Raw genomic sequence first — 66,574 nt, 5'->3', positions numbered from 1 at the left:
GTTCACTTTCTGCACCCAAACGGTGTTGCTGTAATGCCTCGACATCGAGGCATTCAGCAACACCGTGATCGGCATCAGGGGCTGTGTCTGGCCCCTCCCCGGGGCGTCAACGTCCACCATACACTGTATGGCGGCGGACCCCATTTTAAAAGTGTTTAGGAGGCGAAATCTCACACCAGCTGAAGCTGGCTGGCAGTAAGCAGTTATACATGTAACTACTACACAGGTGATGCATTCGACCACTAAAGCAAAAGTTATTTGTAAAATTGTATTGTTGCCTTACCATCTCTGAACTTTCACTGACATAGCTATCAAATGTCCATGGAGAATAACTAACAGACACAGCACTACCTGGCAGCTTATCATCTGAAACATAAGAGGCCAAACGAGCAAATTATTTTTAGAGTAAGAATTGCAAAGTTGGGTTGGGCAATACATTGCAAGGCTAAGAAATAGAAATTACTTGTATCAAACTCAGGTTTATACAATAAGTAGATAATTATGTATTGTTAGTGTAAGAGGAGAGGATAATATTAATTTAAATACGTGAGATAGACATAAGGCTATCTTGAACAAGACCATGGGGCTAAATTAAGTAAGCCATGTTTGGGGACCAGCCTTAACCCCTACTGCTACATGATCTTTCCATGAGAGTCATTGTGCGGTGTTAACCCTTTTGTTGCCGCTTCTTTGAAGCAATCACGGGTGTCTTCGGCTCCCGCAAGCTTGTGAAGACCAAGTCACAATGAATGCTTTTAGGTTGGTTTCTCTCAGGCTCTGCAGCAGTTAAAACTGAAGTGGGTTGTATGTAAAACATACAAAAAAAAAAAACGTTTAAAACATAGTTGTTGACTATTACTACTGATTAGAGGCACTTTATATCACTGATAATTGACCAGTCTCGCCAAATAGCCAGGGACCTAATCTGATCAACGCCTATTGCTAACACTAACTCTAATTGTATCTAACACTATCACTGTTCTCTAACAGTACCCCAACACTACCCCTTACGATATCACCTAACCGCTAGATATAATCACTAAACTGAAACAAGAAAATTTTCCCCCAAACCCAAGGAATGGAGGGACACCAAAAAATATTTTAAAAAATTGCCGCCAAATCCAGGGAAGGAGATCCAGCAAAAACAATGCCATGTGTGCAAGAATAAAAAGGAAAGACTCCAATGTGTACCATTCATCCTAATAAGTGCACAAGATGTGAAAATGTAGGGAAAACTTCAATATTCTAAGTTCCTATTACATTTGTGTTTGTAATGTTTCACCTAGAAAGGAGTGTTATTGATGTCCTCAGGCGATTAGCTTTCAGAGAATACATAGCTTGTGGGTGTTATCTTGATATTCAAATTAGACATCCACCCAGCAAAGTAATCTGTCCAAGTTTTAAAATGTGCATGCTTTAATTTTGGCCTTGTAATGTCTGAAAAATATGGCATACTCATGTATGTGGGATATTACTGAACTTGATTGGTGTTGCTGAATACAAATAGAGTTGCTTGTGTACTTGCACATACCCCGGGAAAGAAATCTACTGAAATACCATAATGAGCTCGTAAGAAATGGAAAACAAACAAAAACATACTGCAATGTTTGACACAGATTGGTGGTAAAATAGTTGAATCAAAAGCATTATAATGAGAAAAAAAACTTTGGGTTGTCAAAAACATATACCGTATTGGCTCGGATATAGACCGCACCCGAATATAGGCCGCACCTTAAAAGTTAGGTGCTTTTTTAATGAAAACATTTCTGCCCCCCCGAGATATGCTGCCACTCTGTCCCGAAGATGTACCCCCCCCCCGAGATATGCTGCCACTCTATCCCCCCCGAGATATGCTGCCACTCTACCCCCCCGAGATATGCTGCCACTCTACCCCCCCGGGATATGCTGCCACTCTGTCCCCAAGATGTCCCCCTCCCACCAGACTTACCGGTGCAGACTCCGCGGGGCCGGCGGGGGACATCTACACATAACACGTATTCAACTTCCGGTGCCGGCACTTCTGCCATGGGAAGTACCGGCAAGGAAGATTGTTCACGCAGACGTTCACCGGCAGCAGCGATGCGAGCAGAAACAACCTCCGCTGCCGGCACGTCTGCAAGATGTGCTTTAAAAATCTCCCTTGCCGGGACTCCCCCCGTGGGAAGTGCTGCAGGGGAGGCTGTCTGAGCACATCCGAGAGTAGGATACGGGTCCCCTGCACCGCTGTGGGGGATCTGTATCCTAACCCCGCTGCTTGCCCGGCGCCCGGGACTGCATGTCCCGGGGGTCGGGCGCTAGACCCCGAATATAGGCCGCACCCCCACTTTAAAGACTTAAAGTGGGGGGCAAAAAGTGCGGCCTATATTCGAGCCAATACGGTACTTTTGTTCAGCAAGTTTCACAAATAAAAAATCACACTCAATGATAGTTTATATATGCAGGGTTTCAAAAGAAAGGCCTACTTGTCCTAAAGAAAAAGATATTGTGCTTAAACTAAATGAGGGGGGATTAAGAACAAGTTAGAAAAGTGACATAAATGCTTTTTGACAAACTATATTGCCTTCTCACCACATTAGGGAGCAACAAACTTCTCTTGAAATATTTATGTTAGTGTATTTGGAGACCTGTTCCACAGAGTTAATTTTCCTGTCTGCAATCTCCTGAAGTGTAGTTTTGCTCATGAAACAGGAAGAATTGTTGCAGTGAGCAATTTTCATGGCATGTCTGATACGGCGACTCAGTAGCGTACCGGGTGCCGCTCATCAGGGGGGTGCCAACTTGCCGGCACCCCTCCAGAGACGGACAGTAATGTCCGCCGCTGGAGGAGTAGGCTCGCAAGGGAGCGGTATCGGAGGTCTTTAACAGACCTCCGGCTCCCTTGAGTGATTTTAAGCCGGGTTCAACCCTTGAACTCGGCTTAAAATCACTCAAGGGAGCCGGAGGTCTGTTAAAGACCTCCGATATCGCTCCCTTGCAATTCGCGCGGCAACAGCTGCTGTGCGCCGGGATTTGTTGTCAGATCCCGGCGCACAACACTGAAGCCGCGCCCACTGAACCGGAAGAAGACAGAAGAACTGAAGAAGAGCGAAGAGGAGGAAAAGAAGCTGTAAGGAGAAAAGAGGAAAGGTAGGAAAGCATTCAGTGAGTGAGAGTGGATTGGTATATGTGTGGATTGGTGTATGTGTGGATTGGTATATGTGTGGATTGGTATGTGTGTGGATTGGTATGTGTGTGGATTGGTATGTGTGTGGATTAGTATGTGTGGATTGGTATAAATGTGGATTGGTATATGTGTGAATTAGTATATGTGTGGATTGGTGTATGTCTGGATTGGTGTGTGTGTGGATTGGTATATGTGTGGATTGATATATGTGCGGATTGGTAAGTGTGTGAGAGTGATGGGTGTTATGCTGTACCATTTCCAATGTATTTTTCATTATATAATTATGCTCTAGTACATCATAACTTCCATCACTCTATACTGTTCCATACAGTGGCAGAGCTGGGAGACAGAGGCCTTGCACCCCCACCGCAGGACTCCTGAAAGGTAAGTGAACTTCAAAGGGGGAGAGGGTAGATAGTTAGGAGGGGGTAGATAGGGAGAAGGGAGTGAGGCGGGGGGATAGGGGGTAGATAGGGAGAAGGGAGTGAGACGGAGTAGGTAGGACAAAAGGTAGTGAGAAGGGGTAGATAGGGCAATCATACTCCTATCATGCCAAGTCTGCGAGTACATCCTGGAATCTGGGTATGCCTGGGCATGACAGGAATGTGATTGCTGTTAGCAATCATATATATATATATATATATTAATATTGTTATTTAATTGTTTTGTCCTATTTTGGTGTGTTACTTACTTTAAAGTGTTAGATTTTTTTTTATGGTGTGTGTGGGGGGGGTCATATTCCGTTTCGGCCAGGTAAATGCTGCATTTTCGGTTTCAGTCCAGAATTCGTTTCGGTGCATCCCTACTACTAATGAAGTGGTAGGCCTACACCACATCAATGTTTGGCTTAGTATATAGTGATAGGAGTTATGCTGTACCACCGTCAATTTCTGCCTCAGTATATAATGATAACAGTAAGTGTTATGCTGTACCACCTTCAGTGTCTGCGCCGGTATATAACGGTAGAAGCTATGTAGTTTTAAAGTGTGTGTGTGTGTGTGGGGGGTGCCACATACAGGATCCGCCCCAGGTGCCAAATACTCTAGGTACGCCCCTGCGGCGACTGTAACTTGATGCTGCCACCACCATGCTTCATAGTTGTTTTCGGGGTGATGAGCAGTGTTGGGTTTGCGCCAGACATAGCGTTTTCCTTGATGGCCAAAAAGCTAAATTTTAGTATCTTCTCAGCAGAGTACCTTTTTCTTTAAGCAATGGCTTTTTTTCCTGGCCACTCTTCCATAAAGCCCAGCTCTGTGGCTTTAAGTGGTCCTATGGACAGATACTCCAATCTCAGCTTTGCAGCTCCTTCAGAATTATCTTTGTTGCCTCTCTAATTAATGCCCCCCTTGCCTGGTCCTTGAATTTTTGTGGCCCACCCTCTCTTGGCATGTTTGTTGTGGTGCCATATTCTTTCCGTTTCTTTCTAATGGATTTAATGGTGCTCCGTGGGATGTCCAAAGTTTAGGATATTTTTTATAACTCAACCCTGATCTGTTTGAAGAACTCCTTGGTCTTGCTTTGTGGTGCCCCTTGCTCAGTGGTGTTGCAGATTGTGGTGTCTTTCGGAAACACGTGTATATATACTGAAATCATGTGACAGATCATGTGACAATTCAATTAAGGTGGATGTAAACTAATTATGTGACTTCTTGTATTTATTTCCCAACCAGCCCCCCCAATTTATGCACATTTGAGCCCAGGTTTGCCACGCTGCCTCCCAGACATGCCACGCTGCCTCCCAGACATGCCATGCTGCCTCCCACATATGCCACTCCACGCTGCCTCCCATATACCACTCTACGCTGCCTCCCACATATACCACTCTATGCTGCCTCCCACATATACCACTCTACGCTGCCTCCCACATATACAACTCCACGCTGCCTCCCACATATACCACTCCACGCTGCCTCCCACATATGCCACGCTGCCTCCCACATATGCCACTCCACTCTACCCCCACATATGCCACTCCACGCTGCCTCCCACATATGCCACTCCACGCTGCCTCCCACATATGCCACTCCACGCTGCCTCCCACATATGCCACTCCACTCTACCCCCACATATGCCACTCCACGCTGCCTCCCACATATGCCACTGTGCCTTATACACCACTCCATCCTCCCCAGACATGCCACACTGCCTCCCAGACATGCCACGCTGCCCTCCCCAGATATGCCACTCCATTCTACCCCGATATGCCACTGTGGCCCCAGATATGCCTTATACACCCTGATACACCATCCGTCCTCCCCACATATGCCTTATATACCCTATATGCCTTATACCCCCAGATATGTCACTCCGTCCTCCCCAGATATGCCTTATACCCCCCAGATATCTCTTAGTCCCCTCATAGAGTCACAGACACGTTCGCATCACACTGACACCATACTTTTATAAATAAGCACTGGGTTAATCTTCACTGCCCCCAGGATTTAGATTCCCCTTAGTTTGCCCCCCTTTATCTCTAACTGCACCTTAAGTTAACTTTATTAAATTAAATTAACCCTCAGTCCTCATCATTAAATTAACCCTAAACACCCCATTAACCATAACTACCCCTAAATTAACCCTAAACACCCCATTAACCACAGCATCCCCTAAATTAACCCTAAAGACCCCATCAACCACAGCATCCTTTAAATTAACCCTAAAGACTCCATCAACCACAACAGCCCCTAAATTAACCCTAAACACACCATTAACCACAACTGCCTCAAATTAACCCCAAACACCCCATTAGCCACAGCTGCTCCTAAATTAACCCTAAACACCCTATTAACCATAACTGCCCCTAAATTAACCCTAAACACCCCATTAGCCATAACTGCCCCGAAATTAACCCTAAACACCCCATTAACCATAACTGCCCCTAAATTAACTCTAAACACCCCATTAACCATAACTGCCCCTACATTAACCCCCACCTCCCCTAACTTTCAGCAGCCCAAATATTAATTTTATACTTACAGTTAGAGTTCTGGAGAAGGAAGGGGGCGGGGCCAGTTGTCACAGTGATTACAGGGAGGAACTGGTAAGTAGGAGCTGCTGCTGTGAGTCACTCAAACGGATTATATAATGAGGGGGTATTTTTCAGAGCAAACGCTCTGAAAAAACCCTCATTTTATAATCTATAAAAATCGATTCAACTAATCGATAATGAAATTCATTGGCAACGATTTTCATTATCGATTATTATTGATTTTATCGATTAGTTGTTGCAGCCCTACTGTTGACTTTACCTGCAGTAAAGACACAAACTTTAATCGGTCCTTGGTCTTGTCTTATATTCTGATTACACACAAATGAGTTGCACCAGCAGGTAGCTGTGTGTATATACACTATATTGCCTTTAGCAATATATATAGCTATAAGCTATATATAAAGCTATAAGCTACGGCTTCAATTCACAGCAACCACAACTTATTATATATTGAATACTTCAAGAAGCCCACATCAAACTGGTTGTCACCTTCATTTCAGAAAGACCTTTCAACACTACTAAACCATTGTGTGATTATCGTGCTGCTTAAACAATTGGCGGGTTCAGGGGGACAACGGGGCAATTGCTCCCCCTGAGATAGACGGCGACATGCTTCAGAAGTAGGCATAAAGAGGTAAGTCCCGACATCCGACATTGAGTGGGGTCATTTAAGGTTGCATACTTCCAGCATGCTGCAGGTCGGAAGGGATCTTTCTGAACAATTTTGAAGCTGTACGGAGAGACAGAAACAAGTGGTAACAGGGGTTGTCCGGGCCCCTTAGAGAGGCAGCCCCCATCGCAGTTGCGGCCGCTGCAACCCTTGTTACACCACTGTGTCTCAGTATGTTAGTGTGTAAACGTGTCTTTGTCTGGGAATGTTAGTATACGTGTAGGGGTTTGTTAATATGTGAACATGTGTCTTTGTCCTGGTATGTTAGTGTGTTTTGTAAATGTCTGTGTGAGTGTTTGGGTGTGTGTGTGTTAGTGTTGTATTTCTAGTTGTGTTGATGTGAGTGTGTGCGTGTATGTTTGTATGTGTGTGTGTTAGTGCGAGTGCCCCTCCCGAGGTCAAGGTCTGATTTTAACTTGATAGCATACATTATAGAAAGAAATGAGTTTACTAAATGTGTATAAGAGTTTACTAAATGTGTATATTGAGCAGTTAGAGGTTGTTACTTAACTACATGTAATGCCTTATTAATGACCCCATTATCTATTACAATACCTAAGAGGTGGTGGTGGGGGTCGGTCTGCCCTGGTATGCCACATGTCAGGGGGGTGTCCAGTGAGCCGGCCGAGCAGATGTCTATGTGGCCCGATGGCCACCTAAAGCAGGCAGAGCATTACTGGGGCCGTGCTGACGTCTATGCAGCCTGACGGCCGCCCAACACCCACTGTGAGGAAACTCTCTTTTCGCAGCCAGATTACTGCTTCCCCAGGGCAGAAGAAGAGCGTTTTCTCATACAGTATGCGGGCTCCACAGCTGTAAGCTGCAGGCCCCAGGAACAGTGAAATCTGTAGGAGAAGTAAGGGAGTGTGAGAGAGTAAATGGGTGAATGAAAGAATGAGTGTTTAGGGGCAGAAATAAGACAGGCAGGCTGCTAAAGGGGCAGAGTTGGCACAGGTAGACTGTTTCATGGGCAGAGGTGGCACAGGCAGGGTGTTTCAGGGGCAGAAGTGGCACAGGCAGGCTGTTTCAGGGGCAGCGGTGGCACAGGCAGGCTGTTTCAGGGGGCAGAGCTGGAAAGGGCAGGCTGCTAAAGGTCAGAGGTTGCACAGGTAGGCTGCTAAAGGGGCAGAGGTGGCATGGGTATGCTGCTAAAGGGGCGGAGGTGGCATGGGTATGCTGCTAAAGGGACGGAGGTGGCACAGGCAGGCTGTTTTAAGGACAGAGGCCTACCACGTCAATTAGTGTATAGTGATGGGAGCTACGCTGTACTACCCTCAATGCCTGGCTCAGTATAAAGTGATGGGAGTTACGCTGTACCACCATCAATGTTCACCAAATGTTATTTATTTAAACTTATTGAATTTATTTGTCAATTTATTTCTCCAGATTTCTATTTTTTTTCCAGTTGACATACAGCTTACAAATTTGTGAAATAAATATTTTTGGGGGGAGGTGGAGTGCCACAGGATCCACCCCGGGAGCCGAATACTCTAGTTACGCCCCTGCTGTTATCTCCAACACAGAGCGATTATCAGGAAAGCAATTTTTGTCAAGACAGATTTACCTGTACCATTCTCTAAACTTCTATTTTGTACAAATTTTTCTTCCATACTGCAAGACATTTTAAATGCATGTAGGTCAGTAAGGCCACCCTGATAAAACAAAATACCAAAAAAAATTAAACTGCTATAGTATGTTTATGATATTTATAATTTTCAAAATAGAGATCCAAAACCAAAAATGTTTTCCAGAACTTTAAAAACTGAACTGGACAAGTTCAAGGCTACTACAGTTTTACTACTGGAACTAAGGTTTGTGTGGTATCTTACACGGATTACTATAGGTATTAAAACTAAACAGTCTGCCAAATTTGATTTAACAGATCAATTGCAAATTCAACATAAGTATATATTATGTGATTTATGTCTGTGTATCAATACAATTATGTAAAAAATGTTGTGATTCAAATGAAAATGTTTATTTGTACAAATAACACACAGACAAATGGGGTTATGTATATAAAAATCATTTTTCCAATATGAAAATATGAAATGTAGTCTTATAAACAACCAGAATGGCCCAAGACACTTTTTCACATACTGCAACAGCAATAAATTAATGAATACATTCATATTTAATAGATATTAAATTTGCATATACCTTTTTAAAATTGTCATCCTGGTACACGCATGGTGAACTCTCACCAGGAATGCGTTTACTAAAGGAGTCAACATAAAGTATTAGAATGCAAACAGCTAACAATTGCAGGACCAATGTTTTCAGAACATAATTACAATGCTCTTCCAAAAATGAATTATGCTTTAAATGTGAAACAAAGGTTTATCTGTATATCTCTACTTCGGTAAAGAGCCACACCCTCTTATTTCTTTTCACCTTCTGTAACTATTCTCATCCAATTTTTACAAAAAGATCGGTGTGGCCTCTGGGTGATCCAATGTGAATAATAAATTAAAGAAACCGTTCACTTCGTTTTCACTTGGATTTGAAATTTAAAAAATGCAAACTTAAATTTGAGTTCTAGTTAAACCTTTTGTGTATTATGTGATATACATTTTAGGATATATATTGTATAAGAAGATGTATAACCCAATAAAATAAGTTAAGCCAGTGGTGCACAACTCCTCAAGGGCTACAAACAGGCATCAATTGTGGGTATCCAAACTTTATCTAAATTGAAAAAGTACAAACTACTTGTTTTCAGGTAGGGGAACACAGATTTATTGGCATTTATTCCAAAAATTCCACCCCAACTATCTCTTGCAGTGATCTTAATTGTATGTATTATGTGTGTGATGTTAACACCAGTATAACTGAAGAGGCACACCTACAGCTCAAAAAGTCACCATTTCCACAAAGTAAAAACCCAACATCATTTAACACTATGTAGTGTGTTTTGACAAGGGGTAATATATGTGTAAAATGTATGACAAAGACACAAAGGAGAAAAAATCTACAAATGTCTAGGTTATATATGCAAATACTAAAAGCCAGAAGATACAGTAGAAGGAAACTAAAGTTTCAGAAAGTGTCAGTGTGAAAGCTCGGGAAACACTTAAGTACATACTGTAAATAATAAAACTATTGAACTATTGTATGGAAAAAAAATCTGTGCTTTATCGACAACTTATACTTACTTGAGTTCTGAGTCTGCAAGGTATATCTTTGATGGGGCTGTAATCGGGGACATAGGTAGTTCTACATTGTTTTTTTCTTTTGGAAATTTTGTTGACTTGATAAGGTCAAAATGTAAAGCTTTTTTGTCTATAAATATACATTAAAAGAACAACTTCTAGATTATCATTCACATGATCTAAACGTGATTCGTTCATTACAATTATATAGTTGTAGCAGAACAAAAAATATTGTTTAGTTTCCGCTTTCCGGAGGACGACAAATTTGTTTGGAATTTAGGAGCCAGACAAAACACGCCAGCACGCTAACAAACACGCACATACACACTACCACATAAGTAACATACATAAGCACAGATACTAACACACCGTAAGATACTTACACAAATACACTTGTATTCCCATACACATACTAACACACAGTAACATATTTACTTTCATACACATACTAACACACACTTTTAGTAACATATAAACAGGCACACAGTAACATATTTACTCCCCAGCACAAAAGGTTCCACAAAGCATTTTTGTCTCCATGGTTTAAGCCCTGCATTATAATTATACATTATATATTAAAACAATGCCCAAATCAAATTATGAGAACTTACTGACAACTTCCTTTTTGCTGGATATTTGGTTAACAACATATAAGTTAAGTAGATCCAAGCTGATAGAAGCATTTTGGGGAGATGGTGTAGATTGTAACAGCTTTAATTTGGAGTTGTGTTTTTTTCTTTCAAAAAACTCCTAAAAGAAAAATGTTTCATAGCTGTATTTATTTTGAAATGTATACATAGAGAGTAATATATATATTTGGGAATGGGTGCCACATCATCTATAGAAGTGCAACAGAGGGAATGGAAAGAAAAAGAGAGGATTGTGAAGGCACAGGTATTCAGAAAGTTAAGGTGTTTATCAGTGAAAGACTTCTTCAAAAATGTATTTACCTAATTTTATCTGGACAAAGCAAAGATGACATGTAGGTTAGCCCCAAATTCATGTATTTTTTATATGCTTTTAGGATTACAAAGATGTATTTCCGGCTTAATTACCTGTAAGAAGGATGCAAGTCCTTTGGCCCTTGTTTTAACCTGGTATTGAGGTATAAAATATCGAGAAAGCATTGCGCCATGTATAAACAAGTAAAGAAATACATACCCCCCCTTCAAAAGGTCCCCTTACGTTTCAAACCTGAGGCCATTCAATAAACAAATAAATGCATTCCGTATATTGGGACAGGGTTTCCATATTGTGAACCACAAAACTTCTCATAGTTACGTACTTTCTGTTTTCTTCTTTCCTGCTTAAAAATTATCCTGTGCCTAAAAGTAAAAGTTGTATCTAATTATTAGTCGATAATTAGTTGATATGTCTATTCATATTTTTTTTTAAAACATGTTAGTGCAGGGGTTGACAAATTGGGTTTGGATCTAGGAGCCAGCCAAACAAATCTAGACGCCAGTTTTTTTCCCCAATCACATTTTGCATTTTCATATATTTAAAGTTTTGGTGACATCTCCCTTTTCTCTCCTGTACCCTAACAATAAAAATATCATGATTATGAAATGGTCCCATTATAAAGATAATAAAAACCACAACATATATGTAATAAATAGAAAAGTAGGAGATACATCCGCCTATCCACATACAACAGGAAATTATAAAACTTCTGGAGCCTCCCCCTCACTCTCTTTGCGAATAACAAAACTATACTCTGAACTAAGACAATACAAACATTTTTAGAGTGCTTGTTGTGCTACTGGGAAATTCTTGTAAAAGTAACTTTCAGGTAAGAATGTTCTGTTCCCATGTCATTCCCGGTAGCATGTAGCAAAGATATATAACAAGGAAAAGGGGAAGGATACAAAACAACACATTGCAGCACTCCTAACCGCACCTCCTTCCGGCTGCGGCGGAAGTTGCCTACGTGAATCACGTAGACGTCTACCCGCTGCCCCGACGTCACACCAGGAAGTCAGGCGCACCGGTAAGTTTGGGGGGGGGTTAAATGGGGGGCGTAAGGCATTTCTGTAGGCAGAGTGCTCTATGATATGCGTTTTAACCCCCTCAATGCCACTCGGCCTCCAGATATGCGTTTTAACCCCCTTTATGTCACTCTGCCTCCAGAAATGCCTTTTAACCCTCTATACGCCACTCTGCCTCCTGAAATGCCTTATACCCCTATATGCCACTCTGCCCCATAATATGCCTTTTAACCCCCTAAATGCCAGAGTGGCATATAGGGGTATAAGGCATTTCTGGAGGCAGAGTGGCACATAGGGGGTCAAAAGGCATATCATGGGGCACAGTGGCATTTAGAGAGTTAAAAGGCATATCATGGGGCACAGTGGCATATAGTGGGTATAAGGCATTTCTGGGGCAGAGTGGCAAGCCTGGGGGCAGATGTGCATAACTGGGGAGCAGGTTGGAAAATCAAAGGAAATAAAAACAAAAAAAATATTTTTCTCAATCATAGCTTTTATTAAAAAAAATAGTTTACATGATTTAACATTTAGTAGCAAAACCTTTTTTCCTATAGGGTCGTCTTATATTCAGGCTTTTTCTTTTTTTCCTAAATTAATATTCAGATTTTGAGGGGTCATTTTATAATCACACTCGTCTTATAATCAGGCAAGTACGGTAGTAATGAGGTTGTGGACCTCGCTTTCTGGAAGGAATACCTTTTGTAGCGAATAGTGTATTCTTAGACTTAGGAAACCACAGGTCTGGATGGTTGGGGATGAGACTTCTTTAGATTTAGCATCCAGGAGTGATCCTCTCTGGCAGCCGGGAACCTCCGCTGCTGCTGGCTGGCACTTCCGCTGGGGCTTCTATGATGGAGCACCAGAAGGTCATGTCACGCCGGTGCTTGGTCATAGAAGCTCTAGTGGAAGCGCTGGGCAGCAGCAGAGGTTGTCTGTGCGCACATCCTGCAGACGTTCACCGGCTGTCAGAGAGGAGGATCCAGGTCCCCTGCAGCGCTGTGGGGGATATGGATCTTAGTCTTATAGTCCTACCTCTATTTGAGGTTGGATTATAACAAGACCTCAAATATTAGTCGAGGGGTACTTCTTCAATAGGAAAAAGTATCAGGCTCAGATGCAGACAAACCAGGTTCCTCATGAGGTGCATAAAGTCCCTGTTCAGGGAAAAACTGGGGGGATAAAGCCTTCATGGAGTACATGGCTGTTAAAAAGTGGCCTGCAACATAGCTGTCATCCAGTCCTTAAGCCTGTAGCTGACTCTAGCTTTAGAACAAGCAGGACAGTTTTCTTTTTGGGTCAGAAATGTAGCTTTACAATTTCAACAAGCCACATGCTTGGACTAGATGTAGCCGCCTTAGGAAGAAAAGACTATTCAGATAACTCAGACTTTTTTGAGGAAATCCTGTGCACAGCAGGGCAATAAGGACAATATGTTATTATATATAATAGGCCCAAACAGGTGGCCAGTTTAAACACTAAGCAGGTAGGCCCAAACATTAGGTGGTCAGAGATGGCGGGCATGTTTGGGCATAAGTGCCCAATTTTTTTTGCAGAAAACCAAGTTGAAGACCTCAAAGTGCCAACACTGCATGTTTGGACCTACCCCTGAAGAAGTGCATACACACATACACTCACAAACACACATCCTCTCACACACATATATACCGATACATGCATACATCACACAGCCTGGCAGTTTATTTTCGAAAGACATATATGATTCTGTAATTCAGCTATTTGAAGAATAATCTGCATTATGTTTAACCCTTTTTTTCCTCATGTCTTAAGAAGAAAAGGGCAGTGGCAGCAGCAAATGGTTTCATTTGAGAAGCCACAAAACAGCTTGCACCCATCCTATTTAATATAAATATATTTAGGTTAAATAGGATGGGTGCAAAGTGCTGCCACCATCCTTTCTCACAATCTGTCTCTATAGCTTTCTCTTTATCATTCTGTTTTTCTTACTTTATCTCAGAACAGACCTCAACCTCCCTTTGCAGACCTAGGTTGTCTGGATTTTAGAAATATATCTGCGCGACAGATTGGGACAGTGAGCGCCAATAGGGCTACAGCCTCCCATATAGCAAATTCAGACAGAAAAACTTACATAACTTAAACAGCTATTTTCAACTCGTATGCCATTTTATATACTCACACCCAGTGGCGTCTCCAGGTTTCATATTTAGGGGGGGGCACATGGGGGGCCAGGGACCAAAGTAGGGGGGCCAATTATAAAACGGTACATATACACTATATATATATATATATATATATATATATATATATATATATATATATACACACACACGTTAGACGTGCATTTTTAACTACATAATATGCACTTATCTCTTTGAAGTATAGACTGTGATTAAAATATGATTTCAAAATAACAGCTAAATTGACAGTTATTTTTCATTCTTTAATATTAGCCCCTGCTGACGATATATATAAATATTAGACCCTGCTGCAGATATATAGAAATATTACACCCTGCTTCCGATATATATTAATATTAACCCCTGCTGCGGATATATATTACCGTATTTGCTCGATTATAAGACGACCCTGATTATAAGACGACCCCCCAAAATCTGAATATTAACTTAGGAAAAAAAGAAAAAGCCTGAATATAAGACGACCCTAAAGGAAAAAAGTTTTACCAGTAAATGTTAATTCATGTAAACTATTTTTTTTAATAAAAGCTATGATTGAGAAAAATATTTTTTTTGTTTTTATTTCTTGTATTTTCCAACCTGTCCCCCAGTTACGCACATCTGCCCCCAGGCTTGCCACTCCAATATGGCACTGTGGCCCATGATATGCCTTTTAACCCTCTATATGCCACTGTGCCCCATGGTATGCCTTTTGACCCCCTATGTGCCACTCTGCCTCCAGAAATGCCTTATACCCCTATATGCCACTCTGCCTCCAGAAATGCCTTATACCCCTATATCCCATTCTGGCATTTAGGGGGTTAAAATGCATATTATGGGGCAGAGTGGCATATAGGTGTATAAGGCATTTCAGGAGGCAGAGTGCTCTATTAAATGCCCCCTTAACGCCACTCCAGAAATGCCCTATGCCCCCATTTAACACACACACACACACACACCCTATACCCCCATTTAACTAACACACACACACACACACTCTCCCCTCCCCTCTCAGCCCTCTCTTACCGGTGCTTCCAGCCGGGGCAGCGGGTTGACGTCGCCTTCTGCTGCAGCCGGAAGGAGGTGGAGTTGGCAGCGGGGGTTTGTATCCGTCCGTCGCGTATACTTTCCCCGGCTGTCAGAGATCAGAGTTCCCCGCACCGGTGCAGGGAACTCTGATCTCTGACAGTCGGGGAAGGTTTGCGCGACGGACGCAGACAACCCCCGCTGCTAGCCACACCTCCTTCCGGCTGCAGCGGACGTTGTCTACGCGGATCGCGTAGACGTCAACCCGCTGCCCCGGCAATACAGCAGGAAGCACCGGTAAGTGTGTGTATGATGGGGGGGGGGGTGAGACAGGAGGATCCAGGTCCCCTGCAGCGGTGCGGGGGATCTGGATCTTAGTCTCCTAATCAGACTCTATTTGAGGTCTGATTAGAAGACGACCCCGATTAGAAGACGAGGGGTATTTTTCAGAGCATTTGCTCTGAAAAAAACCTCGTCTTATAATCGAGCAAATACGGTAATATTAGCCCCTGCTGCGGATACATACTTATATTATACCCTGCTGCCGATATACATAGAAATTATACCCTGCTGCCAACATATATTAATATTAGCCCCTACTGCCGATATATAGTATTAGTCCCTGCAGCCAATATATATAAATATTAGCCCCTGCAGCCAATATTTATTGATAATAGGCCCTGCAGCCAATATATATTAATATTAGCCCCTGCTGCCGATATATATAAACAGTAGTCCCAGCTTCCGATATATATTAATATTAGCCCCTGCAGCCAATATATATTAATATTAGACCCTGCTGCCAATATATTTGCCACACTGAATGCAGATCAGGGGAAGACAGCGAGAGTCAGTGCAGTGTTCCCTCCTTCTGACTGCACCGTGACATTGAGTGGTCCTCTCCCCTGTGATCATCCCCAGAGTCCCTTTGTCCCCTCATTCACTAAACCATAGCACTCTTTTACTTACACCCTGTAGTTCAGGTATAGATCAAATAAACAACACATGGAAACAGCACACGCAACTGAATGAGACTAAAAAAAAAAACTTGTATTTGCAGGTATACATAAATAATGTATGGAAACATAGCATTGCAGGTATAAACCAACAGAACACACAAACCCAGCATTGCAGGTATATATCAACTGGAATTCACATGTACACTCAGCACTGAAGGTTTAGATCAAATAATCAACACATGGAAACAGCACTCCAGGTATTGATCAACTGAATAAGACATGCAAATCCTATATTTGCAGGTAAACATTAATAATGTATGGAAATATAGCCGATACAGATGAACAGAATGACACAAAACCCAGCTTTGCAGATATAAATCAATTGGAAATTACATATAAACTCTGCATTAAAGGTATAGATAAAACCCCCTAAATTACAGGCATAGATCACTGGTCACACACCCCAAAGCCAACCCTGGTGTCCACACTGCCCACATAGAACCTGACCAGCACCTAAGTTACACATTATGTCAACTTTGTCCCCAAACAGCTGAACGTACGCCATTTTTGTCCCATAAAGACCTCTCCCTCCCAATCTATCCTATCTACCCCCTCTCCCTCCCAATCTATCCTATCTACCCCCTCTCCCTCCCTATCTACCACAACTGCCTCTCTATCTACCACATCTGCCTCCCAATCTATCCTATGTACCCCCCTCTCCCTCCCAATCTATCCTATCTACCCCCTCTCCCTCCCAATCAATCCTAACTATCCCCTCTCCCTCCCAATGTATCCCATCCACCCCCATCTCCCTCCCAATCTACCCCCTCTCCCTCCCAATCTATCCTTATCTACCCCTTCTCACTTCCTATCTACCTCTTCTGACTCTCTAACCCCCCCCTTTGAAGTTCACTTACCTTGGGCTTGTCCAGCGGTGAGATCGCGAGGTCTCTGTATCCCTGGTTCTGCCGGCTTCACTGCTGGGCGCCGGATATGACGACATATACCGGCGCTCGGCTTGAAATGCCGGCACTGCGAACCAGGAAGAGGCCTCGCGGTCGCGGAGAAGAGTGAGAGGCGCCGAACGGTTGCTGAGAACTTATTCCTCAGCAACCGCTCGGCGCCTTTCACTCTCTCCTCCGGGTCTATTATAAAAAAAAAAAAAAAGCCGGCGTTTCAACTGGAATTCACATGTACACTCAGCACTGAAGGTTTAGATCAAATAATCAACACATGGAAACAGCACTCCAGGTATTGATCAACTGAATAAGACATGCAAATCCTATATTTGCAGGTAAACATTAATAATGTATGGAAATATAGCCGATACAGATGAACAGAATGACACAAAACCCAGCTTTGCAGATATAAATCAATTGGAAATTACATATAAACTCTGCATTAAAGGTATAGATAAAACCCCCTAAATTACAGGCATAGATCACTGGTCACACACCCCAAAGCCAACCCTGGTGTCCACACTGCCCACATAGAACCTGACCAGCACCTAAGTTACACATTATGTCAACTTTGTCCCCAAACAGCTGAACGTACGCCATTTTTGTCCCATAAAGACCTCTCCCTCCCAATCTATCCTATCTACCCCCTCTCCCTCCCAATCTATCCTATCTACCCCCTCTCCCTCCCTATCTACCACAACTGCCTCTCTATCTACCACATCTGCCTCCCAATCTATCCTATGTACCCCCCTCTCCCTCCCAATCTATCCTATCTACCCCCTCTCCCTCCCAATCAATCCTAACTATCCCCTCTCCCTCCCAATGTATCCCATCCACCCCCATCTCCCTCCCAATCTACCCCCTCTCCCTCCCAATCTATCCTTATCTACCCCTTCTCACTTCCTATCTACCTCTTCTGACTCTCTAACCCCCCCCTTTGAAGTTCACTTACCTTGGGCTTGTCCAGCGGTGAGATCGCGAGGTCTCTGTATCCCTGGTTCTGCCGGCTTCACTGCTGGGCGCCGGATATGACGACATATACCGGCGCTCGGCTTGAAATGCCGGCACTGCGAACCAGGAAGAGGCCTCGCGGTCGCGGAGAAGAGTGAGAGGCGCCGAACGGTTGCTGAGAACTTATTCCTCAGCAACCGCTCGGCGCCTTTCACTCTCTCCTCCGGGTCTATTATAAAAAAAAAAAAAAAGCCGGCGTTTCAATTGGGGGGGCACAGCATGATGTAGGGGGGGCCATGCCCCCCCCCCTGCCGACGCCACTGCTCACACCTCCTGTGTTCAATTTTGTTCTTTGCTATTTAATAGTAACGCAAGTTGGCTTTAGTAAATTTGTAATCTGAACTTTTGTTCAACTACGGGTGAATAAACCCCCCCTAGGTTTCTGAGCAGAGAAATTCACCCAAAATATCACGACTGAAATGAATGGCAAACTGTATTTTATGCTCAAAAAGATTTTTTTTTTCATTGGATTTCCTCTCTAAAGATATTTATGAATGCTTTTTTTTTTATATGAAATACTTGTGGAGAAAACCATACTATATTAGCTGTGTTTAAAATTTAGGCCTTCTATTATACATGTGTATTGCATGTATTTATTCAAGCTACAAAGTTACATCGTTTCTAGTAGCTATTCATAAGCATAACTCGTTATTTAATATATTTAATTGCACACTGATGATGCCTACAACATTTACCAGTTCAATTAGCTTCTTGGAGTTTATACAACCATTTATAAGGTCTCCCTTCCCCAGACTGGTTTCTGTAAGCATCAATATGCAAAATAACGGAAGAAACACTGGGGGCAGCTCTTATAAATAATGAGGGGATTTTATGCCCTAGCATTAGCATAACAAATAAGGGCGGATGGTCACTACAGGCTGACTGCAAAATAAGTAATTCAGCAGGACACAGGCCGCGCCACCTCACCGGTAACCGCCGACCCAGTTCATTGCCAGCACCGCACGACGAAAACCGTCAAAGTAGCCTGCTCTCACAATAAGCGACGGTGTCTGTCAGCGCTCGCGTATTCCCGCCAGGCGCGTCACGTGACAGAACAATGTCCTCGAGAACAGTTTTTTTCCCCTTGTCCAACCGTCACTGAGGTCAGTTTGCTTCACTGGTTCGCTGGGAAACACACGGGCACAGTCTGTTTACGTGTCAAATAACAGCTAAATGGTTAATTTCAGAAACCTTGGCCATTAGTTGGCAATAACTGGTTGCCGTTTTGAAGCAAAGGTGATATTTCGGTAAAACCTAATAAATGTCCATAATTGAAAAAGCACATTTGTCCATAGCTGGAGATTTTTTAGAAATGGCTTACCTAGAAACTGCCAAACAACCTTCAATGTTATTTGCAATGGTTATAATACACAGATAATAAAGAAAAAGTGCTGGGTGTCAGGATACATCACTCCATGGCTAAAGTTTTACAATAAGGCCCATATATGAAGGGGTTACATTCCAAACTTGTGCCAAATGTGTGTTATTTTTTTACTACTTGAACATGTTTATTACGATCACTTAAAATATGCATGCATCAAAAGTAACATATAATGAAGCATGTGAAATACAACATAGCCTCTAAATTAGGGGAGGGGGGCAATTAAAAGTATTGTGGTCCTCTGTGATATCCCAGTTAATTACTCCTGCATGCTAGTAATACCAAGGAACTACTTTCCTGTGTAGGCTACCGGGAGCTCTTCCTCTTCTGGGTGAGGGTTTTGCATAAGGACAGAGCTATCCCCAGAGAGCCTTGGGGGGGGGTGAATCTGGCCACACTACACTCCCCTTCTCTAGGGAAGCAGGGCTTCACCCAGAGACTCTGGGCCAAACCAAAAGAGTTCCCAGGTATAAATAGGTGAAATTAAGCTTATTTTAGCCTTGCTACTTTTTATCACAATAGCTCACTTAATATTGCCATCTAGTGCCCTGCAAGCACCCCTAATCCCTTTTCTTTCAATTTCTCTGCTCTGTTCTCTCTAGAGAAGCTTTTCATTCTGCACCTTCATTCTTTATAGGGCATTGCTGGGTTCATTACATAACCCAGATGCAATGGGAATGTACACTATAAGAGTATGCATGCACACCACCTACCAGTTATCTGCACTAGCATGGACACCCAACTATCAGATCTCACAGAGCAGCAACACTCAACACGGCTGTCAGACCATACAAAGCAGGAACACACAACACTGCTGTCAGACCATACAAAGCAGTAACACTCAACAGTTCTGTTGGACCATACAGAGCAGTAACACCCAATTCTTCTGTTGGACCACACAAAGCAGAATTACAGGATTTCTCTATATAACACTACTTGAATAATAAGGACACATTGACAACAAATCAAGCGTATTTTGCTCATTCTGGCAAAGATGTGCTTTCACCCCTCTCCCTAGCTTTATTTTACTGTATACCTCTCCCCTAAAGAGAAAAAAAAATCCCTCTTAACCACTCCCCTGATTAAATAAAATATCTCCTAAAAAATAAACTTCTAGGCTTGCAGGAGATTTGTTCAGGTCATTTTTTTTACTTTTAATCACCTTTAACACCAATTAGCATTTATGCACCTGGTGTTTAGGCACATGTATTTCTTTATGTATGTGATAATGATGTTACTTGCATAATGTTTGTATACAAACATTTTATACAATACACATATATACAATCTACACCAAGGCTCATTGTAAGCACAAGCCAAGGGTGCTCGTTGGCTGATAGAGAATGGGTCCAGGGCTGTATTAAATTTAATTTGTTTACCTAAATCCAAACATTCTACATTGCAGTTTCTCCTTATTAAGCTGCTTTGCTCTATGCCCTAGTGTGACAGTCCCCAGTGGTACACTAAATTATTCTCCCTCGCTGAAAAAAATAGTGGTTCAGATAGCACAGGCAAAACAAGTAAGCCAGGTGGCAATTACTGGTTTCTGAAACATGAGCCAGAGGAGATACATTTCTTCTAGAATCATTTTTCACATTAAAACAGCTGGGGAGCGTCTAAGGTCGAAGCAGAAACCCAGGTGTCTTTTTTTTTTTTAGTGGCCCTAAAGGCTTCTCAGCTTGCCCCACAATTAATCCGTTTAGTGTCTGCCAGAGATGTGATATGCAGTTAGCTAAAGGCACCACAGGAGCCAACCTGTATGGCCTAGGGAAGATATCGATCAGCTGACCAGCAGCCATCTTACCGGGTACAATAGGAAGTCTTCCACAATTAACAGTATGAATAAGACTTTCGTTACAGAGACCAATTGACAATTTCCTTATGTTTCTTTAAAAGAAAAAAAAAGATCACAAAGCCTGGTCTTTGTCACTTCACAAGGATCAGATATTGCGACCCTCCACCAAAAATTATATAAAAAAAAAATAAAGTCTAATAAATAGTTAGGTTGGTTTTCTTTCAATACAAAAAAGGACCATTGAAATTGAGGACTACAACCCACATAACCATCTGTCGCAATGATTATGGGGGTGATGGAGGTTGGGCACTCTGCATTCTACATCCTCCAATGGAGCAACAGGATATGACATTTTATTCCAGTTCTCCTTTGAACTGAGTCTATGTGACTGATCTCCCCTGTAACTACATCAATGAGCAGCAGGCCACCAGGTCTGATCACCGAAGGTCTGATCTGCTCCCTTCGCGATGGACTTTGCGACGGACTGCCACCTAGGCCTTGGCCAGAATATATCACTGGTCTCAACCCTGCCATATATTGTGTATTATCACCTACATGTGTGCAATCTACATGTATTTAGACATTATAAATACAGGTATAATTGATAAATTTACTAAGGGGGCTTTCACTACTACTTTCACTAATTTTTCTATTTGTTTTAGAACATATTGGTGAAAAATGGCAACAAAAATGTTAGTTTTTTGGCATATTTTGCCTAGGGCTACAGTTCCATATGGGTAGCCTTTCTAACACGCAACCAGGGGCAGATTGGGTGATCAGGTTCCCGGGTGTGCTACTGCTTCCACTTTGGGAGACCTATATATACCTTGTAAACGGACCAGATACACTAGAGAGGTACACAGGTACTGCATTCAATCATGCAGGTCAATGGAGCCCAGCTTTCTAATCACAATGTGATTAGATGTCACCATCAGGGAGCCATCCAGTTCCAACAAAATGTAAAAAAAACCCAAAATGTAACTTGTGTGGGTGCACTAAACAAGAGAGAAGAAAATGACAGCTGAACATGACCACCGTAGAAATGTTAAAACAGCCTCGGTCACAAAGGGTGCAAAAAAAACCCCAGCTTGGTCCTTAAAGGATTAATTAGCATGTGCTATTTACAAAGCATTAGATATTAAGCTTTTGACTTCTGCACATGGAGAAATGGCTAGATGTGAGTAAGCGGTCCATGGCGCTTTCAGTACATCTTCACAATTGTATTTAGCTATTATTTCATAATTAACTTACTGTCTGCAAATATGTTACAACATAATGACAACATAAATAATTATGAAACTCAAAACAGGAATAAACGTTGTTCCCTTTAGAGAAAAGAGTTTGGAAACATTTCCAGGACCATTCAATGAAAGAAGTACGTAGATGAATACTAAAAGCAAAAATATAAATTAAAAGAAAAGAAAATGAAATTTAAAATAAAAGAATAATATAAGCACAGATATGAATAAATAATGATAATAATAATAATGATAAATCAATAGATGACAGAAGAAAACCCAGTAAAAGAAAAGGGAATGTCTTGAGTAGGGGAGTATGTGTAAGCATTATGTACTATGGCTGGTCGAAAGATGAATGATTCCAATCGAAGCACCATAGGGCTTGGGATGAAAGGCTGTCTGCACAGTACATACCCCGGTGACATGACAGCATGATGTTTTATCCCTTTCACCCAGTGGGGCAGTTCCAGGGGCGGGACCAGCAATCCCATTAGTGCAGAATGGACTGAGATACTCGTCCACAATAGATGCCGTAGAGAGTCTCTGTGAACCTGTTATAATGCAGGCAGCCACACAGCTTCCTACCGTATAGACATCTGCATTCATCCAGGCAATGCAGCCCCAAACGCCGGCTTGCCCTTTTCATCGCATTTCTCCCGTGACCGGTTAGGGTCGTGAGGCGCGACCTGGTGTGCATCTGATCATATTTTACTCGCCAGCACAGATTCGCTGAGACATGTCACATATGCTGCAGGCAGCTGAGCGGGTGAAATGGAGCAAGGAGGCGACCCTTAAGAAAGCAGCCTTACTGCTGGCTGCGGCGTATGGAGCGAAGAGCCTGTACCCCATCCTCTGCAGGCAGTTCAGACGGAAGGACAGAAGCCCGTGCAGGCATGCACAAGGCAAGCATGCCGGCGGGACTCCCGTCCACACATCCCCGGCTGTCAATGCAGAGTTTTACAGGCAGCTTCTTGAGCTCAGGAAAATCCTCTTTCCCAAACTGGTGACCAGGGAGCTGGGGCTGCTGTCTCTGCACTCCGTGGCTTTAATATCCAGGACGTTTCTGTCGGTCTACGTCGCTGGTTTGGACGGTAAAATAGTAAAAAGTATAGTGGAGAAGAAGCCAAGGAGCTTCCTGGTGCAGCTGATGAAATGGCTGCTAATTGCCATCCCGGCCACTTTCGTGAACAGCGCAATCCGCTACCTGGAGTGCAAGCTGGCGCTGGCCTTCCGCACTCGCCTGGTGGACCATGCGTACGAGACCTATTTCGCTGATCAGACTTATTATAAGATCATTAATATGGACGGCAGGCTGGCAAACCCCGACCAGTCCCTGACTGAGGATATCATGATGTTCTCCCAGTCCGTAGCACACTTGTATTCCAATCTCACCAAGCCCATACTGGACGTGGGGCTAACATCTTACACGCTCATCCAGACTGCTAGATCCAGAGGAGCTAATCCCCTGGGGCCTACTCTACTGGCTGGGCTGGTGGTTTATGCAACGGCCAAAGTGCTTAAGGCTTGTTCGCCTAAATTTGGCAAACTGGTGGCAGAAGAGGCTCACAGAAAGGGTTACCTGCGCTACGTCCACTCGAGGCTCATAGCCAATGCTGAAGAGATAGCGTTCTACAGAGGTCACAAGGTAAGGCACTTATTAGACAAATCGAACGCGTGCAATACGAGCCTTAAAGGATGATGCTGCACCCTGGGAAGATGCTGCTATTGTGGTGCTCAGCTCCCATCCCCCACTATTATGTGCATCAGTTTCCTCTCGAAACCCAAAACTGTCTAGGAAACATTATAATGGCAGAGCAACCTGCAGCACACTGGAAGCTATCACTTGGCCCAAATGATGAATGTGTTTATTAATTATGCAGGGCTAATCCTAGAAATAAACATACATTGTAATTTATTACACCCCTAAAAAGACATGCAGAATTCCCATATATCCTAAATATTTGCTATTGTATTGTTAATATATATATATAATCACGTCAATCATTTTCATTTCTACTTGCTCAACTCAATTGTGTGTAAATTGTGACATTCAGTAACCTTCCACGACGTCTGATCTAATATATAACATACCCCTATTTTCAAAGGTTAATGCCTGTTCCGTACCACAATGTGCAAAACAGCTACTAACAGGCAGTGTGATGAACTTGAAAGAGTAGACTTTCATATACCCCCTCATAAATTAGTTGCTGATTTTAGGCTCTTTAAGTGGCCTAGTTTGAAATCAGCCCAGGAATGCATGATAGTAATGATTTCTTGTACCCCAATTTGGCACCTACTCAGGTACAGAAATATATATGTAGTTCTGAGTGCAATGCACAGGCCACCGAGAAGTATAATAAGAGCGGCCTGCATGAGAATATCATAGACCACGTAGATTATACCATTCATCTCCCTAGTCTTCCTGATTTGCAAGAAAAAAAAATTTAGGCCAATGGTGCAACCGAACTGAACTTCATCGTTGGCATCTTTTGGCATTTTCTTTTGAATGGTTAATCATGCCCACATTTGTCATTTGTTCTTCCTTCCCTGATATTTTCATTAGAGATGCTGTTTGGAGGAGCCTTTGCATTTAATTAGTAAAGTCCACAGACAATAGACAGCTCCTCAGTGTGGACAATTCTTTCTAAGTACATTAAAAATCTAAACAAAATGACATAACTGGGGAAAAAAAGAACCATTTATGTATTTTTACATGTAAATATTTTCAATACCATCTAATGAACATCTGTTGTAATCCATAATATGCCCAATTTGTGATACAGGTTGTAGAATATAAACAACATACAGTATAAAATATGTATCAGGAACATACCTACCAATTGCAATGTAGCTCACTGCCATTGTACCAGATTTGAAATGTAGCCATTCAAAAAAACACACACAAAAACGATGTTATTGGGGTTTCATAGTGTATGGGTTCATATTAATTTGAAGTTTTGTTCATAATATTGGTAATAGAAGTTGGAGTCATTCTGTATATATATATATATATATATATATATCATCGTTAACGTTATGTTTTAAAATAAAAAAAGTTTTGGGTTTTTTTTCAATTGTGTGTAGCATCTATTAAGTAGCACCATCTTTTTTACTATTCTAGACAGGACTACACAAACCGCACTAAAGCTAATTAATACTTAATGATGATCCTTATATTTGTGCTATATTAAGAAATGTGTTTTAAAAAACACAGATTAAGAAGACTAACACGAGCAGCTGCAGTTTAATTAAGATCTAGATAAAAAAAGCACACACTCTTGTCTCATGTATTGAATCCTAATATTTTTGCATCTCCCTATGCCACACAGTCTAGCTAAAATGTAAATGTGAATCATTCATACTATATAATATGTAATGATAAAATGTTTGGTGCTGTTAGTTGTGGGCAGTGTTTCATTAATGATGATGATTCAAAGAAAGTATTAAACAATTAACCTTCCCTTTATTGTTATATAATATATATATATATATATATATATATATATATATATACCACTTACCATTGTTGACTCTTTTTTTATCAGTAACATAGACAACAAGATACATTTGTAAGCGTGAGTCCTCTTAATTACAGTATAACCTCAACAAAATTAAATTAAGATATAATTATGATGCAACTCTAAAATAGACCTAGTGTTTGTATGTTGAAAAGAAGCATCCTTCTTTCCAGACAGTGCTTCTTATTAATACTAAATGCTAACGTATCACTGTTTGCTAATGCCAAGCTGCCAGGAGGACCTTGGTGCTTTTAGAACTTTTTACTAGGTGTGGCTTTATTGAGGTGACGTGTCTGGTTCTAATAGTTATTGAAGGGCACATAATGGCTTGAACCTTATAGCTTTAAAACTACTATTTATGTTATAATCTATTATGAACAGAAATACATGACCACATGGATAATATGTAATCAGTTTCTAGAATGCTTTGGTTCAATTAAAAGTGAGAAAACAAAGATGTAACTTTAATTTGTTCTGTTGACACCTAAATATAGAATCATGTTTGTAATGTTTCATATACTGTGTATTACTGAAATTAGTGGATGATAAGGCAGTATTTTATGCAGAATTATCTTTTTGTGTTTATTATAGGTAGAAATGGCAAAACTTCGCAACAGTTATATGGCTTTGGCAGAACAAATAAATCTTATTCTCTCTAAACGTCTATGGTATGTCATGGTAGAGCAGTTCCTGATGAAGTATGTATGGAGTGGAAGTGGCCTAGTTATGGTTGCTGTGCCCATCATTACCGCAACAGGCTTTGCGGATGGAGGTAAAGATTTTTTAATATATTGTGTGATGTCGCTACAGAGGTTCAACATTTTGTACTACAGAATTATTTGGATGTAAACATTGTGGATAACATAGTGGGTAAAAATAAAAAAATGCAAATAATCCTTTCAGAAAAAAATGCTCACAACAACAATTTAAAGTTACAGTTACAGCACAAAACAAATTTCAAAGTCAACGCTGGTATACTCTTCTCTTCAGTTTACCCTGCAGGTTTACTATGGGGTTCAAGTCTTGGGACTGAGATGGCCATGGTAGGATCTTGATTGTATGGTCAGTAAACCATTTTATGTTTTCGGGCAGAGGCAATCGGGTGTTCATTTAATATCTGTTGATGTTTGATGCCATGTACCCTAACAAAACGTTCAGGTCCTCTGATAGAAAAAAACTCCCCCAAAACATTAAAGAGCCACCACCATATGTAACCATGGATATGATCATGGGCGTAGGAACCGGGGGGGGACAGATCCCCCCCCAGTAACTCATGCGGGGGGGACCGATAATTAAGAAATCCCCCCCAGGGCCGTAGGAACCCCCCCAATAGAAACGCCGCAAATGCGGCCCGCGAGACCTCGAGGTGCGGCCCGCGTAAGATCGGCAGCCAGGGCAACCGATCTTACGCGGTCCGCACCTCGAGCCCTGCTACTTACCTGTGGGAGGGTCTTCTGTACTGCACAGAGGAACCGGAACCCAGCAGAGTTCACGTGACATTACATCACATCCTCTGTGCAGTACCAGAGAACGCAGAGGGAGGCCGCGCCCTCTGCTGAAGACTGTGAGCGGCATCGAGGAGCTGCAGTGCAGGTAAGGGGGTGGGGAGGGTGTTTGAATGAGTATGCGTGATTGAGGGAATGAATCTGAATGAATGAGTATATGAATGAATGAGTGTGTGTGATAGAATGGATGTGTAAGTGCTGGAACCTAGGCATGATTGGACTGTGATTGATGTTAGCAATCACACTCCTATCATGCCAAGTCAGCCAGTACATGCTGAAACCTAGCTAGCTGCCCCCCTTGTGTATTGATGCTGCCAGCAGTATGGGGTCTGCACATCACTTACAGCCACCCTGTACCAGCATGTACTGGCTGACTTGGCATGATAGGAGTGTGATTGCTAACAGCAATCACAGTCCCATCATGCCTAGGTTACAGCATTTACTGCCAAGTCAGCCAGTACATGCTGAAACATAGCTAGCTGCCCCCCTTCGGTTTTGGCTAAGTGAACCGTGAATGTTTTGGTCCAGAATTTTCATTTTGGTGCATCCCTAGAATAAATAGAACTATTTCATTTTCAATTATCCTGAGTCCTGAATTTGTAGTCACAAAACTTTCTAGGCCCAGAAATCAGTGAGAGGAAAAGTAAACGTTTTGTGTCATTTACTTTATTTTAATCTGCATATTTTATTAAAGGCCATATTTTCTCACAGTGAAAAATGAGTGCGGCCCGCGCACGTATACAATTCTGATGAAGTGGCCCACTGCTGTAATGTTTCTGTTGGTAAATGCAGGTAAGGAATCCAGTATGCAGGAAAGGTAGCAACAGGAACGGTTCGGACAGAGTCCAAAGAATAGTTGAGCAAGCCGGGTCAGGAATGGAGAAGGTAACGTAGTCAGGAGTAAGGCAATGGATCAGCAACAGGAGGATCCTCAGACAAGCCGGGTCAGGAGTGGAGAAATCAGAGTAAACAGGAACAAGCCGAGTCAGCAACGAGAGGGTAATCAGACAAGCCGGGTCAGGAGTGGAGATATCAGAGTAGCCAGGAACAAACCAAAACAGGAGTAAACTCAATATGCAGCAGGGAACAGCTCAGCTGGGAACAACAACCGAGCACTGAATGAGTGTCAGTGCTCAGGTTTTAAACTTGCCGCCTCTCCAAGCCCCGCCCCCAGCTGATGACGTGGAGCTGTGCGTGCAGCATGATCTCTACTGAGGCATAGAGAGAGGGAGGGGGCGTGGTATGTGTGCGTGCTCCTCCTCCCTATTCTGGAGGGGCGGCATGGGGAGTAGCAGACCCCGAGTGCCCGCCGGACGCGGGCACCGAAGATTGGGCACCGGGGAAGGTAAGTGGCGAGTACCCGCTATCCGCGGGTACTCGGGAGAATGGCTCCGCTGCGGTTCGGGACGAGACCGTCCCGGATCGTGACAGTCTCCCCCCCTAAAGAGAGACCTCCGGGCTCTCAAAGGACCTGGTTTGTGAGGATGAAGGGAATGAAAGTCCTGTACCAATTCATCGGCATGTACTTCCCTGGCATCCTCCCAAGAATTTTCATTCACTTCGTATCCATTCCATTTTATGAGGTACTGGAGACGACCCCTGTATCTTCTGGAGTCCATAATCTGCTCAACCTCATATTCATCAGATTCGTCGACGACGATGGGAGCAGGAGGATCTGGGTGTCTACCTGGAAAAGGATTCTCAATCCATGGTTTCACAAGGGATACGTGGAATACTGGGTGAATCCGCATAGAAGGGGGGAGCGTTAGTTCAACTGCCACGGGAGAGATGATTCGTAGGATTGTGTAGGGACCCACGAACCTGGGTCCTAGTTTTCTGGAGGGACAACTTAATTTGAGGTGATTAGTGGATAACCATACCTTGTCCCCAGGTTTGTATGCAGGTGTGACACTACGGTGTCTATCCGACTGGAATTTGTAACGTTGTTGAGATTTGATAAGGGTGGTACGTAAGTCCCGATAAATATTAGTCATCCTCGAGATCTGATTGGTTACAGCAGGAACTGCACTGGAGATGGGGGAGCCAGGAAGCATGGAAGGGTGGAAGCCATAGTTAGAAAAGAAGGGGGACATCTGTATCGAGGAATGAATATGGTTATTGTAGGCAAATTCTGCCAGTGGTAAGAGTTGATACCAGTCGTCTTGTAGGTGAGACGTGAAGCAACGGAGATATTGTTCTAAAGTTTGGTTCGTTCGTTCTGTCTGTCCGTTGCTCTGAGGGTGAAATGAAGTAGATAAAGAACGCTGTATGTGTAATTCCTCGCAAAAAGCCTTCCAGACTCGTGACGTGAACTGTGTTCCTCGATCAGAAACAATATTTTCAGGTAGACCATGAAGACGAAAAATTTCTTTCACAAAAAAGGTAGCTGTTTCTTCAGATGTGGGTAAGTGTCTTGCAGGAATAAAATGAGCCATCTTCGAAAATCTGTCGACGACCACCATAAGAGTGGTGTGTTGATTAGATTCAGGTAAATCCGTGATAAAATCCATGGAAATGTCGGACCATGGCCGCACCGGTACTGGCAGAGGACACAAAAAACCTGCAGGCTTATGGTGAGAACCCTTGGAACGAGCACATATATTGCAGGATCGTATAAACTTAAAAACGTCTTCCTTGAGATCAGGCCACCAGAAGGTTCTTTGAATTAGGTCAATAGTCTGTGTGATGCCCCCGTGTCCAGCTGCAGGGGTATCATGAAAATGTTGCAATATCGTAAGACGTATTTCAGGAGGAGTGTAAATTGCATCTTTGTGATAGTACAACCCTCCTCGGCACTGTAGTTGAGGGAAATCAGATGGATTTAGGTGGGAGGAGAGAGAACGAAGTTCATCCCATAGAGAACGTGTTAGCGTTAGAAAATGTCCTGATTGTAATACAGTGTTCTCGTCATGGGAGGGTAATGTGGGTCTCTCGAACATACGGGATAACGAATCAGCCTTCGTATTACGGGAACCTGGTCTATATGTAATGTGTAACTGGAAGCGGGAGAAGAACAAAGACCATCTGGCAAGTCTGGGTTGCAGGCGTCTGGCAGTCTTAAAAAACTCCATGTTCTTATGATCCGTGTAAACAGTGATGGGATGAAGAGTACCCTCCAATAAATGTCGCCACTCCTCCAGTGCCAGTTTCAAAGCCAGCATCTCTCTCTCCCCTACCCCGTAGTTTCTTTCCGCAGGGTTAAGTGTACGAGAGAAGAATCCGACTGGGTGAAGTTGGTTGTCTGACTCATCTCTTTGGGAGAGGATTGCTCCTATCGCAGAATCAGATGCATCTACCTCGAGTACATATGGTCGTTGTGGTACCGGAAGAATCAATATGGGTGCCGAAGTGAATCTCTCCTTTAGAAACTCAAATGCTCTTTGTGCAGATTCAGTCCAAACGAACCTCCTTTTGATGGACGTGAGTGATGTGATTGGTTGAATGACTTTAGAGAAGTTTCTGATGAACTTTCTGTAGAAATTAGCGAAACCCACAAATCTTTGAACTCCTCTCCTGTCTGTAGGAGGGGGCCATTGAAGGAGCGTGGTTATCTTTTTTGGATCCATCTCGACCCTTGTAGGAGACAAAATAAAACCTAAAAATTCCACTGATTGAGTCTCGAAAACGCATTTCTCAAGTTTGGCATATAATCGGTTCTCTCTGAGACGCATCAATACCTTGGATACATGTTCTCGATGGGCCGGTAAAGATTCTGAGTAAATTAAAATATCATCCAGGTAGATAACGACAAATTGATCCAACATGTCTCTGAATACATCGTTCATAAAATGTTGGAAGGTAGCAGGAGCATTACATAATCCAAAAGGCATCACCAAATACTCAAAGTGACCATATCGTGATCTAAACGCAGTCTTCCACTCGTGTCCCTCCTTAATCCTGACCAGGTTGTAGGCTCCTCGTAAATCGATTTTGGTAAACACAGAGGCAGAGCGAACGCGTTCCATAAGTTCAGATATTAGAGGTAAAGGGTAACGGTTCTTGATGGTTATATTGTTGATCTCGCGATAGTCCACGCAGGGGCGAAGGCCACCATCTTTTTTAGCAACAAAGAAAATACCTGCTCCGGCAGGTGATGTAGAGGGTCTTATAAATCCCTTGGCCAGATTCTCGTCGATATAGTTCTTGAGCGTAACTAGTTCCGGTTCAGACATTGGATAGATGCGACCAAAAGGAATAGGAGCACCGGAGAACAATTCTATCGGACAATCATACTCCCTATGGGGAGGTAGTTCATTAGCTCCTTTTTTCTCAAACACATCAGAAAATCTTGAGTATTGAGGTGGTATCTTAGGTATAGGCAGTGAACTAAAGTCATGAGCCACATTAAGAGACAAAGAGGGTTGATTGTGTTGTGAGCATTTATTAGAGGTGAACCGTACAGCACCGGTCTCCCAGTTGATAACAGGATTATGAGTCCTTAACCAGGGTAGACCCAATATGACTGGAAAAACAGGAGAAGGCACCACATCAAATATAATCTCCTCCATATGAGTAGGACTAATACGCATACATAAAGGTACAGTCTCTTTAGTAATAGGACCAGTCTTTAAAGGGCTTCCGTCTACCAATTGAAGAAAAATAGGTGATGTCTTCTCCCTGGTGGTCATTCCCAGGCGTTGTATGAGGTCAGCATCCAAAACATTACTGCTGGCACCAGAATCAATCATGGCAAAAAGGTTGATGGGTTCGTCTTTCCACTGTAAAGATATTGAAAGGGATAAGTGATTGGAGAAGTGTAAGGATGCTCTCTTGTTAGTTTGCATAAACCGAGGGTTCTGCTTACCCTTAGGGGAACGTGTCTTGGTTCCGCATTCATTGGCGTAGTGACCTTTACCTCCGCAGTACAGGCATAAGTCCAGGCTTCGGCGACGCTCCTTCTCAGCCATTGATAGAGGTCCCCTGATGAGGCCCAATTGCATTGGTTCCTCCCCATTGTCCTTAGGGGTTACCTTGACTGTCTGCCGTATGGACGACCAATTTGAGAAGGAGGTGGTTTGTCTTTCGGCCTTTCTTTCCCGTAGCCTACGGTCAATTTGAATGGCTAGGTTAGCAAACTCATCCAGAGAATTGGGTATATTGGTGCGGGCCAGTTCATCCCTAATATTCTCTGCCAATCCTAACCGAAATTGATCATGCAGTGCAGGTTCGTTCCAGGATGTCTCCATAGAGATCCGACGAAATTCAGCAATATACTCCTCCACAGGTCTTTTACCTTGTTTAAGTGCCCGTAGGGTGCTGGTAGCGGAAGTGGATCGGAAGGGATCCTCGTAGAGAGCGTCCATAGCTTGGCGGAAGGAGCCCCATGACTCTAAAATAGAGCTATTACTACGAAGTAGGTGGTGAGCCCAAAGTTGAGGTTCATCTGACAATAGTGCAATAACCGTATGGATCTTTATATAGTCCGATGAGTAAGTACGTGGTCTTAAATTAAACATAATTTGGCAAGACATCATAAAAGTAGTGTATTTCTTACGGTCACCGGAGAAACGTTCAGGCATAGGAATTTGAGGTTCAGGTGCAAATGCTCCTTGCAGAGTCATGGATTCAGGTGCCATAGAAGGAGCCGAGAAAGGATCGCCTTGAGCGGTAGAGCTGCCTTGCCTCTGGTGCATCTCCTGGCGTATCTGAAGCTGTCCTGCTTGAACATCTTGCAGTGACTGATTAAACACGGCCATTTGCTGGGTAAGTGCGGCCACAGCCTCAGCCAAACCTGCGGATTCCATCAGGGCTCGGTTGTTATGTAATGTTTCTGTTGGTAAATGCAGGTAAGGAATCCAGTATGCAGGAAAGGTAGCAACAGGAACGGTTCGGACAGAGTCCAAAGAATAGTTGAGCAAGCCGGGTCAGGAATGGAGAAGGTAACGTAGTCAGGAGTAAGGCAATGGATCAGCAACAGGAGGATCCTCAGACAAGCCGGGTCAGGAGTGGAGAAATCAGAGTAAACAGGAACAAGCCGAGTCAGCAACGAGAGGGTAATCAGACAAGCCGGGTCAGGAGTGGAGATATCAGAGTAGCCAGGAACAAACCAAAACAGGAGTAAACTCAATATGCAGCAGGGAACAGCTCAGCTGGGAACAACAACCGAGCACTGAATGAGTGTCAGTGCTCAGGTTTTAAACTTGCCGCCTCTCCAAGCCCCGCCCCCAGCTGATGACGTGGAGCTGTGCGTGCAGCATGATCTCTACTGAGGCATAGAGAGAGGGAGGGGGCGTGGTATGTGTGCGTGCTCCTCCTCCCTATTCTGGAGGGGCGGCATGGGGAGTAGCAGACCCCGAGTGCCCGCCGGACGCGGGCACCGAAGATTGGGCACCGGGGAAGGTAAGTGGCGAGTACCCGCTATCCGCGGGTACTCGGGAGAATGGCTCCGCTGCGGTTCGGGACGAGACCGTCCCGGATCGTGACAACTGCAGAACAAACTTCGACACCCCTGGGTAGACAGTGAGAAGGGGGGGTAGGGAGAGGGTAGCTAGTGAGAAGGGGGGGGTAGGGAGAGGGTAGCTAGTGAGAAGGGCGGGTAGGGAGAGGCTATCTAGTGTGAAGGGGGTGGTAGGGAGAGGGTAGCTAGTGAGAAGGGGGCGTTAGGGAGAGGGTAGCTAGTGAGAAGGGAGGGTAGGGAGGGGGGTAGATAGTAAGAGAGGGGGAGAGGGGGTAGATAGTGTGAGAAAGTGGGGATCTGATGGGGGAAAATGCTGTTCCCCCTCAGATTTTTAGGGGTTCCTACGCCCATGGATATGATGTATGTTTCCATATGGCTACATCTCTGTGTGCATCACACCCACATCCGGTGTTTCTTGCCAGAAATTATTTCATCTGACCAAAGAACCCGATCGTATTTGAAGATCCAGTAGTGTCTGGCAAACTGAAGATGTTTGAGTGTTTGTAGTGGCTTTTCTTTTGCTTAAATCCTTTCTTAAATCCTTTGTAGTGATGTTGGATTGTAATTTTGGAGATTTTCTCACCCCAAGACCCATCTAACTTCTGCAATTCTCCAGCTACGTTCCTTGGAGATTTTTTGGGCACTCGAACTATACTCTTTATAGTGCGTTGAGACAATATAGACACAAGTCCTCTTCCATGTCAAGTCATAACATTTTTCAATGTTTTTGCTATTTTCTTATAGCAACATTTTGTGAAGCTGAACAACCTTTTGCCACACATCAGAGTTATATCCCTTGGTCATCCCCGTTGTAAAGAAGGGCTAGGGGAATTTGGCCTATTTGTCACATAATCTTTTCCCCCCTGTGAAACAGGAAGTCATAGTTGAACATTTTCTTGTTCTTAGTCGCCCATGCATACTTCTAATGCAAAATGTCAGTGGGAAAATACTTCAAATATTTTTTTTTCATCTGAATTGATAGGGGTGACAATAATTGTGCCACACATATATTTAACAATTTTTTTTTGTATTTGTGGAGGGCACCTTATGTGCATTATGGCTCATTATAGATATATTAGTGCAACACAAGGACAGAAGCAGATTCCATGAGATACGTAAAGATTTATTTTTATACTGCCTTACCTGATGGTTATGTGGTTATGCATAAGCATTTAGTTAGCGGAAAAAAATTGTTTTGCATGATGCCCCCAGCTTTGTTTGCAGTTCCCTTTTTGACCCCTTAAATGTAATTCCTCTGCATGATACTGTATGGACCTTTCCAATTCCAGGCTGAATTGTGCTGTGATTATGGGTTAATAATTAAAGTACCATGTTTTTAGAGAAGAAAAGCAGCAATCCTGTTTAGCAGTCAATGGCTTTCTGATGCACTGTGTGTACATGAATATAATAAACTGCATATATTATATATAGGGGGCTGCTTGTAACAGTGTTCCCCCAATGGCCCCACTTCAGGTTTGCCATGTATAGTTTTCTTAAGCTTGGAAAAGATTTATGCATAACATACATGCAAAGCTTTAGTAAATGCAGCCCTGGTTTACCATTATGTACTACTCAGGCCTGGCACAAGCTTTTAGGCATTTAAACACTTTATCCCATTATTTAGAAGATAAGCAAATGTTAACAAGTTATTGAAAAAACCCTGAAATAATCAGCTGGTATATTACAACTTGCAACTGCACTAACACAAACCAGGTTTATGAAATGTCCTATACAGGAGATGTAATTCATGTCTGCAATTTCTCTTTATCCAATATTTAAGTCCATCATACTTGCTAGACATATTTTGCAGAGTTGTCACAGGACTGCCCACATGTATTCTGAATAGCAAAGCCTAAATCTTTGTGGACCTTCCACTGTGGTCATCATCAAGTTCTTCAAACCCCACAAAACCCACTTGAACCTTAGCATTTACACAATGGCACATAATACTCGGTCACACTAATGAATATCGTTTTTTTTGCAGACAATATAGACTGACAAACTTTTTTTGCTATAAGTTGTACAATCTCTTCAAAGGTTACTGAGGACAAATAAACAAGATGACCTTGACAGTTCCCTTAAGAGGCAAATTGAACTCTCCACCACTGGAGGAGCAGGGTTGGTTTGGGAGATCATTGAACTCCTTCTAACTGGCCCAAAATTAAGTTAGCTAGAAGAAAAATACAGAGAAAAGCAGGAGAGTAAGGAATAAAGGAAAGAGAGAGCAAAGGGAAGTGTGTGTGTATGTGGAGTACTTTCACAACACAGTATTTGTTCTGCTTTTCTGATTTTTACAAGTTTTCTCTCCAATTTCCAATTCCTTTATTTCCTTTTAATATATTTGCTTTGCCCCTATTTCTTGTGATCACTATTTTGTCATCTTTTTCTAGCCTTCTTGTCGCTCCATGTCTGTATTTCTTCTGTTCTAATTTAGTCTGCCTCTCCCATCTTTTTTTCCCACTAATACTTTGCCTTTCAACCTCCCCTCACATGATCCTAAATAATCTACACCCTTCCTCCAGTTTCACTGCTTGACCTACATTCTCCATGCTGAGCAAATTCCTGGCAGATGTAGCTTCCTCTTTATACTGTGATATATGACATCACTTAATGGCACCCAATATCATTGAGGGAAACTTACTGCCAGCAGGTACCAGAATGTTAGTAATAACTCCAGGGTTCAGGACCTGACCAGGTGCCTTCACCGCTTTGGGGCCCTGGAGCATTTGCTCAGCGTGCTCCACAGTTAATCTTGCTCTATCCTTTAGATAAATGAATTACTAACAATGTTAGTTAAAAAAAAACATTACATTCCTTGACACGGTGAGATGACCACTTTTGAAACTTTCATATAGAATTAGTCTTTGAAAGTATCCCCCCTGTGCTTTCCTAGACAGGAACATCGCTATATTTCGAAGGGCAGATATATTTATACATTAATTACTGCTATTGCTAGCCATCATAGGAAAAATTAGTTTTTATAAAACCATAATATTTAGAGGATTGTATTAAATGAAACAACTCATTAGGAATGTGAATGTTTTCTTAGAATTGGAAGATGGACAGAAACAAGCAATGGTGAGTGAACGTACCGAAGCCTTCACTACAGCCCGAAATCTGTTGGCTTCAGGAGCAGATGCCATTGAAAGAATCATGTCTTCCTACAAAGAGGTATTAAAATAGATATCTGTATATAAATTAGCATTGATGTTTTGTATGCCGCTGTGCAAAATAATATTAAAGAAAAGCAATGCCTCATTACTCTGATGCATCTATATATTACTATGTGATTTAATATATGAATATAAGGTTGGGCAGACTAGATGGGACGAATGGTTCTGTCGTTACTTTCTATGTATCTATGTTTCTGTTATAGGTTACAGAGTTAGCAGGATACACAGCAAGAGTATACAATATGTTTTCAGTCTTCAATGAAGTTAAACAAGGAATATACAAAAGATCTTTAATTCAAGAAACAAATAAACTAAAAAAGAATGAAGAATTAACAGAACTTCATATTGATGGACCGTTGCACATCAAAGGTAAACACAGTATATTGATTTTGATCTTCCCAGCTTTCCTTCCAATTTTTTTTAGAGAACAACTTCCTTTTTTGTTTTCAAAACTCAACATGCAATATTCATATATTGCTGAAATAATGGCATTTGGTTGCTCCATGTGTGTACAAGGGTTTGTACAACTGAGAGGACAGTTATATTAGCTTTTGTCCGATATTGCTTAAGCTTTCCTATTTTTAATTTTTAGCTGTCATCCATGGCTAAGTAAAGCCATAGTTAGTTATTTAGATTTCATAAGTGATTTCATAAGTTCATCTTTTTTTTTTAATTGCTGCACATCTCTTTTGAGTTGTTAGATTAAAGGGACAGTCTGGTGCCCTAAACAGCCTCACCAAACATAAATGCATGTACTTCAGTACCAGGGCTTTTTGGTGCCTCAATTACCAAAGCTATTTTGCCCATGTAAACTATATATATATTGTTTATTTCAAGAGCAATAGCGCTTTCTTTTGATACCATATTTACATGATTAGCCAAACATTTAGTATAAGTAATTTAGTAAAAACTAGAGAAAAATAGTAAAGAAAAAAAGCATTTTTCATATATTTTTCTCTGAATCCTCACAAAATTATTACAACTGACAGAAAATAAAACCAGTAGAATATTAACCCTAAAAAGTTAAAACCTAACTTTTAGAAATCATTCATAAAAAAAACCCTTGATGATCCTGTATAAAATACAAATCTCTATACATATATTGTAACTGCCTAAGAATGCTACAAACCGACTAGAATCCTAGTCCTTACTAGCCATATAGGTTAATAACCTTGTCTCTTTCACAAATCTTTCCCTAGCATTATTCAAAATCAACTTGTTTGTTCTAGGAGGGGGTGTCTACTAAGCTGGCCGATACATGTTTCGCCGGCATACTGGTTGGCTTTGTCAGGGGCAAACAAAGTGTGCCTATTCTCAGGATGTACTTGGTCAAAGAGTGGACAACCTATATTTATACAATCGGTTCAAAAGAGAATGAGCCCCCTTTAATCTGATTGGCTGCACAAAAGGCAAGCCCCCTAGGAACCACACATCTGGTGCTTCCTTCAACCAAATAATTGAAAACATCACTCATAATGAATGAAATAAAATAATCAATACAGCTTATATGCCATTGGTGAATGTATAACTCTTTTCGCCCACAGTGTACCCTCATCCATTCTCATGGAGATTATCTCTGATATGAAATTGAGTATATTACAGAATTCCAATCTGTCTTCAATATGATTATGAGAATTTAAAATAGGAAGTACCCAATCTTAAAGCTGTTCCTTTTGTAAGCCGCACTGTTGGCAATATATTTTAACTCCTTCAGGACAAAGGCGTTTTTAGACTTGTGGAAGACAAACATTTTTGACATTTTTGCTTGTTCAACAATGATTTCCCTCTTTCTCATTTAGCGTACCCTCATAAATTATATGTTGTTTCTCTGAGGACAAGTAGGGCTTTCTTTTTCTGACCCTAGAATTCAGGGGGAAGACAAAGCTGTGAATTGGCATTGGCAGGGATTTAAATATAACCAATACTGTAATTAAATATAACCAATACTGTAATATAATAATGTAATATAATAATATAATGTAATGTAATATAAAATAATATAACCAATAATGTAATTGGTTATGCAGGAGGTACACATTCATTTTCATAAAATTTCTCTTTACAGGTAACGTAATAGATGTTGATCATGGAATCATCTGTGAAAATGTCCCTATCATTACCCCCAATGGAGACGTGGTGGTTTCCAAGCTGAACATTAAAGTAAGATATACATATTGTAGGACCAATTGCATATGAACAAATATACAACTGCGTGCAAGGACTGCTCCAAAAGAACAGTAGATGGTTCACTAGTTGTAATATCAAGAATGCAGATATATTTATAACCTACCAAACGTTGGACAGTCTTTTCTCTAGTACTTGTATAGACTTAGTTCTAGAACAGATAATCCTAAGGGAATAGAGGTCAAGTAGAACTTTTCATCTGTGGTAGCATCTTTCTAAAAATGTTAAGTCTCAAGGTCCTTGAAAAATGTCTACACAATTGAAAATATAGGGGTTTACCCCTGTGTACAGCATGTGAAATGCACCCCATCATTTAGTACTGAAGTATCTGCAAACATTAATGTTATATTTACGGTGGGCTGTGAACCCTGAAACCTCAACTCTTTTTTGCTCATTGAGTTTCAAAAATCACATTAAATGTCACAGAACTCCTTGAACCCTCTTTTTCCCATCTTTTAAAATTCCGGTCACATCAGCTAGTATGTGTTAAGCCACTTGCTAATATTGACATTAAAGTGGTGAACTTTTCTGGTGTGTGATCATAAGTGGAATACTTTGGGTTTGGTGCTGCAGCCACTTTTTCTTTGTGTGTATTATATCACTCAAAGGTTAAGTAGACTCATTGATGATCTTAAGGCAGTAGATTGCATATCTAACATTGTTTTCTTCTGTATTTCTCTGCGTTTTTCCCAATTCCCCTCCTTTAATAGATTCCAGTGGCAGGAGTGTTATGTATATCAATGTGAGCAAAAGGAATAAACATTACATTTATATGAAATAAAACAAAATGCTGGCATTTGGCATAGCGTTTACCATGACGAAAACTCAATTTCAGTATGCTGTGTCCCTCAACGTTAGATAAATCTGCAGTATTTTAAATTGTAAAACTAAACAAATAAGTACACTGCAACCTAGTTTGCTTATAAACAATACCATCATGTCATACTTATGGTCAATATATACCTTTTCCCCCAGAAAGTTATTTCTTCATTTCAAAATAAACTATCTTCGGGTAAGATCTTGATCTTTACATTCAGTTTAACACAGAAAACCATGTCTATTTGTAGAAAAGATTCTCCCCAGTCATTATTCATTTTGCAATTAATTAGAGGTTGTCTACATATAATGACTTGTAATTAGGAAACATTTACATATAATTAGCATTTAGGAGTGGAGAAACTACAGTTACTCCTTTCTGTTAAAACATTGAGTAATTAGAGTTTAGTTTGATGTGTTAATTAAATATCATTTTTTTGGTCACCTTACCAACTAGTTTTAAAAAAATATGGATAATCCATGGAATAGAACAACACTTGTATGTTTAGATATCCTTTTGAATTGCCCAGCCAACCTCTGAAGGAGCTACCTTGAAATGTTCGTTAAACATGCTGTTTTCCAATTACAGAGCTGCTTTCACATAAATCGGAAAATGTCATTTTTAATTGCATTTTGTTTGTTTGCAGATGCTGACTAATAGATAAATCAACAGACTTTGGCACGGTTTAGAAGCAAATAACGGCTAATCATTAAATTAATGACTCATAATTCAATGTAACATTGAATATGCAAACACTTTACGTTTTCAGGTATGCTGGCTTTTGAGCCCATGTTAAAATTATTTCCTCCCCCCTTAGGTAAAGGAAGGAATGCACCTTCTAATTACAGGCCCCAATGGATGTGGAAAAAGCTCTCTCTTTAGAATATTGGGAGGTCTGTGGCCTGTTTATGAAGGTGTCCTCTATAAGCCACCTCCTGAAAAGATGTTCTATATTCCACAAAGGTATGGATTCCATGAAATGTACTGTTTCATTTATTGTAGACATAGGAATACCCACTGGCAAACTTTTTTATACATTACAGAAATATGACAAAATAAGTTATTTCAAACAGGGATATTGTGAGGTTCATCAAGATATGGTGCATCAGCTTATAGCAAAGATCAACAGGACCATTACCACTCTGCATTCTCTGCAACACAATGCAAACAACCATTATAAGAAGGCTCATATACCTGCTGTATTAGTATATCTTTGTCAAAGTGAACATACACTCACAAAATATATGTATACACACACACATACACTTTCATTTGAGGCTAAACTTACTTTTGATTGCTAAACTATTTATTTATGTTGCATATTGAATAATTGGATAAGTCATAGGGCATATAATAGGTTTCTAGAAAAAAAAAAGCGGGACACTCATTTTTTGCTACCTCTTTTTCTTCAATCCTGTGCCTAGCCAATTCTACTCCACTCCGTTGTCTTCTTACTCTCGCCCTAGCCATCTTAATTCTGGCCCCTGTCTGTGTTAATCTGTCCTGTCCTGAGTTCCCAGTGCCCGACCTTTGGCTTTCTTTTAGTACTGTGTGAGCTCCCATCAGCCTTGAATAATTTAGCCTGCCTGCCACCTGCTCTTTTTTGAGTGTGCTTTCTATTTCTGTACTTTACCTCAAATTACCTAAACGTGCCAGCCTATATATCTTTGCTTGAAATCCTGGTTTCCCTTACTCTATCTTGTGTCCCATGCAGTGCATTGTTTATGCTAACAAATCATACTCTGCATTCTACAACACAATCCGAAATCCAAGATTAAAATATAGACCTGTCTTTTTACCAAAACCTTTTAATACTAGCAGACTTATGTAATATATCATTTTGGAAGACCAACAGTTGTGGTGGAGAGAATTTAACACATGTCCATTTTAGGAATGGTAAATACTGCTAATCAGGAAAATTGAATGCAAATATATTACAAGACAAGAAGAGAATAGATCAAATAAAACTTTTATTAGGGATTCTTACATTGAATACACCAAATTAGACTACTAATTAATAAAATCATTCAGTCAAACTTTGCTAGATATATGTATATGTGTACTGTATATGGAGTATTACTCACTAGTTTATATTCCATTTATTAAAACGACGATAGGGTCCCACCTACTGTATCCGAGGGGTCCTGGGCTGTACATAATATATTGAGTATAAGAGATGGAGTCACTGAGATAGCCCAAGCCAGGAATGTACACATTGAGATCCAGGTCTGCAATCCATCCATGCACCAAATCACCGTTCTGTAACTGTGGTGCTTGTGATTTAACATTACAGATGCAGAGCAGCAACATGCTACATATATATTACCAATATTACACTTTACAGTTATATAATCATTTATATGATAGTTTGCAGCCATTATATCCACCGCAAATACAATTTCAGCACACTGCTTTGACAGATAGTAAAAGGCTCAGAGTAAGATCTTTATTTGTAAATGCACATTACACCTCTCAATTAATTCATTTACTTGGATACTGTGACTAAATCTTTTGCAACAACATAGAACTATTGCAGAGACTGCATTAATGAGCAAACTATTTAAGTAAGACCTTGTTTCTGAACACAATATAGATCTGATTGGCTTATCCCCAAAAGTTATTTACTTTTAGTATTTACTTACTTATTTTTTATATAACAAGATTTTAAACATTGCATTTAAAAGGAACAGACATGCCTAGATTTACTTTAATAGTATTTTAGGCTAGAATATTGAAGCCCTCCCATTTTTTCTCGTAGTAATGCTGTGGAAACACTATGCTTTGTGCCGTATCCCTTTCTTTTGTCATGTGCAAGCACAATAACACAGAAGGGTTCCTTATTGAAAGCGATGAATGCATGCTTTAGTGACCATAGTGTAGTGTGCCCAGACGTGGAAATACCCACCAGTCATGAATGATTGATGTTAAGAGGCAGCTACCAAGCAGAATTCACAAAACTGTTCAGTATGAAGAGAAAAAGACAGCGATCAATGAAGCAAAAGGCTTACCCCCACCTCAAAATGCAATGTGATTGCTTCTTAAATTGCTTATACAAGCACAAATACAATTTCTGTGCTAATGAGATATATAGTTGATTAAGAAATTTGATCAATACAACAGTAATATAGCTAAGATGTTTTAACTAGCCATCATATCATTTTGTTAAAAATAGATATTTTTATAAAAGCATTCTAACAAGTTTCAGCATCAAACTCGCAGATAAAGCATAATCTTTCACTGCTGGTTTGGCCATCAGAGGATTCTGTTATTTCTTCCTATTAATAAATCTGGATTGAAATACTAATCATTTTAGCAGATGATATTCATAACTGTTCCATCTGCCATCTATCTTGTGTTCAAACAGCCTTGTCTGCTTATGTAAATACCATAGGGGCTACATGCCCACCACCTAAAAAATCCAGTATTTTGAGGATTAACACTGTTTGGTTTTTGGGGGGGGGGGGCTATTGTTTTAATCTGCTGGCATATTCGCAAATCTGATTTCACTTTAATGAACTAGGAGCATTAGTATATGCTCCTAGCATATAGTACGCGGACAATTTTGCATCACACCAATGTACTAAGCATCCATGACTGTTCTGTATAACGCTCCACATAATAGTAGTGTTTAAAATGCACAGAACAGTAACTGGTCTAACAAGCAGCTCCATCTGTGGTTAACATCTGCTCTCAAGTCGTTGTAACTCACCCAGCAAAGCAGTATAATGGGATTGACTTAATAAAGTCTCACTCACAAGGCACACTTGGAGAAAACATGGGGGGGGGGGGGGTTTGGTTGTGACGCTTCTGTCTCTTCTCCATGGAATTAGGTCCAAATGCATTAGGCATCATACCCATCAACATAAGAGTGAACCGGCTCACTTGACTGCTGTATCGAAAATAATGTCCACAAGAGTTATAAAATGTAAATCTTCATAAAATTCTAAGTATACATGGAGATTAGTTTCTGGCATGTTCTGCCTGAACATCTTAATCACAAACTCTCTTCTCCATTCCTTGTATCATTTGGTTTTCACCTAGATGTATCAACACTTCTGTATATATGTTTATGCTGAAACCTTAGTGAATACAGCTTTTGTCTTTAGACACTCTAATCTGCTTTACGGTAATGGGATTAAGACCCTTGGCTTGTTCTAATAATATTTCATTTCCAATAGACTGTTGTCGGTGTGACCATGTCTGCAACAAATAGCCACCTAAGCCACATAATAGTAGACATTTACTTAACACAAGGATAACTTTTCTTATGTGCTAATTTCTAACTGTATATTAATCTATAAATTAATACTTAACGTTAGGAAACATAACTTTACACTTTATTTTGTGCATACTGATCGGCTTTAAAATGTGATACATTAAATGTGTAGATCTAAACTTAATATGATTTTGTTTGCTGTCAAATATTCACGCTGTAACCAAAGTGTCTATAGTGAATAATGTGATGGTTTGTATTTTTTATACAATATAAAATATCATTCTGCAACAGAATGATTTTATGGTACAAAAAATGCTTCCATTTTTCCCCATTTCCAAAGTAGTAAAATTAAGAACATTAAAACATATTGTAGGGAGGCTTAGGTGTATATGCACATTGCAGTCTCAGACTATTCTATTGTACTTAATTTGCTATACCTATACAAAAAACCCAGAAATAATAATAATAATAATAATAATGGTTTTAATGAACATGGCTGACCTGTCTAAAATAAAATTCACAGGGGGAGAGTCTAGACAAGGACCACAAAAAATGCTACAGTGATAGCCAATAGGATCATATGCACTTAAGTGATTCAATGGAGTCAGTAGAAAAATCATATATTTTGTTTGTCTAACTAAATTAATTATTACTTAGGTGCTTTAACACGCATCGCATGTGCAGCGTCTAAATACAATAAAATAACCCTTTCATTGCCAGCTAAAACTTAATTTATATTTTGCACATGCATATAATTTAATAATTTAACTCTGGTTGTCTTGTTAAGTATTCCCTTAATCAAAAACTTTTTTTATTGCACACTTTACTACAAATGTATTTATGTAAATTACAAGACTGCTTTCATCAATAGGGATTGACAGACCGTCTACCTAACCCTACAAAAGGTTATTTTGACAAAGTAAAAAAAAAAAAAAAAGGTTTTAAATTCCATGCTAACCCAGACCCACATAAAATTCAAAATATGAAATTGAAGACCACTAGGCACCACTACTTGCATTCACATCATATTAAGCAATGTATTCTTATTTGTCTTAATACACCTTTTCATTACTTATCCAGATGTCCTTTGCAGTTATACATTTATGTTATAATAATATGAGCAAAAAAAATAGACCAACGACTTCCAGTAGATATGCTTTAGCAAAATCCAAATAAATCACAATACATTTTTGTTTGCCTTCTTCTGGATTTAAATTACAATGGTATTATGTGATATTAATATTGCTATTAATTCACATTTTTGCATTAAACTACATGGACATCATTTACACATGTACTATTCACATATGTATGCCAGACAGCAGTTACATGAATGTGATGATAATGTGTTTGATTGTGTTTGATTTTAAGTGTATATGTATAGGATGGATTTGTCTTTTATGTTTCATTTAAAGGGTATCTGGACCCATACTAATGGCCAGTTTAACTTAATTGAACTTCATTGTTCAATTAATTTTATCTGACTTGGCTGCCCAGAGATTTGCTTTGTTGTTGTGGTTGACAATCATGTTTGTTGTGAGGAAATTCTGAACGTTGCTTGCTAATCATATACATAAGGTTAAGCGATTATAGCATGTTACTCTACTATGTTACCCATTGGTGGTAAGTAACAGTTTAGTCATTGAATCAACCCCATAGGTCCTTAGTCTAAGTCTAAATGTTTGTTATATTGACCTGATCATTTTATGTACTATCATTTTTATATGATTTTGTTCTTGATGTAGGTTAATGTTTTTTGCAGGCCATATATGTCCATTGGGACCTTAAGAGATCAGGTCATTTATCCAGACTCAATGGATGACATGCATGAAAAAAGCTATCAGGACCGTGACCTGGAACGCATACTTGATATTGTACACCTTAATCACATAGTTCAAAGAGAAGGAGGTATGTGCCTACTAACATCATACAATGTTTTCTTTAAAGTGAGGCTGTGACTGTATAATTTACTTGTCAGGTTAATCAGAACAATCTAATAACATTGAAAAAATAATAACCAGAGAAAATTCATTAAAGTGAAGAGGAAAAAAATCAAAATGTTGTAGCCTGTATATAAAAAGGCTTCAAGCGGACTCTATGCAATCAGTGACAGTGAATACAAATGTAAAACCATCAATTAAAGATAAGATTATTAAGTAAAATTATTGTTAAAAGTTATGTAGTTATAAAAAGCTTTGATATCTGTGATAGGGTAGACATTCTCTGAAGGAAAAAGCAAACTGACACACAATTTAGGTACGTTAGAAAAATGGATAAAACTGGTAATTGTGGTTTGATACTATTAGGTTATAAACATCAAATGGAGCACAGTACATTTCTACTCGTGTATCACCTGACAGCACTGACCATGAGATATATACACCCTCCACCATGTAGAACAGGAACATACCTATGAAAACTTGCCCCTTCCTTTACCAACAGGGAAATGGAGCAATAGCTCCATGGTCCCATGCTGTAGTAAACGTATCTGATTTGTAGTAACCTGAGCTGCTCCACTGATATCTTGAACTGTGCTGCCTGTGAGTTCCTTTCGGGGACTGTCAGGCTCTGCAGCAGGTATGTATATTACCTGATTAATTCAGTGCAGAGCCAGCGCCTATCTCCTAGTGTCCATCTGCACACCAATTGTAAGGGTGGGAGAATTTTAGATCCCAGAGTATTTTCAGGTTGCCTGTTCAGCCTCCATCTTCTTTCCTTGCTTTGTAACCCTCCCTTTCCTTTCCTTCCATGTTAAATGGGCTTGTGTGCACATTCATGGGCTGCACAGGAGCTTGTACCCGGCTAATGAGTGGACGGCAGGACCCAGACAGCAAAGAAGTGCTTTGAAGTGAAATGGCTGATTGCAACTTGAGGCCTGTTTAGACAAGCTTAAGCCTAAGCATACAACATATATTTTGCCGGTTAAACAGATATGAATGAGAAAGTCTCGACAAGGAGTTATTTCACTTGCCACCAGTCCTGGCTAATGGCACAACAGAGTAGCAGTTTGTTGACTTCACATGCACAGTGCCTATTTTACTTTGAAAGATGGTTGGAACACAATGACAATGCCTTACATTAGATGGGACAATATCTTAGAACTCAACGCCAATGCTTAATATGAACAGGGCGTAATCAGTGATGTATTTTCGCCTAGGGCTGTAGGTCCAGAGGGTTGGCAGTGCCCTTTGCTGCCAAACTGGGGGTCAGATCAACCTCTTGGGTGATCAGTTCCCTGGTATCCTGCTGCTCAATGAGCCAGTTACTGGGGAGATCTTTGATCTCCCCTACTGGCCCAGTTCCACCATGGACGCCATGCCAATTCAGCACTGCTTTCATAGACTGCGTTAGAAGGTGCTGTGCTCCTCTAAGACATGGTGCACCGGCATATGAAGTCATATCTCGGCACTCTGTGTCTTAAAGAAACGGTGCATCTTTTAATGCAGCGCAGAACCAGGGGAGGAGGGGGTGGCTGGAGGCAGGGCCGGCCTTAGGGGTGTGCGACCGCACAGGGCGCCATGGTAGCAGGGGCGCCTGCCCGGGACTTAAATTAAAACATCGGGTTTTTTTGTTTGCTTTTTTTTAAACTTTATTTAACATCATGTTAAATAAAGTTAAAAAAACCCAAAACGATGCTTTAATCTAAGTCCCGGGCAGGGGCGCCGAGCGGTTGCTCGTGAAGTTCTCAGCAACCGCTCGACGCCCCTCACTCTCCGTGACTCCGTCGCGGTGCCGGCATCTCATGTTGAGCACCGGGCTATTCCGGCGCTCAACATGAAATGCCGGCACCGCAGCAGAGCGAGAAGACGGATGCCTCCCGCTCTCACCGCAGGACTCCGGCAACAAGGTAAGTGTAGGGTGTAGTTTGAAGGGGCAGAGGGGGGGTGTAGTTTGAAGGGGCAGAGGGGGGGGTGTAGTTTGAAGGGGCAGAGGGGGGTGTAGTTTGAAGGGGCAGAGGGGGGGTGTAGTTTGAAGGGGCAGAGGGGGGGGGTGTAGTTTGAAGGGGCAGAGGGGGGGGGTGTAGTTTGAAGGGGCAGAGGGGAGGTGTAGTTTGAGGGGGGGTAGTTGGGCGCCAGAGGAGTAGTCCGCACAGGGCGCCACAACGCCTAAGGCCGGCTCTGGCTGGAGGCGCTGTCCTAGGTCAGACCTAGAGCAGCACAGATAACTGGGTGTGATGTAATGACGGAATGTAGAGGAATCTGCAATAAATTTTTTTTATTTTATTTTATATGTATATGTTTTATTCATGCTGAAAAGTAGTTGAGTGTAAGAAAAGAGGGGTACTTTTTGTGCTCCAGGGTCCCAAGCTCCTTAATATGGCCCTGGCTGGAGGATACACAGGGAAAACTATCAGAATAGACTATTTACTCTGAAATCCTTTTGCCAAACTTCTGTATACCTTCTTGGCCTTCCTAGAGCCCGCAGATGACACAAACAGAAAACAAAAAATGAGACTTCTGAAGTAGCAGTCCTGTTCAGATAACATGAAGCACCCATCAATCTGATGTGATGTTTTCTCAGGCTAAACCAAATTGAAGAAATATCCCTCCTACAGGAATTTTGGTGTCAGAGTGGTTGCCCAGACAGGCTGGTCTCCCTTAGCACAGCCTCTGGCAGAGTGTGCCCTCGAACTGTAGGGTTTTCTCTGTAGGATCTAGAAAATGTGTAAGTCTTGTTTTTTGAAGGCACGAAAGGAATACATTTTGGATGCTGGGCAACCAAATGATGTCTCCAAAAGTGCACCAAACAAGTCCTTATGCTGAAAAGGTTATCCCACAGAGATGGTTCTTAAAACCTGCATCATCTCAGGGCTTAAGCCAGAAGGTTCTATATGCTACTATTGTGAGGGCAGATGTTTTGGCCATCATATAAATTACCTAAATAGCTGAATTGCAAAGAAATGCTACTGCAGTTCTGATATCTGTCAAGTATCTGCCAATATCCTCAGTAATGGGTCTCAAGGTCACACCCTCCACAGCCTTCTGAAGCAAGATATTTACTAACCACAGAGGCAGCAGCTATTCTAGGTCAGAAGGCAGCCACTGCTGACTCAAAGGCCCTCCTGATGGCTCCCTCAGCAATGTGCTACATCTTCCAAAGGGATAGTAGATTTCCTGGTGGCCTTCACTACTGTAGAATCCTCTCTGGGCAGTTTTAAAAAGTTGAATAGGATTAACAGACCTTGGTCTTGGGTTTACGCCAAGGCTTTTTAACAAATCACAAAAACAATGTAAATATCCCAATGTAAAAAATGGTCTCAAATTTGAATACATGAGACTTGCTGAAAGGTAACATAGTAACATAGTTCATAAGGTTGAAAAAAGACCAAAGTCCATCAAGTTCAACCTATATACATATTGTGTCCCTACTGTGTTGATCCAGAGGAAGGCAAAAAAAAACCCTTATGAAGCAGATGCCAATTGCCCCATACCAGGGGGAAAATTCCTTCCCGACTCCAAATATGGCAATCAGAATAAATCCCTGGATCAACGTTCTGTCCCTATTAATCTAATATCCATAACTTGTAATATTATTGCTTTCAAGAAACACGTCCAGGCTCCTTTTGAACTCTTTTATTGAGTTTGCCATAACCACTTCCTCTGGCAGAGAGTTCCATAATCTCACCGCTCTTACTGTAAAGAACCCCCGTCTGTGCTGGTGTAGAAACCTTCTTTCCTCCAACCGTAGAGGATGTCCCCTTGTTATAGATACAGTCCTGGGTATAAATAGGTCCTGGGAGTGATCTCTGTACTGTCCCCTTATATATTTATACATAGTTATTAAATCCCCCCTAAGCCGTCTTTTTTCCAAACTAAATAACCCTAATTCTGATAATCTTTCTGGGTACTGTAGTCCTCCCATTCCCCTTATTACTCTGGTTGCCCGTCTTTGAACCCTCTCCAGCTCCACTATATCTTTCTTGTACACTGGTGCCCAGTACTGTACACAGTATTCCATGTGTGGTCTGACTAGTGACTTGTACAGTGGTAGAATTATTTCCTTGTCGTGGGCATCTATGCCCCTTTTGATGCACCCCATGATTTTATTTGCCTTAGCAGCAGCTGCCTGACACTGGTCGCTACAGGTAAATTTACTGTTAACTAAAACTCCTAAGTCCTTTTCCATGTCAGTCGTCCCCAGTGTTTTCCCATTTAATACATATTCCCAGCCTGGATTTTTCTTCCCCATGTGCATAACCTTACATTTATCTGTGTTGAACCTCATCTGCCACATCCCAGCCCAAGCCTCCAACCTATGCAGATCCATTTGTAATCGTGCACTGTCCTCTATTGTGTTAACCACGTTACAGAGCTTAGTATCGTCTGCAAAGATTGATACTTTACTATACAATCCCTCTACAAGGTCATTAATAAATATATTAAAAAGAATAGGACCCAAAACTGACCCCTGTGGTACCCCACTAGCAACAGTAACCCACTCAGAGTATGTACCATTAATAACCACCCTCTGTTTCCTATCACTGAGCCAGTTACTTACCCACATACACACATTCTCCCCCAGCCCAAGCATTCTCATTTTATGTACCAGCCTTTTATGTGGCACCGTATCAAATGCTTTGGAAAAATTAAGATATACGACATCCAGCGATTCACCCCGATCCAGTCTTGAGCTCACCTCCTCATAAAAGCTGATCAGGTTAGTTTGACAGGACCGATCCCTTGTAAACCCATGCTGATATGGAGTCATACACTTATTTTCATTGAGATACTCCAAAATAGCATCTCTTAGGAAACCCTCAAACAGTTTACACACAACAGAAGTTAAACTAACAGGCCTATAATTCCCCGGGTCACTTTTTGTCCCCTTTTTGAATATTGGCACAACATTTGCTATGTGCCAGTCCTGGGGAACAGACCCTGTCACTATAGAGTCCTTGAATATTAGAAATAGGGGTCTGTCTATTACATTACTTAACTCCCTTAGAACGCGGGGGTGAATGCCATCTGGACCTGGTGATTTGTCTATTTTGATTTTTTTTAGGCGGCACTGCACTTCTTCCTGGGTTAGACAGGCGACATGTACTGGGGCAGTTATCTCATCCTGCTGTATATTACCTGGCATTTCATTTTCCTCTGTGAATACAGCAGAGAAGAATATATTTAATAGATTAGCTTTTTCCTGATCCCCGTCTATAACTTCTCCCTCATTACTTTTTAAGGGGCCAACGCTTTCATTTTTAACCTTTTTACTATTTATATAGTTAAAGAACATTTTGGGGTTTGTCTTACTCTCTTTGGCAATGAGTCTTTCTGTCTCCACTTTTGCTGCTTTTATCTGATTTTTACATATTTTATTTTTTTCCCGATAGCTTTTTAGTGCTTCCTCACTGCCTTCCTGTTTTAGTAGCTTAAATGCCTTTTTTTGCCATTTATTACCCCCTTTACATTTTTATTTATCCACATTGGTTTTCTCTTGTTCCTGACTCTTTTATACCCATACGGTATGTACCTTTCACAGTGAGAATTTAAGATATCCTTAAAAATCTCCCATTGAGTGTCTGTACTCTTGTTTTTGAGGACATTTTCCCAATTTACAGTGTTAAGGGCTTCTCTTAGTTGATCAAACTTTGCCTTCCTAAAGTTCATGGTTCTTGTGGCTCCTCTAAGAGTTCCCTTATTGAAGGACAAGTTATAATGTATCATATTGTGATCACTATTTCCTAGATGCCCCCTGACCTGCACATTAGTTACTCTGTCAGGTCTGTTGGTTAATATTAAGTCCAGTAGGGCGCCCCCTCTGGTCGGGTCCTGTACCATTTGGGACAGATAATTATCCTTACTTATAGTCAGAAACCGGTTTCCTTTATGAGATTCACAGGTCTCTGTTTCCCAGTTTATGTCGGGATAGTTAAAGTCCCCCATAATAACCACCTCATTGTTATTTGCTGCCTTGTTTATTTGCTTTAATAATTGATCTTCTGCTGCTTCCATTATATTTGGTGGCTTATAGCAAACCCCGATCAGTATTTTATTATTTTTCTTTCCATATATTTCTACCCATAATGACTCCACATTATCATTTCCCTCACATATATTCTCCCGCAGTGTGGCCTTTAGGCTGGACTTTACATAAAGGCAAACTCCTCCCCCTTTTCCTTTTTTTCGATCCTTCCTGAATAGACTATAACCCTGTATGTTAACCGCCCAGTCATAGCTATCATCCAACCATGTCTCTGTTATACCCACTATGTCATAGTTTTCTTCAGACATTATTAACTCCAGTTCGTCAGTTTTATTGGTCAGACTTCTGGCATTAGTAAGCATACAATTTAGAGGTGTATGGTTTTTTTCCCTATGAAGCCTATCCCTATTGACTATTCTAACCCCTCCCTCCGCTCCACCCCCAGGTACATTGAAAAAGGTGAAAAAGCGTATGGACATACTAGGGGTTAAAAAAGTGGAGGATTTTGACATTGATGGGATTTACACAAGGCTGTTCTAGACATAGGTGCAATAAATACCGTAAACCCAAAACATTTATATTGTGTATATTGAAGTATACGGTTTTCAAGCAATGCAGATATGTTGGGTATGTTAAGATTAGCATTAGTCCCTCTCACTTTACATATATAGTTTTGTAGTGACTATGGTTTACCATAAACTTTTCCAATATTAATACTGGGCCTCCTCTAGATTTGAGAGCTTATCCCAGGGGCCTATGCATATAATTTGCACAGTGCCTGTGCACATCTATACACAACACACAATGTTTTAGTTTATACATTTTATACTACCCCTACACATCTGAATAGCTGATTGGTTGAAGGGAGAATATAGAGTGGCAGAAACAAATGTACCTGATTTTTTATGCATGCAATGAGAAGAAAGGAATTGGTTAAGTTAGGTGGGCATGTAATAGGATAATGAAAATAGAAGTGGTAAAGCCAGTGGAATAGCTAGTATTAAGTAGGGAAGTAGCAGAAAAACAAACCGTCATTAATTAAGGATAAATGTGTTTCCCTTGTGGCAGACAGGACAGCATCAGATATCTGTCCAGTAGCAGTAACCAATGCTCAATATTCATTATATTGAGCATAACCAATAACCAATAACCAATATTCATTATAGAAAAGTCAGTTGACGTCCATTTAAGGTGTTATCAGCTCACTATAAAGACTGATTTTATTTCAAATGTTGCATTTATGTGCTATGCTTCCAGGATGGGATGCAATTATGGACTGGAAAGATGTTCTGTCAGGAGGCGAAAAGCAGCGGATGGGTATGGCACGCATGTTTTATCATAGGTAGGCATATTATGTTTGAATTTAAGAGCTGTGTATAGCTATAAAATGTTATGCTTAAGGTTGCTGGGGATGGTTTCAGTTCACACTGAATTTGAAATGGTAACATTGAATGACAGCTTTTTCTGGTAGTTGACATCCTTAATGTTTTCTTTTATTGTTTTTATATCCAAAAAGGCCACAATATGCGTTGCTAGATGAATGCACAAGCGCAGTGAGTATCGATGTGGAAGGAAAAATATTTCAAGCTGCCAAAAATGCTGGGATTAGTCTTCTTTCGATAACGCACCGACCATCACTATGGTAATAGTCATTTTTGACAAATGTAGAATCATAATAATTGTGGAGGCTCTAGGACAATCAAGGGTGCTTAAAAATACACACTGGTTAGGTAACATTATAAATTGGATTGGTGGCCAAAGAAGCTGGTCACCCTCAGCTTCTTATGTGTTTTATATATTTATTTTATATAAATGTTCCTTTAAAGGTCAAGAAAGCTTCAATAAATTCCACTAGTTTCTTTGTTATCTGCATAGTGTTTCTTTGCGGAGTACTCTGCAGACCTTCTGGACTCTACCCATTACGTTAGACCACCTGGAACGCTAGTATGCCACAGATAACTTCTGGTGGGGTTCAGTACACCAGGGGAGAAGTCAATGGAAGCATATTAGATCATAATGCCAACCCCCTTTGGCACTGTTACAAAAGCATAAGTACATCCAGTCTTGCTGCCTGCATTAGTCTGGCAAAATGATTGAGAGAAAAATAGCATTGAATGAAGCAAACAAAGTTGCCTGATGAAGGTACCTTTGAGCTAACGGTGTCTAATTATTGTGGTTGATACAGGCATTCCGCAATACAATAGTCATCCATTATTTAGAAGAAAATCAAATTAAGTTGTCTGTGGTTTTTAAAAGTCTTTTTTAAATGTGTATCCAGGAAGTATCACACGCACTTGCTACAGTTTGATGGAGAAGGAGGCTGGCGCTTTGAAGAACTGGATACTGCCACACGTCTCTCTTTAAGTGAAGAAAAGCAAAGACTGGAATCACAGCTAGCTGGGATTCCTAAAATGCAGCAGCGCTTAAATGAACTGTGTAAAATCCTAGGAGAAGATTCAGTGCTTAAAACGATCCATGACGATGAGTAAATTATTTTAATGTGTCAATGACCGTTCCATTTTATTTAAATAACAAAGTAATCAGCTCAGAGATTAGGATGTGCTAATGAACACACTGCATGAAGGAGTTGATAAATGCGATCTGGTTTGCAATATATAAAAACAGAATAATGTTACTAATGTTAACATTTGTTACTGCATCAAAGGATTTAATATCTATACTGGAAAATGACCCTCCATGATAATATTGATATACAAACTGTTCATATGTTATTTCATAGTGAATTCCAATGTGTACCAAACAGGGGTTCGAAGAAGCTTTTTCATAGCCTGTGATTTAGGACATTCACTATTTAAGTTTTTATATTTAAGTTATATTTGGGATTTAAGAAAAAAAAATAGGGATTAGATTTAATATTATTAAATATTATTACTCTTTCTAGCTGCGAGATACCTGTTTTTTTAATCATTGCATTGGATTATAAAATATTTAAATTCCAGAATTATAGAGATGATGGCTTGGGTATGATTCAATTGCCCATCTAAACCATAACCATAAGTTATGGTTGAAAAGGCATCAGTTGTGATTTAACATGCTGACTTAACACTAAATAACAAATACAATGCATGTGCAAAAAGTGTATCAGTTACAGATTAACCCTTTCAATGCCAACAAGTGGACTACAGCCTAACAAAGAAGCCATTACGCTACTCCTGTGCTAAATTATACACAAATTACACCACCACATTCACGGCCATTTCTGTGAAGTTAGCTAAACATTTTCACTTTCATTCCAATATTCAAATATCAGCAGACATAAAACCATCCACACTATGGGCTGTACCAAATGGGCTGTAATGAACTTCTGCTGTGGCAACAATGGGCACCAATGTCACTTTGATGTTTCCTTTGATCTTATTAGAAGCGCAGTGGTAGGTATGCGGAAACCATGCTCATTGGGCTGTAATTACAAGATTTGCATGTTTGTAAATACATTTGAGCAGTTGGAGAATGTTTTTTTGGCATCTGCACCACGGAAGCTGAATTACCTTCTCATGAGTAAGTTTTTAGTGAGTTCTTGTTTTCTGCAGTCTAGATTTTAGACATGTCGTCAAATTAAGTGTAAAATCATGCTGTAAGACAAAAAGATGCACACTAAAGATATGGTCACAGATGATAAAAGTATACTGAATGATGCTGAGCTACATATTCAGAATATTTATAGCAAAATTTGGAGGCTTGCAGCAGCATGTATAAAGTTATTGCCTATACACTACAACATGGCCAATCAAGATTAAAAAAGTAAAGTGAGCAGCCCATGTTAAATCTGAATGCCATAAAAGTACATTTCCATTGCATGGAAAGAATTGATACTCAAATATAAACATAGAGACTCTTGGAAATTATATAACTTTAATTTAGAAAGATGTTTTTAATCTGTTTGAATGGAAAGAGAGCCCCTGAGATGAAGACTTAATAATTGTTTATTGTAATGTTTGCACTGTGTCAATGCTGAATCCAAACCATTTAATGTAAATCATCTGCTCAAGCTAAAATTAAGTAAAATGATGTATTCCCCAAAGCACACCACAGTAGCACATGTTGTTTACCAAACGTGTTCCAAAAAATGTTTTCTAACTACCGGCACGGAAACTATAATCAGGAATGTGACTTTTCTGCAAACCGTGCGCTTGTTTCAAATGTCCTAGATTGTATTAATCAATAATGTTAAGAATGCATTTTTTAACAATGATATGAATGAATGCTAAATAAAAACTTGAACCAATTGCCCAGCACAAACTTTTCTGTTTTGAAAGTGTCATTTTTCTCCAAGTACCAGGACTAAATTTTAGCACGGAAATCTAAATAGTTTATATTCTGGCTCTTTTAACCCTATACATGCCACTTTTTGATATATATATATATACCTTTACTCCTTTACGTAAGTTAAATACTTTGGCAATAAACTGATTAATCAATCACATAAGTAAATGATGACGAGAACCACTCTCACCATTCCTTATCCTTACCTGTTTTATTAAACTGGACGTTTGGCAGCGTAATAATCATCTGACGTTGACAAGACAGTTCTCAATCTGTAGGCAGATAGCAAAAACAACAACAAAAAAAGACAATAGTGGACAAGGCTAGACTCAGAGGCAACTTTTTAAAATCTACATTAATTTATTTTCATATGCAACAGTTCCTTTAAGGCCTAGGAGCAGAGTGAATGCATATTTATGATCTCTTTCTGATTTCTTGATAGACTTGTCTTTTTTCAACTTAAATTACCGTACGTTGCTACGATTGTCATTAATGATATTAGCTACTGTGAACATGAGACTACATTGTGTGTTCTTGCGTTTGCATGGAAACATGACTACAAATCAAGTGCTAGAATATGTATGGACATACACTGTAATAGCACCAAGGCATACATCCCAACAAATGAAATAACCTACTTACATTTTCAGTGTGTGGTTAAAGGCATAGCTAGTGGGAAGAGCTTTACCCAGACTTTGTACTTGACTTTGCAATTTATTTGTACCGAGTAAGATATTTAGAGGAGAAACATGAATTATTTTTACACAATTTATAAACATTCTCTGCTGTGTAAATACATTATTGTGAATTTTCATGCTGGCTCACTATGATACATTCATGCACAGTAAATATTCTGAGCTGCAAGAAAAAGAGGGACATCAGAGGAGGAGAGGATGGATTTGAGTCCTAAAGAGGGAGACTTGAGGTTTTCCAAGGCAGTAGACTGCAAATGGAAAATAACAATTTATTTCAAGCAATTTATTTCAAGCATCATGGCTGTATTTACGAAGACTGGAGTTCTGACACATACACTCAGGGTAAGCGGTATCTTTATACTAACGCTAAATCTTTCTGTGAACTCCAGTCATGTCTAGCAATCAAGTCTGAGGATGACAGGGGTTTATAGCTCTATAGCAGCTGAAAAAGAACCAGTTGGCTGCCCAATGAATAAACTCTGAAATAGCCAATATTTGCTTATTTACCCAGAACTGTAATTGCATGGCTAGTCCTACAAAGTACTGCATCTCTGGCATAGCAGGTCATGGAGCAAATAGGTTGTGCTCTTTACCTACTATGACCTGGATATACCACATGCTAGATTTGGGTACTACACTACTGGGTTACATTACAGGCATTTATTAAGTATTTTAAAAATGGTTTTCTCACCACTCAATCTGATCTAAGCCTTAGCATCTAAAGATCCGGAATAAGATCAAGGTTAAGCACAGACTGGTCATATCAATTTCAGTTGTGTTTCTAAATCCGCCTGCACCAAGTCTGCATTTTCTATTTATACCTCACCTTTTATCATGCTGGAGTTTATTTCCAAGGGCAGCGAATGTATCACTAAGGAGGACGGGAGGTATTTATGATTAGGTTCAGTTCCCTGTAGCTATACTTTTTATAGTTTGTGTATATAAACTATACATAAAAATTGAGCTGTGTTTAAATTATCACTTGAAATAAAGTGACAGTACTGGGCACTAGGTGGCGCTAAATCACAATATAGTACGTTGGCACACTGAAGAAAAGTTACATATTTCCGTTGTGGATGTGTTTTATTGTTGGTTTTTTTTGAGAAAACACCCCCCAAAAAACCTTTTTTTGGATTGTGTCAGATTTTATCGTGTGACTCCTTTACATGCACAAATTCACTTTGCAGTGTAAATGTCACATTGCTGAAAAGTCTGGTGGTGAAACTATTTCTGTATTGCCTACATTTTAAATTTTGAGAGATTTACCCCATTTTATGTCTGACTGCTTTATAGATAACCACCATAAGTTTTAATTCATCAATACTTACCATTTTTCCCCTGGGGCCAGGAAATTAGCAAAAATTTCCACAACTTTTCCCAGTTTACCCATATTTAGTTTTTTCAGCTAAGTTCAGATCTTCATTGGTAGTTGACTTGAAGTGAATTGTGCATCATGGGAAAAGATCTGGGAAAGTTTTAAGTCGAAAAAAGTCCTAAAATGTATTTTCATACTATTTTATCTTATAACATTACCAAAATGCATGAAGTTGGTTCAAATGGTTTTTTTTTAAATTACAACATCCCATAAGTATAGTTTTATTGAATATATTTGGATTTAAGTAATTTGTAACCATGGGGAAGGCCTTTTTTCTGTTCCAGCATGACTGTGCCCCATGCCCCATAAAGGCATGGTTGGATGAGTGTGGAAGAAATTGACCGTCCCACACAGACCCCTGATTTCAACCCCATCGAACACTACTTATTGCGTTTTAACAGGTTGACTCTTATTTGAATTCTTAATGAATAAATGTAATTTATGATTTTTTAAATGTTTTTAGGGTAAAGTAAAGTTTTTTAATCAAAGACTTTTAATATGAAATGTAAATTGTCTATCTGTGATGTATTTTATAAATGTATTGCCTGTAGGTATATGATATATATATATATATATATATATATATATATACACACACACACTCACTCACTATTAGGTACACCTTGCTGGTACTGGGTTGGACCCCCTTTTGCCTTCAGAACTGCCTTCATTCTTCATGGCATACTTTCTACAAGGTGCTGGGAAAATTCCTCAGAGATTCTGGTCCATATGGATATGATGACATCACGCAGTTGCTGCAGATTTGTCGGCTGCACATCCATGATGTGAATATCCCGTTCCACCAGACCCAAAAGGTGCTCTATGAGATCTGGTGACTGTGGAGGCCATTGGAGTACCGTGAACTCATTCTCATGAGTTTGAGATGATGTGAGCTTTGTAACATGGTGCATTATCCTGCTGGAAGTAGCCATCAGAAGATGGGTACATTGTGGTCATAAAAGGATGGACATAGTCAGCAACAATACGCATTTAAACGATGCTCATTTGGTACTAAGGGGTTCAAAGTGTGCCAATAAAATGTCCCCCACACCATTACACCACCACCACCAGCCTGAACCGTTGATACAAGGCAGGATGGATCCATGATTTCATGTTGTTTATGCCAAAGTCTGACCCTGCCATCTTAATGTCACAGCTGGAATCGAGACTCATCAGACCAGGCATTGTTCTTCCAGTCTTCCGTTGTCCAATTTTGGTGAGCCTGTGCGAATTGTAGTCTTGGTTTCCTGTTCTTAGCTGACAGGAGTGGCACCTGGTATAGTCTTCTGCTACTGTAGCCCATCTGCTTCATGTTCGAGGTATTGTGCGTTCATGGATGGTATTCTGCATACTTTGGTTGTAACGAGTGGTTATTTGAGTTACCGTTGCCTTTCTGTCATCTCAAACCAGTCTGCCCATTCTCCTCTGACATCAACAAGGCATTTTCAAACACAACTGCCGCTCACTGGATATTTTCTCTTTTTCGGACCATTCTCTGTAAACCCTAGAGATTGGGCGTGAAAGTTCCAATAGATCAGCAGTTTCTGAAATATTCAGACTGGCCTTTCTGGCACCAACAACCATGCCACGTTCAAAGTGATTTAAATCCCCTTTCTTCCCCAGAGAGTTTTATTTTGGATAAGTAATTTAATTTTGTATTTAATTCTAATAATTGATTTATGATGAGGCTATTTAGATCACCTCACACTCTTTCCCAGATAATCACTTAACGCGTAGGGAGGGACCAGTGGTGGGCTAGTACCTTTTGGTCTGGGGACTCTGTTTCAGTCCCCATGTATCGCATATGCATTCTCTAACACACACACTTCATCGCTCACATGCTGTCCCCCGATCACACTCATTTAGGCCTTAACTTGTCTGGTACCTTTTTCACCCTGTGCTCACAAGAATGCCTTGCATGACCCCACAGAGTGCCCACTTCCCAGGGTGGGCCAGCTCTGTGTTAGAGATCACATTGAACCAGCCCTTCCTGAAGATTTTGGACCAGCTCTGGAGCCAGGACTGCAAGTTTAACTTTCATTGGTATTGTACGCCTAGAGGAGATCAGTTATACATACTGACTAGATGGACTGCTTCCTTGGCATGGCAATACTAGCAGCTAAGGTGAGAACGTGAGAGGAAGTGTAGGTCTATTAATGTGTCAAGAACGATCTGAATGGGTGCCACTTCACTACTGGTCTTAACATATCATCCGTGAGAACAATTACATTTTTTTTTTAGTACAAATTGCATTTTTGATACAAAATGTAACTTTGTTCCATTTAGACTTATGGGTAACTGTGCTATCAATACTTATTGCAGCAAAAATAACATATCGAACTGAAGAAGTACAAAAAGGAGATTTTAGTGGTTTTACTGTAATACAAACCTGTGGGGACCTAACTTGTGTATTTTTGGTAAAAATTCCATTTTTTCTCACCTTAATCTTTAAATGTATTGATTTTTTTATGTATCCTTCCATATATGGATGTTTTTTTCCTTTTTTGCCGTCTTGATCTCTTAAGCTGGCTAATTCCATGTCTGCCATACCCCTCTTATCTTTTACTAATTTCTGTATTGACTACATAAATTATTAAGTGAAGCTGTTGGTTAAAGAGTCTAATAGAAGGGTTAATTAAGCAGCTAGTACTTTTGAGCAATGTACATCTTTGTGGGAGAGGTTTATTTATTTGTGACTGAAATAGACGCTACTGGCACAGTATTATTATTGTTATCTTTATGTGGCACCAACAATTTATGTGGTGCTTTTGACAGTACATATATTCAAAAAGTATAACAAACTATAACTGACAGACTAAGATAAATTAGGTTAAGTGGGCCCGTTTGCAAGTTTACAATAAAGATATATATATAATTACAAAAAAATGGAGTAATTAATTGTAATGTGTGCCATGCACTTGCTAGAATACTAAAATTATATATACAGTATATATGTTAATATATTTATCAGTTTCTTGCTGTTCTAGCTATATACACATTTTCTAAGGCAAAACCAGGGACTTTTGTTTTCATCCCTTGCCCTCAATATTTTATATATCTTATTTTTACTAAATGATTGCTTATGTATATAAATAGGCTGAAAAGTGGTTGGAATGACCACTCGGACAAAATTGAATGTCCAACTAAAAACACTGCAGCGCACACCTGTCAGCACCTTCCCACCCATTCTCAGAGCATGGGCCCACCACATAGCTGACAGCTGGCCAGTCATGCTTTCATTAAATGGCACTCTACTTTTAATAATTAACTACTAGTTGTTGACCCTTGGTGAACCTTTGCTAATGCATACTCAAACATCGGCCATGTTGTGCATAAACAGAATGGACTAATTATTTACAGTGGCTCTTTTGCACAGACCTTAGGGTACCTTTTCTAAGCAAAGACTTTCTCACAAGGACACTTTCACACTGCTCTACCCTTCTAGATATGTCATAATTGGCCAAATGGGGACTCATCTTAGTTCTTAAAACTGAACTGGTTCTGAAAACTACAGTATGCCTACAAATTGAAAACTGCAGTCATAGCATCTATCATTTTAAATGATTGCTATTATCATTTAACACAAAAAGCTAGAATACATTTATCATCTCATTTTATACAGATCCTTGTGCATGTTATCTCATTTAAGGTGAGGTCGTGAGAAACTCTTGGTTTTTCAGGCAACGAGCCCTTTTAACCAGCTCTTCAACAATTGAAAGGTGTTTTCAGCAACTGTAAAGTAAGCATTACCACACCCTATTGTGGATATTAGGCTGGTTATGAAAAGGTAATTGTTTCAAAGACAAAACACATAATTAAAATGAAGTTGAACGACATAGTATACAATTGTATTTTTTTCCCAATTTGTGTTGTGAAGAAATATGTTTTAATGAGATGTAACGACACAGTGTTTTGAAAACAGGTGATCATGAGACAGGCTAATAACTCATTCAGGAGCACCCACCAAGTCACTTGTGCCACCACAGACTATAAATCTCCATTGGTATATCAAACTGATTTAACCCATTAAGCAGTTCGGGTTGATATGCAAGGTCATTTTTTGGCTTCTGCTGGTCCACGTTGATGCAATGTGGTTGGTATGTCTTGGATCAACAGCAATTAACAGATGTGGGAAAGGCTGAACTTGATGGATGCAGGCAATGAAAGTACTGATGGGAATCATGAATGGGAAATATAGCTCAGATTGTTGGTTCACTGTTTTATGCTTATTTTATACTACTAAGTCCTAAGATTCATGCATATATTATTCAGCCTAAAAGTAATGAGAAAAAAATATGAAGGAGGCAAACTTTACATGAATAAAAATCATTTATGGGAAACCTTTGGGCATTTGCTAGTTTTTAGGCTGCATTTAGCCGCAAAACATGGTAAATTGAGCAGAGTGGGTAGAATAGCACTAAAAAAACTTAGTATAACATTATAGGTTAATAATGTAAAAAGTTAAACAAAACAAAAAACTAGCACTATTTTTAAATTTAACACATGCAACATATATTTTCAGTTTATAAATGTTCTAAATCCTGTCTTTCTGTGTGTCACAAAAGACATGCAGCTCTCCATTGTACATTTTTTTTTCAAATTTGTAAGTCAGCCACCTATTCACATTAGTGTATTTCTTATCTGCTGTTATCAAGATAAATATACTTGCTACCTATGTTCAAAGAGAAGTGCGTACAGGGAAACCTATCTATGTGCTTCTTCAACACGATAAAAGGACGCTTACGTTGCTAGAATGTTTATACAGACCATGTTAGCACATATTTGCCACATTTCGTAAACCATTACGGTTCTTCGAACGCTTTGAAACTTTACTACAGCAGCTTCCATTTAACCTGCCCGTGGAGGATATGTATGTATGAAGTTTGTGAGAAACACTACAATGCAGAAGTAAATTTAGTAATTTGTAAGACTTGCTTTCGCGATAATCTCTTCCTAAATTTGCTCATATTTATTATTTTTGACTCTGCATCACGCAGCATAATTGTGATACCCCAACGAACAGGTTTTATGTGTAAGGTGTGACTGAGCCCTCTACAATGTTTAAATTAAAGAAAAACAAAAATCACACAAAATGCTTATTATAAAATCTTAAAAATCTATCATATAATAGTTATATATGGAATATAGATTCTCCAGCCTGAAACAACACAAACTATTCATTTGTTTCAGTTGAAGAACCTGTGTGTCTTAATGCATTGTTAGCCATCCCACAACAAGTGCACGTAGACATTGTCGCCTCATCCACACAAAGTAAGTTGATTTATAAAAGCATCATCTGCATCAAAGTTCCTCTTGCAAGGGGTAATACGGTATAAACAGTATACAGCCACCCCATCCATGATACATCCCTAGCCGGGTGCTGCCAGGTGGTGCATCGCTGGGAGGGAGAGGCACTAACATCCTAGTGGGGGCGGCAGAGCACAATAATAATCAAACACCGCCATCTTTGTTTCTGGCAAGTCGCCATGGCTACGGAGAAACATGTTATCAATGACCACGACATAAGTAGAAATAAGCAATATTCCATAAAATGCTTCTGGGGCACGGGCACTGCTCTAACGTACAGTTTTATCTGCGTGTTATGCTTTACATAACTAATAACTATACGTGTTAATGAAGTAAATAAATCATAATTTGTGTAATGGCATCAACAGTTGCCAGGCTAACCAAGGCATATTGCTGATATTACTTCATGCTGTATACACAGGCAGGATAAAGCATATACCCATGGTATTCAGGTGGGTGTAGCGCGGAAAATGCGCACTCTCTAGCGAAAACATGTTTTCTCATCCCTGGGGCATATATGCATGCCTTTATCGGAGCAGCTAATGAAGCGGCCTTCTGTATGCAGCACTATGAGCAGGATGACGCAGCAGGCACAACATGTGGCGTCACGGGGCGTAGCTTGGGCCGCCGCCGTCCGGGGTTGGCTGTATCGTGAGTGTGCTGTGTGCCCGCAGCAGCTCCTCCCCCTGCCACTGCTGCCTCTCGGCTCCCATCACACTGAGGATGTCCCGGGGCTGAGCAGGCTCGCGTTACATGGGAACCGGGGAGGGCAGGTGACAAGGAGGACAGCGACTCGCGCGTAACACCGGGCGCCATCTGCAGCGTTGCTTCTTCACGGCTCGGTGACAGCAGGTCCATCATGTCGGGCTCTCCGGACGAGAGCTCGGTGCGGGTGGCTCTCAGGTATGTTCCCTTCCCCCCGCTGGACCTGCTGCCCTAGGTCTCGGAGGGTTGAGTGCAGGGGGTCTGGTGTGTTTTCACAGGGTGAATGATTTACTGACGCGGCGCTTCACTTGTGCACCTGTACTGGGTCAGGGAGGGGGGGTTGGGGTCACGAAGTCACAGGCAGGGGACGGGCTTTCACATGCCTGGGGCATCTTCCGCGCCTCGCATTAACCCCTGCAGTGACAACAGTATCATAGGGTTGAAACATGTATTTTCGTTGTTTAACCCTCTTGCCCTTCTGGAGAAAATGTCCTGAATGAATATTACCTTTATGATGTGGAACGTCCTGCCTATGAAGGCTCAGCAGGCCTCCCTTTTGCAATAAAATCCTTGAAAACTCCCTATTCATTGCAGCGCATCCCATCTGTCGGGGCCTAAACTACGGAGAAGATTTGTGATTTCTGGCCCTTCACCTGCCCCTTTGGCCCTTTTTCTTGGCTGCACCTGTCTGCAGCAGACTGTTTTTCAATCTGTTCAGTGTGGGGTTAAATACAACTAGTTCATCCCATTTCTTTGCTTGGGGGTTGCTCTCTGTTTTGTTTTTCTGTTGCCATTGTCTTTGTTTTGATACAATCACATTTTTTGAAATACTGTATTGAAAAATAACAAAAAAGCAATATTATTAATCTAAAATAATCAGTGTGAAGAATAAGATGCACCACATTCCGTCATTATTCAGGGCGGAACACTGTGTGGCTACAATGACTAAAATCAATTTATTACTTTAGCCTGAAGCGTGTTCTTTTGTGATTTTTATCATTCGTATTTCACCAAAATGCACATTTATTAAGTTATAGGTTCGGCTGATATACAGAGGGAACAATGGCCTAAAAGTAACAGTGCTTCTTGTAACACAGAGGTTCATTCAACGAACCTCAAGGAGAAATGTCTTCTCATCTTACCCTGATGATGCGTTTGTATTCTTTCTCATGGTGACACTCCCAAGGTCCCTTTCAAAAGGAACAGCGAATAGATCTGGGTTTGATGCGCTTTAGTGGACAGAAAAAATATTTTAAAACTGGAGAGTTAGAGGCATAGTTGTCATATAAAGAAGTTTTATTTTCCAGGGATGTGGTAAGTAAATGGAGCAGCCTCCCATCAGATGTGGCTAATATAGTGAGGCCATTTAAACAAAGCTATGCGGAATCTGAGACAAGAGCAAGGACTGATGAAGATCTGAGTCTTTCATCAGGAACAATGAGAATAGATGGCCAAACAGTTGTTATCTGCAGTCGTATTCTATGCTTTTATGTAACTGTGGAGTTTAAGACGTGTGTGAATAAACAGTGGAACATATTTAGTGTTTCCATCCGCCCCAGCAATGTAAGCATCAGGGAGCAAAGTGTGTGTTCTTGTTGATCCCATTAGATGCATTCGTTATTGTAATTAGTAATGGTAGAATGTTGGATTAAAGGTATGTAAGAACTTGTTTTTCACAGTTTTCTATGGACCCCTGTCTAAAAAGTCTGGATATTCGGTTAGTCTATGAAACAAGCTGAGGGGCTCTAAGACTGTGCTGCTAGATGTAGATTGTAAGCTTTTTGAGCAAGGCTGTCCTCTTTTGTTTTTCTAAGTCCAAATTGCTATGTGACGCAATACTTGCGATATGTTATGTATACATTCTACAGTATAAATCAATTTTAATCGTAAATTATATGCTGCCTTCTATGTTCAAAATCTGAATGATTTTGCTCCTTGTAATCATCCTTGATCAGGAAAATATATGTGGGCATATCGGTCCAAGAGCAGAT

General features: G+C 40.6%; 1 protein-coding gene across 1 annotated transcript; it reads left to right on the top strand.

The window, feature by feature from the left end:
• The first annotated feature begins 23,220 nt into the window (after positions 1 to 23,220).
• Positions 23,221 to 54,706, top strand: LOC149302872 (ATP-binding cassette sub-family D member 2-like). Its single transcript, XM_089482067.1, has 10 exons — positions 23,221 to 24,129; positions 26,594 to 26,774; positions 36,954 to 37,075; positions 37,281 to 37,446; positions 39,143 to 39,237; positions 40,896 to 41,041; positions 46,057 to 46,202; positions 53,475 to 53,559; positions 53,734 to 53,859; positions 54,496 to 54,706. The coding sequence occupies exons 1-10, from the start codon at positions 23,221 to 23,223 to the stop codon at positions 54,704 to 54,706; spliced, it is 2,187 nt and encodes a 728-aa protein (XP_089338193.1).
• The last annotated feature ends 11,868 nt before the right edge of the window (positions 54,707 to 66,574 follow it).

The sequence above is a fragment of the Sceloporus occidentalis genome, unplaced genomic scaffold (genome assembly GCF_023333645.1).
Source record: "Sceloporus occidentalis isolate IW3139 unplaced genomic scaffold, rSceOcc1.0.p SCAF_17, whole genome shotgun sequence".
Taxonomy (NCBI): Eukaryota; Metazoa; Chordata; class Lepidosauria; order Squamata; family Phrynosomatidae; genus Sceloporus; species Sceloporus occidentalis.
Note: the sequence above shows the minus strand (reverse complement) of the source record. Positions and strands in the feature narration are given on the sequence as shown.

Coding starts and splice junctions, on each gene's coding strand:
- LOC149302872 (XM_089482067.1), top strand. CDS start 23,221: ATGTCACATATGCTGCAGGCAGCTGAGCGGGTGAAATGGAGCAAGGAG. Junction 37,447..39,142: donor TGGACCGTTGCACATCAAAG/GTAAACACAGTA, acceptor TTCTCTTTACAG/GTAACGTAATAGATGTTGAT. Junction 46,203..53,474: donor CATAGTTCAAAGAGAAGGAG/GTATGTGCCTAC, acceptor CTATGCTTCCAG/GATGGGATGCAATTATGGAC.